This window comes from Nicotiana sylvestris, chromosome 8 (genome assembly GCF_000393655.2).
Source record: "Nicotiana sylvestris chromosome 8, ASM39365v2, whole genome shotgun sequence".
Classification (NCBI taxonomy): domain Eukaryota; kingdom Viridiplantae; phylum Streptophyta; class Magnoliopsida; order Solanales; family Solanaceae; genus Nicotiana; species Nicotiana sylvestris.
In genome coordinates this window covers 172,236,041-172,308,129 of record NC_091064.1, presented here as the reverse complement: position 1 = coordinate 172,308,129, position 72,089 = coordinate 172,236,041, and the positions used below count along the sequence as shown (strand labels likewise).

The 72,089-nt window shown below is 39.6% G+C and overlaps 1 protein-coding gene across 1 annotated transcript; it reads left to right on the top strand.

The window, feature by feature from the left end:
- The first annotated feature begins 44,379 nt into the window (after positions 1-44,379).
- LOC138876012 (uncharacterized) lies at positions 44,380-44,778 on the top strand. The gene has a single exon (XM_070154898.1). It carries the CDS (start codon positions 44,380-44,382, stop codon positions 44,776-44,778), a length of 399 nt encoding a protein of 132 aa, XP_070010999.1.
- Positions 44,779-72,089: the final 27,311 nt, after the last annotated feature.

The following is a 72,089-nucleotide window of genomic DNA, read 5'->3' as shown; positions in this document are numbered from 1 at the left end:
AGAAAGCCTAATGTGAAAAAGAATAAAAAGGGATTCAAGAAAAGCAAAAGAGAAAAAGGTGTGGAAAAAGTTGAAAAAGGAGAAACGTTTTGAATTGCATAAGAAAGAGAGACAATGTGTCTCTCTAACCCCTTAGAAAGAAGTGAGATACTCAAAGAGTCAAGAGAATTGTGCCAAATGAATAAAAGAAGTGCTTAAGGGAAGATGGAACCCATTTAGACCAAAACATTCCCTACCCTGAACCAAAAGCCTTCACATTAACTCCAGAAAAGTCCTATATGATCTTGAGTTGAATGATGCTTGCATTAGTGAATACTTACATGAGGGGCAAGAATATGATACTTAGATCCGGACTTGTGACCTTTCCTTGAGAGAGACGAGTGAATTCCCATTAACCTCGGTTTGTGTGCTAATACTCTAAAAAGGTGACGTTTGCTTAGGGAAAGTTAAGGATGTGTGAGTTTGAGTTCCACAATGACCAAAGTAATTGAGAGAGTTCTTTGATGTAATGAGTCAACTCTTGATGCTCTTGTGTCACACTTGATCCATGGTTTTTCAAAGTTTAAATGTTGTTAATGATTCATTCGTATTGAGGGAAATTGTTAGTCCCAATTGATGCTTGTTGAGGTTACTTTAGTATAGCTGGAAATACTTGGATTTTCCCTTAAGGGGTGAGTCTTATTTTGTTTGCTTGAGGACAAGCAAAGGATTAAGTTTGGGGGAGTTGATAACTAGGGAATTTAACGTGTTTCATGCTCTTTCTTACTTATGCTTTGATTATAAATTGTTACAAAATAGTCCCAAAAGGCTCATAAGTTGTGCTTGATTGCAGGTTTAATCGACAAAGTGACAAAATGTCAAAGATCGGCTCAAAAGGAGTGAAACCTGCTCAAGTATCAAAGACAAAGTAAACTGAGGGCAAACAAGCCTAGTGCGGACCGCAAAAAGTCGAATGCGGCCACACTAGGTGATTCAGAGAGATGGCAAAACCAGGCTTCAGGCAACGCGGCCGCAGTACATATTGCGCGGTCCGCGGTGAAGGTTTTGCAGCCGCACTACCTTTTTGTGCGGTCCGCGAAAGATTGATTCAGAGAGATGGCAAAACCAAGCGTCAGGCAACGCGGCCGCATTACACATTGCGCGATCCATGGTGAAGGTTCCGCGGCCGCACTACCTTTCTGTGCGGTCCGCGGAAGAGAGATTCAGAGAGATGGAAAATGTCAAAGTTCAAGCCATGCGGTTCGCGGTCATGATTGTGCGGACCGTGCCAGCTGCCTTCGCGACCGTGGTCCATTCTACGCGGTTCGCGGTGCCCAAGTTCAGAGAGCCTAGAATTGAAGTCCAAGAGCCTAGTGCGGCCGCCGTCCATTTTATGCGGCTGGCACTGACCCCGCAGGGGTATTTTTGTCCAGTTTTTCTAGCCTAGTATAAATAGAACATTTTACCATTTTTAGGGAATCTGATATATCTAGAACTGAGCTGCGCTCATGGGAACCTCTTCTGTAGCCATTTTTGGCATCTTAGCTTCAAATTAACGATAGATTCTTGTATTTTAATTTAGCATTTAATTAATATGCCTTGTTCTTCATCTATTTCTCTATTTTCTCCTTCAAGCATGAGTAGCTAAACCCATTAGCTAGGGTTGTGGCTCAACCCTAGTGTGGGTAATTGATGGGCGTTGCCATCTATTGTTAGATTGACTATGAATGTTTGTTATTTGAGTCAATTTTATGGTTTAATCTATGGATTGGTGGTTGCAAATACTGGTTTGTGCTAAGTTGACTTGGCTCTTCTTGAGAAAGAGAGCCTAAGTCTCCAAAATTGACCCAACAAGGAATTGGGATGGACTCAAGAGAATTGATAGTCCCAATTAAAAGGTTAAACCTCGAGAGAGTAATTACCCAACTTGAACCCTAGTTGCTTGAGCTAATTTGCCTACCCATTTGGTATCGAGAGAGTCAATTGGGAAAAATCACTCTCTCTACTGAGAGGTGTGAGAGTGGGTAAAATTGTGCAACAGTTATAGCATAAGCCTCAATTATGTCAATCGAACCTTAGTAACATCTAACCGTCAATTAGCCACCTAGGTAATGTCACGACCCTAGTGCCCTTCTTCCCATTAGATACAACTTAGCAATTATCTCATAGCATAATCTAGTTTCAATTAATAGTTTGATAATAGTAGTTTATAATCAAAAACCCAAAAATATATGAAGTGACATTTGGAACAATTACACAACTCTAGTCTAGATAGATACTCGACTCCATTCCTAGCTCCCTATGGAAATTGATCCCGACCCTCATATCGGGTAAAAGCTATTGCGACCCTCTCTTCCCACTTTTTAGTAGTGTGGAGGTGGCAACGATCAGTGCCTATCGTGAAACTAGGCTAGCCAACCCATTTCCAAACACTTCATATTTCATTTAATACTTGAGTAAAACTATGCTTTTAATAGAAATCCGATAAAAGTTATAAGGTAAAAGTCAAAACAAAGCGAAAAATCCAAGCCCGACCTCGGGTGTCACTAAGTCATGAGCAAAATACTACAATGGTTCGAAAGAAAACAAGACTAACATAGTCTGAGAATAACCAAGAAAATACACTAAAGGAAGATAAGGAAGGAGAAGGAAAGTCTCTAGGCATCTACCTCGCTATCTCCAAGGAAAGTCCACCACTAAAATGATCAGCAACCGCTACCGTGAGCCGAGATATCTGGATCTGTACACAAGGTGCAGGGGGTAACATGAGTACACCAACTCAGTAATTAACAAGTTCAAACTATGGACTGACAGGTAGTGACAAACCAAACCTCAATAGGTAATATCATTAAACTGTACAAAAAAGTAGACATGCTTGCAGTTCAGGCAAAAACTCAACAGTAAATAAATGCAGTTTGAACAATACGGAGTATAAAGCTCAGGAAATCTCTATGTAACAATGCAGAGATAGCATGATCAATGTTCTATGTAACTCCACTCACAAGTACTCAACCACTCGATAGTGTATATGGCCATCCGGCCCAGGGAAGATCCATCCCGAAATATATATATCACTGACCGCAATCATCCAGTAGCGAGGAAGGCTATTCTAGCCCTATGGAGAAGATCCATCTCCAGGTATAAATACTTCGGACAAGATCCATGTCCAGGGAAGATCCATCCCTCAATATCATCAACTGTGCTTACTAGGGGTGTGTTACAGACTCCGGAGGGGATCCTACATCCCAAGCACTATTATAATCATCAACATAGCGATTGCAGCGTGCATCCCGATCCCATATACTATCACTCACAACCAGGCTCTCGACCTCACTCAGTCATCACTCTCTAGTCTCACACACACGGGCTCACAATGTCATGATACTGGCCCGAACAATGATATGATGTGCCAAACAACAATAATCGAGACTGAGGCATGATATATAATGCATGAATAGGACTGAGTACAGAATATCAATGAAGATAATGATATGACAGCAAGAAACGACCTCTCAGGTTTGAACAATATCGACGTGAAGCCCTAACAGGATATCTAGCATGTTTTCACAACACATTTACTTAATTATATGATAGAAACACAGATATCAACAAGAAAGAGTCACTAAGCGGTGCCACGGAATGATCCAGGCTGCATTTCTCACGGTGCACGCCCACACGCCTGTCACTTGGCATTTGCGTCACCTCAATAGTAAGCATAGAGCACATAGTTCGGGGTTTCAAACCCTCAGAACAATGTTTGGAAGCGTTACTTACCTCAAATCAAGCCAAACTCTAGCCCGCAATGCCCATGCCTCTCGATTCGGCCTCCAAATGCCCCGAATCTAACCAAAATCAGTATATATCATTAATACACACTAAAGGAACAAAGCCCAAGCAAAAATAATCAAATTAACTCAAAAATCCTGAAATTGACCAAACCCGACCCTCGGGACCACGTCTTGGAATTCGATAAAAATCACATCTCTAGAATCCTTATTCTCCCACGAGTCCATACATACATCAAAATTGGACCTCAAATGGCCCCTCAAATCCCCAATGAAAACTCTCCAAAACTCAAGCCCTGACCTTCAATGTTTAACCCTTAAATCCCACTAATTGCATGTCTAATTAGTTCAAAATCACCATAGAATTGAGTATTGAGTTCAAAAACCTTACCTCCAAGTGTTTCCCTTTGAATCCCTCTTCAATCCCCCTCAAAAAGCTTCAAAGTCGTTCAAAAATGGTGAGAAATGGCCTAAAAATCGCGAAGATGACTCCTGAATTAACTCTACGCAAATGCGTCGATCTCCATGCGAACGCAATGCTCTGCCCCTTACTCCTACGTGATCGCGGATGACTGACCGCATTCGCGATGAACAAACGTGTGGCCCAACTTTGGTCCACTTAACCTTACGCGAACGCGACTTAACCCACACGTTCGCGATGCTTCACCTGATCAACCAACACGATCACAGCCCCTAATACGTGAACGCGACGAACAAACTTGATTGCCTCCATAAATTCTCCATGCGATCGCGAGCCCCCTCACGCTATCGCGAAGAAGGAACCTTTGCAACAATAATACGAACAAAATTTGCTCCCCTTTCAACTCCAAAAATGACTCGTTGAGCATTCGAAACACACCCGAGGCCCTCGGGACCTCAACCAAACATGCCAAAATATCCCATAACATCATTCAAACTTGTTCCAACCTTCGGAACGCTTAAAACAACATCAAATCATCATCGGATTCAAGCCTAAGGATTTCCAAATTTCCAAATTCCGCAAATGATGCAAAAACCTATCAAACCTCATCCGAATGACCTGAAATTTGCACACACGTCACAAATGACACAACTGACTTACTCCAATTTCCGAAATTCCATTTCGACCCTTATATCAAAGGACGGAAAGCGCTAAAATTCAAATTTTGCCAATTCAACCCTAAATCTACCACGGACCTCCATAATACATTCTGATCATGCTCATAAGTCGCAAATCACCTAATGAAGCTATTCGAACCCTTAGAATTCACATCCACCACCCTCTACCCATTAGTCAACATCCGGTTGACTTTTTCAACTTAAATTTACTCAAAAGAGATTAAGTGTCTCATTCCTCTCCAAAACCACTCTGAACCCGAACAAACCAATCCGATACCACATAATACAACTAAACAACATATAAAGAAGCAAAAATGGGGGAAATGGAGCGGTAACTCATGAAACGACTAGCCGGGTCATTACATCCTCCCCCTCTTAAACAAACGTTTGTCCTCGAACGAGTCAAGAAACATACCTTAAGCTTCAAATATGTGAGGATATATTCTCCGCATCTCCCGCTCGGTCTCCCAGGTAGCCTCCTCTATGGGCCGACCTCTCCACTGCACTTTCACTAAAGCTATATCCTTTGGTCTCATCTTTCGGACTTGCCGCTCCAAAATAGCCACTGGCTCCACATCATAAGTCAAATCACCATCTAATTGAACCGTGTTGAAATCCAAAACATGAGACGGATCACCAATATACTTTTGGAGCATAAAAACATGAAATACCGGATGCACACTCGACAGGCTAGGTGGCAAAGCCAACATATAAGCCACCTCCCCAATTCTTTGAAGCACCTCAAAAGGCCCAATGAACCAAGGACTTAATTTACCCTTCTTCCCAAATCTCATAACACCCTTAATGGGTGAAACCTTAAGTAGAACCTTCTCCCCAACCATGTAGGACACATCACGAACCTTCCTATCAGCATAACTCTTTTGTCTTGACTACGTTGTACGAAGCCGCTCCTGAATCACCTTCACCTTGTCCAAAGCATCCTGCACCAAGTCTGTTCCCACAATCCTAGCCTCACCCAAATCAAACCAACTGGAGATCTACATTGTCTCCCATATAAAGCCTCATATGGAGCCATCTGAATACTCGTCTGATAACTGTTGTTATAATCAAACTCCATGAGCGGTAGAAGCTGATCCCACGAACCCCCAAAATCAATAACACAAGCGCGCAACATGTCCTCCAATATCTGAATAGTACGTTCGGACTGCCCGTCCGTCTGAGGGTGAAAAATTGTGCTCAACTCAACCTGAGTACCCAACTCTCGTTGCACGGCCCTCCAAAACTGCAAAATGAACTGAGTACCTCTATCCGAAATGATGGAAACTGGAACCCCATGCAAGCGAACAATCTCCCGGATATAAACTTTGCTAACTGCTCCAAAGAATAGGTAGTACACACAGTAATAAAGTGTGCGGACTTGGTCAGCCAATCCACAATCACCCAAATAGCATCGAACTTCGTCAAAGTCTGTGGAAGTCCAGCTATAAAATCCATGGTGATCCGCTCCCACTTCCATTCTGGAATATCTAAGTGCTGAAGCAAGCCACCCGGTCTCTAATGCTCATATTTCACCTGCTGATAGTTGAGACACCGAGCTAAAAAATCCCACAATATCCTTCTTCATTCTTCTCTACCAATAATGCTATCTCAAATCCTAATATATCTTCGTGGCACCTGGATGGATAGAATACCGCAAGCTATGGGCCTCCTCCAGAATCAACTCCCGAAGACCATCTACATTGGGCACACATATTTGACCATACATCATTACCAATAGTCACATCTCTGGCATCGTCGTGCTGAACTTTGTCCTTAAGGACAAGCAAATGAGGATTATCATACTGGCACTCTCTGATGCAATCAAACAAGGAAGACCAAGAAACCACACAAGCTAGGACCCGACTGGGCTCCGAAATATAAACCTCACAAACCGATTGGCCAAGGCCTGAACATCAACTACAAGAGGTCTTTACCCAGAATATACGCCAAACTACCCATACTCACTGCCTTCCTACTCAAGGCATCGGCCACTACATTAACCTTTCCCAGATGGTACAAGATAGTGATATCATAATCCCTTAGCAGCTCCAACCATATCTGTTGCCTCAAATTGAGATCCTTTAATTTAATCAAGTGTTGGAGGCTATGATGATCAGTAAACACCTCACAAGACACACCATACAAATAATGCCTCCAAATCTTCAATGCGTGAATAATGGCAGCCAACTCTAGATCATGAACATGGTAGTTCTTCTCATGGGGCTTCAACTGACGAGAAACATAAGCAATCACTCTACCTTCTTGCATCAACACGCACCTAATACCAACTCTCGAAGCATCACAATACACTGTATATGAACCTGAAGTCGATGGCAAAACTAACACTTTAGTTGTGGTCAAGGCAGTCTTGAGCTTCTGAAAGCTCGCCTTACACTCATCTGACCACATGAAATGAGCACCCTTTTGAGTCAATTTCATGAAGGGTAATGCTATAGATGAAAATCCCTGAACGAACCAACGGTAATAGCCCGCCAAACCAAGAAAACTGCAAATCTCTGTGGTTGAGGACGGTTTGGGCCAACTATGAACCGCCTCTATCTTTTTCGGATCAATTTGAATACCCTCACTAGACACTACGTGCCCCAAGAAAGCCACTGAACTGAGCCAAAACTCACACTTGGAGAACTTTGCATAAAGCTTCTCCTCCCTCAATTGCTGCAACACAATCTCAAATGCTCCGGTGCTCCTCCTAACTTTGCGAGTACACCAGAATATCATCAATGAATACAATGACAAACGAGCTAAGATACGATCGAAACATGCTGTTCATCAAATACATGAATGATGTTGGGGCATTGGTCAGCCCAAAAGACATCACAAGGAATTCATAATGATCGTATCGGGTCCTGAAAGCCGTCTTAAGAATGTCCGAAGTCCTCGATCTTCAACTGGTGATACCCTGAATGGAGATCAATCTTGGAGAACACCCTCGCTCCCTGAAGCTGGTCAAATAAATCATCAATACGAGGGAAAGGATACTTGTTCTTGATTGTGACCTTGTTCAACTGCCTGTAATCAATGCACATCCTCATAGTGACATCCTTCTTCTTTACAAATAAAATAGGTGCACCCCACAGCGACACACTAGGCTGAATAAACCCCTTATCAAGGAGTTCCTGAAGCTGCTCCTTCAACTCCTTCAACTCCGTCGATGCTATACGATACTGTGGAATAGAAATGGTTGAGTGCCTGACACCAAATTAATACCAAAATCAATATCCCTGTCCGATGACATACCCGACAGGTCTGCAGGAAACACATCCAGAAAGTCCCTCACTACTGGAACAAAGTCAATGGTAGGAGTCTCTATACTAATATCCCTCACAAAGGCCAGATAAGAAAGACAACCCTTCCCAACCATCTGTTGGGCCTTCAAAAATGAAATCACTCTACTGGGTACATAATCCGTCGGACCTCGCCACTCAATCCTTGGCAACCCCGGCATAGCCAATGTCATTGTCTTAGCATGACAGTCCAAAATAGTACGACACGGAAATAACCAATCCATGCCCAATATCATATCAAAATCAACCATACTAAGCAACAAGAGATCCACTCGGGTATCCAAACCCCCAATAGTCACCACACACGACTGATATACACGGTCCACAATAATAGTATCGCCTACAAGAGTTGATACATGAACAGATAAAACAATATACTCGCGGAGCGTATCCAAATAGTGAGTAAAATATGATGACACATATGAAAAAATAGAACCAGGATCAAATAATACAGAGGCATCTTTGTGGCAGACTAAGACAATACCTGTAATCACAGCATCTGAAGCAATAGCATCTGGTTTGGCTGGGAGGGCATAGAAATGGGTGTAACCACCACCTGATCGACCTCCCTCTCTAGGGCGACCCCTAGCTAACTGACCTCCACCCTGAGCTGAATGAGCAGGTGGGGAAGTAACTGGCACTGAAGTCGAAGGATGACTCCTCTGCTGAGATAAACCTCCCGTAAGTTGGGGACAAAAACTCTTAATATGACCCAAATCTCCACACTTAAAGAAACCTATCCGGGCAAATGGCTATGGGGACTGAAGGGAGCCCCGAGCACCGAGATAACCACTAGAACAACCGGGCGCAGATCAACCCTGAATTGATGGTGCCTGAGTCGAACTCTAAGTTGGAAGGGCATTGAGAGATGAGTGGCCCTGATGTGAGTTGTGAGAACCATGGCCCGATAATCCACCACGATAACCCGAACGGGCTGATTGAGTATGTCTGAATGGACGACCTCTGCCGTGCTAAAACTAACCTCCAGAAGGAACACCACCAAAATTGCCAGATCATCGAGGCATCTTGGCCTCCCCTTATCTCGCTCCTAGCGGAGAACCGTCTCTATCTCTTTGGCAATGTCAACCACCTCCTCAAAATAAGTACCACATACTCTCTCTCTGGTAAAACAAATCCGTAGCTACTAAGTAAGGCCATCCACGAACCTCCCAATCCTCTCCCTATCCGTGGGGACTAGCCAGATAGCATGACGGGCCAACTCCTCTCTGTGGGAATGCGGTACATACTTCTCTAGGAAGAGAATGGAGAACTGATGCCAGGTAAGGGGCGCTGCACTGAAAGACCTACGCCTCTTAGAAGCCTCCCACCAAGTGAAGGCAGCTCCAGAAAATTGAAAAGTAGTAAATAAGACCCCACTGGTCTCCAGAATACCCGATGTACGTAACATCCTCTAACACTTGTCCAAGAAATCCTGGGCATCCTCGCCCTCTACACCACTGAAAGTCGGAGGTTGAAGTCTACCAAACCTCTCCAATCGATGTTGCTCGTCATCAAGCATAACTAGAACTACATAATCCTGAGCAGGTGCAACCGACTGGGCTGGTGGTGCCTCGGGTGTCTGTAGTCCCTGAACAACCTGCTCGGGTGTACGGGCGGCGGGAGTCTGAGTGCCTCCCCCGGCCTGAAAAGTAGTTGTTGTAGTAGCAACTACGACCACCTGAGCAAGACTGGTGCACATGGTCAGAATCTAAGCCAAGGTCTCTTGGAGACACAGAATAACAATAGGCACATCCGGTGCCTGAGTTGGTACTGCTGGAGCATCCCCCGCTGGAATTTGATCATGAATTGGGGAGGCTGGTGGATCTGCAGGTGCTGCCCTAGTTGCTGTAAGGACTACACCCTTTCCCCTACCATGGCCTCAACCGCGTCCTTGGCCTCTAGTGGCCCCAACTAGTGGTACTGGTAGTCATCCATCCTAGCCGGTAGCACGTGTCCTCACCATCTATGAGAGAATAGAATAACAAAAGTGTAGTTACCAGAATCAATAGATTCGCATGACAGGAATTCAAGAATGTGAAGTTTTTCTTAAAGGTTATGCAGCCTCACAAGGATAAGTACAGACGTCTATGTACCGATCCGCGAGACTCTACTAAACCTGATCATAACCCATGAGATCTATGTAACCTAGGCTCTGATACTAACATGTCACGACCCAAAAACTGACCCGATCATGATGGCATCTATCGTGAAACTAGGCCAGCCAACCCATTTCCAAACACTCCATATTTCATTTAAAACTTAAGTAAAACCATGCTTTTAACAGAAATTCGATAAAAGTTATAAGGTAAAAGTCAAAATAAAGCGGAAAATACAAGCCCGACCTCGGGTATCACTAAGTTATGAGTAAAATACTACAACACTTTGAAAGAAAACAAGACTAACATAGTCTGATAATAGCCAACAAAATACACTAAAGGAAGATAAGTAAGGAGAAGGCGGGACTGCGATCGCCAGGCAGCTACCTCGCTATCTCCAAGGAAAGTCCACCACTAAAATGATCAGCAACCGCTACCGTAACCCGAGATACCTGGATCTACACATAAGGTGCAGGGGGTAACGTGAGTACACCAACACAGTAAGTAACAAGTCCAAACTATGGAATGACAGGTAGTGACGAACCAAACCTCAACAGGTAATATCGTTAAACTGTACAGAAAAGTAGACATGCTTGCAGTTCAGGCAAAAACTAAACAGTAAATAAATGGATTCTGAACAATACGGAGTATAAAGCTCAGGAAATATCTATGTACCAATGCACAGATAGCAGGATCAATGTTCCATGTACCTCCACTCACAATTACTCAACCACTCGGTAGTGTATATGGTCATCCGGCCCAGGGAAAATCCATCCCGAGATATATATATCACTGATCATCCAGTACCGAGAAAGGCTATTCTAGCCCTATAAAGAAGATCCATCTCTAGGTATAAATACTTCGGACAAGATCCATGTCCAGGGAAGATCCATCCCTCAATATCATCGGCTACGCTCACTAGGGGTGTGTTACAGACTCCGTAGGGGCTCTTACAGTCCAAATGCTATCATAATCATCAATATAGTCGCTGCGGCGTGCAGCTCGATCTCATATATTGTCACTCACAACTAGGCTCTTGGAATCACTTAGTCATTACTCTCCAGTCTCACACACACGGGTTCACAATATCATGATACTAGCCCGAACAATGATATGATGTGCCAAACAACAATAATCGAGACTGGGGCATGATATATAATGCATGAACAGGACTGAGTACAGAATATCAATGAAGATAATGATAAGACAGCAAGAAACGACCTCTCGGGTTTGAACAATATCGGTGTGAAGCCCTAACAGGATATCTAGCATGTTTTCATAGCATATTTACTTAATCACATGATAGAAACACGGATATCAACAAAAAAGAGTCACTAAGCGATGCCATGGAATGATCCAGGACATGTTTCTCACGATGCACGCCCACATGCCCGTCACTTGGCATTTGCATCACCTCAATAGTAATCATAGAACACATAGTTCGGGTTTTCGAACCCTCAGAACCAAGTTTGGAAGTGTTACTTACCTCAAATCAAGCCAAACTTTAGCTCGCAACGCCCTTGCCTCTCGATTCGGCCTCCAAATTCCCCGAATCTAACCAAAATCAGTATATATCATTAATACACGCTAAAGGAACAAAGCCCAAGCAAAAATAATCAAATTAACTCAAAAATCCCGAAATTGGCCAAACCCAACCCTCGGGCCCACGTCTCGGAATTCAATAAAAATCAGATCTCTATAATCCTTATTCTCCCACGAGTTCATACATACCAAGAACATCAAAATCTGACGTCAAATAGCCCCTCAAATCCCCAATGAAAACTCTCCAAAACTCAAGCCCTAGCCTTCAATTTTTAACCCTTAAATCCCACCAATTTCATGTCTAATTAGTTAGAAATTACCATAGAATCGAATATTGAGTTCAAAAACCTTACCTCGAAGTGTTTCCCTTCGAATCCCTCTTCAATACCTCTCAAAAAGCTTCAAAGCCGTTCAAAAATGGTGAGAAATAGCCTAAAAATCGCGAACGCGATGCTCTGCCCCTTACTCCTATGCGATCGCGGACCACTGACCGCATTTGCGATGAACAAATGCGTGCCCCAGCTTTGGTCCACTTAACCTTACGCAAACGCGACTTGACCCACGCGTTCGCGATGCTTCACCTGATCAACCAACGCGATCACAGCCCTTAATACGCGAACGCGAAGAACAAACTTGACTTCCTCCATAAATGATCTACGCGATCACAAGCCCCCTCACGCGATAGCGAAGAAGGAACCTCTGCAACAAAAATACCAACAGAATCTGCTCCCCTTTCAAGTCCAAAAATGTCCCGTTGAGCATCCGAAATACACCCGAGGCCCTCGGAACCTCAACCAAAAATGCCAATGTATCAGATAACATCATTCAAACTTGTTCCTACCTTCGGAACGCTCAAAACAACATCAAAACATCAAATCATCATCGGATTCAAGTCAAAGGATTTCCAAACTTCCAAATTCTGTAAATGATGCAAAAACCTATCAAACCTCATCCGAATGACCTGAAATTTTGCACACACGTCACAAATGACACAACGGACCTACTCTAATTTTCCAAATTCCATTCCGACCCCGATATCAAAATTTTCACTGCCGGCCGAAAAGCGCCAAAATTCCAATTTCGCCAATTCAAGCCTAAATCTATCACAGACCTCCAAAATACATTCTGATCACGCTCCTAAGTCCCAAATCACCTAACCAAGCTATCCGAACCATCAGAATTCACATCCAACACCTTCTACCCGTAAGTCAACATCCATTTGACTTTTCCAACTTAAGCTTACTCAAAAGAGACTAAGTGTCTCATTCCTCTCCAAAACCACTCCGAACCCGAACCAACCAACCCGATACCATATAATACAACTGAACAACACATAAAGAAGTAGAAATAAGGGAAATCGAGCGGTAACTCATGAAACAACTAGCCGAATTGTTACAATGTAAGCCTTTACAAATGCGTGGATTCTTCCGCATTCACGAAGAAGGCCGTCACAACTGGGCAAAAGCTTGTTTTAAATATGGGGACTTTTGCATTTTTCTCCCAATTTTCACACACTTGGGCGATTTTAGAGCTTCAAAAAGAGAGATTTCAACCCAGCTAGTGAGGGTAAGTAATTTCTACCTAATGTGAGTTTAATACATAGATTATTAGTAGATTTTAACATGTAAATTTGTGGAATTCATGGGTTAGATGGAAAACCTAGGCTTTTGATAAAAATGAGATTTAACCACGAAATTTGTTATGGAATTTGGTAAAAATCATATATTTGAGTTCATGAGGTTATGGGTAACAACTTTCTTCAAAAATTTCTGGAATTCGGGCGCGTGGGCCCAAGGGTGAATTTTAGGAACCTTACATTTAAGGTTGGGTAACCACTTAAATAGTTAGAATATGAACTTTTGAACATATATTGATTAGTTTTTACACGATTTAAATAGTTTTAGATTGTTCGGCACTGATTTGAGGGTTTGAGCATAATCTTGGAGTAGAAAGTAAGCCTTGAGACGAGGTAAGTCTCTTTTATAACCTTTTAAGAGGGAATTAACTCCATAGGTGAATTAAATAAATGTGTGTACCTATTTGTTGGGGCTACGTACATACGAGGTGATGAGAGTCCATTGTAGCTACTAATTATGCTATTGTCCGGGTAGTCTAGGACCCGTATTATGCTATACCTACAATGTTTGTGCCCTTGTTAATTTAATTGCTTCAATTATGTTGAAATTTGATAAAAGAATTGTAAAAGGTTAAATTCACTTACTTGAAGTTTGAATGGAAGATTTGACTGTAAATGAGAATTTGCGTTTTCTTTAAAAATATTTGTTATTAGTGGAGCGGGCCGAATGCCTCGGTAGCAGATAGATGCATCTATGGTTCGTGCCGTTGGACCCTCAGCAGTGCACAGTTTAAATATTATGTTGGATCGGGTCGTACGACCTTGACATAATTTGCCCATGATAAATCTTTGAAACTATTCACAATTGATATTGCTTATATGCCTTGAGATACAAACTGTTAAATGATGATAATAAACTTGGGACTTAATGTTTGTGAAATGGGTATTTACTATTTCTTGTTATTGAGTTTTCAATATTGTTCATGTAATCAATGCTTAGTATAAAAATGTCACGACCCAACTCTATGTCAGGCCGTGATGGCGTCCAGCACCGCTGCTAGACAAGCCAACAGTGAACAACTTAGTGATTTTCCCATTTTTATTAAGTGATTTCGACAACTAACTTTCCTTAAATTTAAAGCATTTGATAACTAATGGATTTTTAAGACAACTAAAAGTGGAAATAACTAAAAGAAATCATAATTGTAGAAATACAACCCAAAAAGAAATCGTAAGTCTATTAATATATGACAAGATCTAGTGTCACAAGTATGTGGGCAACTAGTAGAATATACAAATGATGACTATCCTACTTCTTGAAATAGAATAGCCAACAACAACAAAAGAGAGACTCCAGCATGCTGTTGAACGGCTCAAAAGGGGCAGCTCACTATGAAATCTCGATCCAATATCAAGTATGCACGTCGGACGGGTAACTAGATGCACCAGCCGCAGATCATGTACAATTAAGTACAGAAGTGCAGTATGAGTACATTAACATCATGTACCCAGTAAGTATCCAGTCTAACCTCGAAGAAGTAGTGACGAGGGGTCGACTTGACACTTAATAGGGCTAACAATATTATATTAAAATATTGTGCTAAGCATCGATTTCAGGAATAGTACTGAAAGCTCAATCATGTGTAAATTATGTCGAGGTCTTATGGCCCGATCCAACATAATATTTAAATAGTGCACTGCCAGAGGGTCGAACGACACGTACCATAGATGCATCTATTTACTACCGAGGCGCTCGGCCCGATCCACAAATAGCAATTATTTTTAAGGAAGACACAAATTTCTCATTTACAGTCAAGTATTCCATTCGATTCTTCAAATAAGTGAATTTAACCTTTTACGAATTCCTTTCGTCAAATTCTAACATGACTCAAGTAATTAAATGAGCAAGTAAGGGCACAAACAATTCAAATAAAGCATGATATGGGTCCTAAACTGCCCGTACAATAGCATAATAGTATCTATGTACGGACTCTCGTCACCTCGTACGTACGTAGCCCCCACAAATAGGTGTACACATTTATTTAATTTACTTATGGGGTTAATTCCCTCTTACAAGGTTAGAAAGGAGACTTACCTCGTCTCAAATACTACTTCTCAATTCAAGAATACGCTCAAACCTCCAATTTGGATGCCAAACGACTCGAAACTCCAAAAGCTAGGTGAAAATCCCCCTTAAAAAGCTCCAAAAAATTGCCCAAGGAGTGAGTGATATGTGTAAAAAATGGTTTGAATCCCGTATTAAATGAACCTCACTGCCTCCAGCTTTATCGCACCTGCTGTCGAAGGGCCGCATCTGTTCCCTCTCTTTGGCGAACAAGAGTTCGCTTTTGCAGAAATGGCCAGGGCCGGCTGGCGTCGCACCTGCGGACGGGTACCCACTTTTGCGGTCCTGCTTTTGCGGAGGATGCACCGCATCTGTGGAACCTGGGCTGCCCTTCTTTGGCCGCTTCTGCAAGGCTTGGCTCACACCTCCGAGCTCGCACCTGCGGCTAGCCAAGCACAGGTGCAGTTATGACAGATCTAGGGAGCTTCAACTCTTGCTCCAAATTTCCAACTTGGTCCGATCCTCGTCCAATTGACACTCGGGGCCTTCGAGGCCCCGCTCGATCATACCAACAAGTTTGGAATCATAAAACAGACTCCCTCAAACTCTCGGAATGCCCGAAACAACATTAAAACTAAGAATCACCCCAAAACCAATTGAATCAAATTTAAGAACTTCAAGTTCTTCACTTACTTCCAATGCGCCGAAACGTACTTCTATTACTCAAAATGACCCCAATTTTTTCGTGCAAGTCTTAAATGATATTATGAAACTATTCCCGGTCTTGAAATCCTATTTGGACCTCGATATCACCAAAACCTTCTCCAAACCAAATTTAAAGAACTTTTAAAACCTTCAAGAACCAACTTTTGCTATTAGGCACAAAAATGCTCCTGGGTCATCCAAAACCCGATCCAAACACACGTCCAAATCCAAAATTATCATACGAACCTATTGGAACCGTCAAATCCTGATTCTAAGATCGTTTACTAAAAATATTAACTGAATTCAAACTTGGCCTTTTAAGCCAACCTTAAGGAACCACGTGTTCTGATTTCAACCCAAACTCTTCCAAATCCCGAACTAACCATCTCCACAAGTCATAATTCAGTAAAAGCAAGTACGAGAAGTATCATTTAAGGGAACGGGATTCTAAAAAGCAAGATGAGCGGTTAGGTCGTTACAAAATTTTTGATATGTCATTATTAGCCCTAGTAAGTGTCAAGGTCGACCCCTCATCACTACTTCTTCGAGGTTAGACTGGATACTTACTGGGTACATATTGTTTATGTACTCATTATTTACTTTTGACCTTAATTGTGCAGGATCTGAGGCAGGTACATCTGGTTACCAGTCCGGCGTGCACGCTTGACTTCTTGTTCGAGACTATATGGTGAGTTGCCCCTTCCGAGCCGTACTGCAGCAACCGAAGTGTCCCTTTTGTTATATTTTGTCTATCTATTCCATTTCAGATAGTAGACTAGTATTCTTTGTATATTCTACTAGAATGCCCATACACTTATGACTCCGGGTCTTGGCACACACTAGTAGACTTATGATTTTTGGGTTGTATTTCTACGATTATGATTGCATGTAGCTACTTTCGTTTTGATTATTAAAAATACAATATTCATCAAATCCTTTTTTTAGATTAAGGAAAGCTATTTACCTGGAAAAACTTATAAAAACAATGAGAAATTACTAGGTTATTCACTGTTGGCTTGCCTTGCAACGGTGTTGGTCGCCATCACAGCTTATAATGGAATTGGGTTGTGACACAATTCCCCTCAAAATCTAAATCATTTCCCTGCTGCCCAGCCTCCCTTCTTTCCCCTTTCTCTCAAACTCATAACCCAATCAATCAAGAGAACTTTGCACAAATTTGTGCAAGATCTTAAATCACCTAGAAATCATCTTTTCTGTCTCTCATACCCACGATCCTCATTGAACTCCTTCACATTTCCGTCTTTAAGATTCAAACTCCCAAATCTGAAAACCCTAGCTTAAACATGAAACATCAAATCTTTATATTTCTCTTGTGTTTTGTTAAATCGAAGCATGCATGGAGCTTCTTCAGAGTTTCATGGTGAATATTCTCTACCCAGATGTCAAACACAGTGACCTCTGGGTCTCCGAGCATCGTCCATTGATTTTGCTTCCAATGGTCAACATTCCTCGATCAGGAAAATATCTCGCTGATCTTTCCTTCTATTTGTCTCTGATTTCACTCACCTTGCCAGTGTTACTCACCCTTTGTCACTTCTCATTATCGAGTTTGAATTTATAGAACCCTTAGCCATTAAATAGCACTATAAATAGATCCTTGAATGCTCTCACCAACCAGACCTACAGATCTAACAAGAGCCTAAAAAACTCATACAAATATAAAAAAATCATTTTAGAAGCCTAAGTACTTTCTGATCAATCTCTATTTCTCTTGCTTTTCCAAGTTGTTTCAGTGTTGAAACTTGAAACTTTGGATCCTACACAACTAAATTGAACTCTTGTTTGGTCTGCTGCCCTAGAAAAGGTCAGTATACCTCCACCATTTTCTCTTTTGATTGTCTTGTTCGAAAATCATGGATATGTTGCTATCTTTTAATTAACTATTTTCATTCATGATGTTTGTCATAGTCTATAATTGTTTATTCCGATTTGTAACGACTTGTTATTAATCTATGGTCAGATGTTATGCTTTCATATATCTCTAATATGTATTGATTAAATTGTTATGTGACCTTAACGACTTCTATTCTGCATCAAATAGCCTATATGATTAAGTCTCCTTAATATGCCTTAATAGCTTCTCATATTTGCCTAGACTTCAGATTTTCTTTTAATATTCTGCTGTGATATTTATACCTACCACACTATTTGTTCTATTCTGTTGTTCTGTATTTGAGGTTGCTATTTGATATCTCTAACTAGAACATACATGAAGGCTCATGGATTAATCCTTCATCACTTAGTGGAAGTATGTGAAGTCTAAGTGTTCAAAATGCTTTCTTCCTTTGTATAAGTGTTTGTTAGTCCTTAAGCAGCCTTTGAGTCATTACTATGAGAATCTTATATCTTTGTTTAACTGCTAATCACATCTCCAAGTCTCTTGATATGGAACGGTCTCACTAAGGTAACTAGGCTAATTCTTATAAACGCTAGAAACTATTCTGCATGTATTCTGTTATGATTAGGTTATCTCTCATGAATTAGGTCATAGTCATGTCTGTTGTAGTTGAGTGTTAACTATTTTATAAGTTGGGTACAAATCCATAATGTTTAGATGTTAATCTTTAGTCTGTCCATCTGAGTTGAGCCTGCTTAGTATAATATCTCCCCTATCTTTAACCTCCTTAATGACATTGTTGACCTACTTTTATAATGAGTGAAACTCATCCTGTTTTGTAAGATCATAACCTTGGTTGAAATATATGTGTGTAGTTGAATAAAAAGTTCTGCATGAATCTCTTTTTATCCCTCATGATTTCATACTTATATTCATTGTCTTGAAACCACAGCCAATTCTCTCTTTCCCTTTAATTTGAATGGAACTTAGTCTGTGAACCCAAAGGGAAACTTCTTATTGCTACTACTTGGATAAAATAGTTTGCCTATTATATAATGAGATTAACACTCTTATAGAAAAGTGGTTCTATATTCAATTTCAAAGTTAAAGTGAGATTGATAGTCTGAGATCCTGTTAAGCACTCTTCGGAGTTCCATTTGGATCTGTAAACCTGTAATCATGTTAAAAGCTCTGATTATGTTCTGGTATCTCTAATAGCATTTGCATAAGTTCTAACTATGGCTGTTTGTCTGAAACTTTGTTGATACTTTCAAATGTCTCAAGTACTATAGTTAACATATGTATGCTAGACTTGACTTATGCCAATATGTGACTAGTCTACTAGGGCAAGGGCATTTGTATTCATAAACTATTTCAAATCTAAACTGTGTGCTCTTTATCTATCATTAAGGTGCTTGATTTCAATGTTTGGTTCTTCAACAGTAGTATGCTAATACCACTTCCTCTATAAGTGTTTGAAGCATATCTCTTTGGACCTTTTTAATGTGTTGACCACCCATTTAGTTTATAAAAATGGTTGTTTTAATATAGATTATCTATCTTGTAGCCTTAAAGTATTTTGTTTGGCCCTCCTGAGAGAGGAATACACTTCTGTGGTGTGGTATTGTCATGTTAATTGATTTACATTGAAAGAGCCTCATTGACACTTAAACCTATAGGAAAAGATGAGTCGTTAGTGGTTAGGAATATTTGGGAGTAGAGTTTAAATCTTGGTTGGGCTACTCTCCCCGGCACAAGCATTTCCCTGGGCCTTGAGACCCTTGAAAACTTTAAAGTGTTGGGAGATTCAAAAGGGGGGCTTCAACTGTGAGTGGAACTCTACCCTTAGTCTTTAATTTATTGACAATCGTTATTCTCTTTGGGTTTAATATTTAATAACAACGGAAGATTTTCAATGTAAATTATTAACCATACATAACTGCCACATTAATGTAACCTCTTATGATATTTAATTATTGTTAGTTTGTTATATTTTGTTTAAGTCATTTACTTATGTATCTCATTGCATGACTGAATGTACAGAATGTTGTGTCTAATGACTTTCTTTTTTTCTTTTGAACATTGAGTTCTAAGGAACCCAGCCCCAAGTCCAGCATTGCTAAATTCCGGAAGTTTGAAGTTTGTTGTTGCCCGTTATTGCTATTGCTGGGCCTGCTTCTCTACCTTAGATTTACTGCCTCGTTACTTTTGCTGCACTTGTTTCATCTCACACATGTATGCAACAATTATCTTATTGGATCGAATGATTTACTTTATACCTTAAATCATGTAAACGACTTAGGCAAGCCTTAAAGAACATAGAATTAAAAGAAGTATTAGTTAGTAACTAATCATCTATTCGCTAATCCTAATGTATTTGTACCATTAGTTCACTATGTTTAGCTAACTCTTCTTAAAGATTTTGAAGCCCAAAAAGCTTAGCAAGAGACGATAGTCTCTCTTTAAAAAGGATAACCAGAATCGAATCGCAAGTTTAACCTTCTAAAAGAAAATCAAATCTTTTCAAAAACCAAGGTACTACCGCTCAAACATAGATTTTTAAACGATCTCTTCGAGTCTAATATTAAGAACCTAAGGTATATCTCAGGTTTATCTTTATAACATCTTCATTAGAGTAACATGAAAATCCATGCTTTAGAAACAAAGTGTTTTATAACCTAGATCTTCTTCTCACATGTTTTTCCTAAATAGAAATATCGTACACCCATTTTTAAGCCTTTTCAAGCATATATACACTAGCATTATTTTTTCTAAGACTCCTTTATAAATTCATATCCTTTTTAACTACTTACCTTTTGTAAGAATTATGTCCTAATATATAGTTAGCTATACTCCTTTAATACTAGTTAATCATAATATAAACAATTAGTCCTAAATCTAGTCTAGCTCCTATGGAGCTACCTCAGATAGATTTTAAGGGGTGTCTAACACCTTCCCCTTAGAAAAACAAGAACTCTTACCGATAATCTCAATGGTTATTAGACTAATAAAGAATACGACTTTAGTAATTAAATAGGTGCCCTATATACCTTTAAATATTAGGTGACGACTCTCTTTCATTAACAACAGAGAAATCATAAGTTGAATCTTGTTTTGACTAGTGAAAAATAAGGTGTAATAGCAACCAGTAAGAATAACAACAAGATAAAAATTAGACCGAAGCTACGAAAGCAACTAAACTCCAGGTAGTAATAGCAATCTATGATTAAAAATATATCATACTAACACTAATGCCAGCGAACTAATTAGGACATAGGAAAATGCTCAACTACCCACTAACCTTCTACCATAATCTTCGACCCCCACACCCTCCTATCAAGGGTCATATTCTTAGTAAGCTCCAGTTTCAGCATGTCCCACCTACCTCTCCCAAATATATTTTAGGCATCCTTCTATCGCTCCTGATACCTACCAAGGCTAACCTCTCACACCTTCTAACTGGGGCTTATACGCTTCTACTCACCAAGGCTAACCTCTCACACCCTCACCAGCATCATCTTATTTTCCACAGGGGCCGCTCATACCTTATCCAGAGAAACTTCAATCCTAATCTTATCTTACTTGGTATGCCCACACCTCTACGTTAATGTAATGACCCGAACATTCATTTTACTTTCTAAATCCATGTTCCCAATATAAGACTTCCCGTATGTGCCTTTCCTATTTTATGACTTGTGGGGACCGCTGGTTTCATTTTGAAAGGGCTCAGATTAAAATCGAACCACTTAGTTCCATAATAGTGTCCAAAGGCGATCAAGTTTGACTTGAGTCAACACTTTGAGTAAACAACATCAAAATCGAGATTTGAAGATTCCAATAGGTTTTTATGATGATTTGGGACTTGGGCGTATATTCGGATTGAGTTTCAGGTAGAGCAGGAGCGTTTGAGCTCTTATTGTTAGAAGTTAGCATCTTGAAGGTTTTAGAGTTTTCTAAGTTTGATTTCAAGTAGAATTTGGTGTTATAGATGTCAATTTAGGATTCCAAGCCTTGGAATATGTTCATAAAGTAATTTTTAACTTGTGCATAAAATTTAGCATCTTTCCAAGTTATCTAAGTACGATTCATCGCGTTAGAGTTAATTGGAAGAAGTTTGAAGTTTAGAAGTTGATTAATTTAGTTTTGAGATGAGATTCTTGGTATCAATGCTATTTAACATGTTCTGGAACTTTGAGTAGGTTTTTAGTATGTTGATGTACTTGTTGGTACATTTGGACAGGGCCCCGAGTGGCTCCGGTGAGTTTCGAACCAACCGGACCAAAGTTGAAGTTGGTAGATTTTGCTGGTATGCTAGTGAGCTTCGCGATCACGAAGGGTCTTCCATGATATCGAAGGAGGCTGTTGGAGGGGTCTGAGGTTTGCTCTTCACGAAAATGAAAAGGTCCCCACGAACGCGATGGAGGACCTGCCTCCTCTTCACGATTGAGGAACTAACTTTGCGAATGCGAAGAAAGCTGGGGGAGGGTAAACTAGAAGGCATTTAGCTTTTCCGAACGCGACCGTGGGACCGCAAACGTGGAGGGATAGGTATGTGTTCATCACAAACATGAATTGGGAGTTGCAATGTCGATGAAGATTTCCAGACTGATTGCAGATTGGTCTTCACAATCGCGATGCATTCTCCACGATCGCGATGATGAAATCCCTGGGAAGAACATTATTTTAATACGGAACTTAGGCTTATTTTTCCCTATTTTTCATCTGGCTTGGGCGGTTTTGGATATCTTTGGAGGGGGAATTTTCATCAAGCATCATAAGGTAACTGATTCCTACATATTATGAGTTAAATATACGGATTATAGGTATATTTTAACGTAGAAATTTGGGAAATTTTGGGATTTTGTTGAAGAACCTATGGTTTAGTAAAATGGGATTTTACCACAAAATTGATTATAGAATTGAGAACAAGTTATATATTTGAGTTCTTAATACCATGGGTAATATTTATCTTCAAAAATATTCGGAATCCGGGCATGTAAGCCTGAGGTTGACTTTGTTGACCTTTTGAGATGGGTTGAAAAATTACTCTAATTAGTTGAATTATGAGCTTTTAAGAATATATTGATTGGTTTATATGTCCTTTGATTAGTTTCAGTTTGCTCAGCATTAATTTCAGGCGACCAGTGAGGTTTGAGGTCCGAGTAGAGGGCTTGGAAACGAGATAAGTGTCTTGCCTAATCTTGTAAGAGAGAATTATCCTCTTAGGTATTTGCAAATTTGGGTGTTACATACGCACGAGGTGATGAGAGTATTTGCGTAGCTAGATTCATGTTTATGTCCGGGTAGACCTAGATCCACACCATGCCTTAAATGTACTATTGGAATTTAACTTGTTTGTTTGATTATTCGAATTTATGATTGAGACCGAGACTAGAATAAATATATCGACCGAGTCTCTAACTTTAAATTTTGTCATATATTTGTCAAATAGTAGTTCCGTGTCTTCTCAACTCGCATGTATCTTTACGAGTGAGAACGTTTCTTACTCTTATGGGATTGGGTCATTCGCGTCAGCGGATTGTAAATTATTCTAATGGGATTTGGTCGTTCGCCTCGATAGTATTGAAAACTACTCTTATGGGATTGAGTCGTTTATCTTAGCAATATTGTGAGTTATTCTTATGCGATCAGGTTGTTCGCCTATGTCGTATTGGGTAACACTATTCTTATGGGATTGGGTCGTTCGCCTCGGCAGACTCATGCGTAATACTCGAGATTTGATTTGGCATTGGTATCAATTGACTTTTGTGACTTCAAGGCAGGTTATGGTTGTCACACCTCCTTTTTCGCCTGCGCCGCCTCGAAGGGACGCAGAAGGGAATTTTTTTCAATTGAAGGACAATCGATACAGGATTTATTTATTTATTTCAGAGTCGCCACTTGGGAGATTTATGGTGTCCAAAGTCACCGGTTGAATCCCAAATCGAGGAAAAGAATGACTCTATTTAACAGTCCGCGCACTAGAAATCCGGATAAGGAATTCTGTTAACCCGGGAGAAGGTGTTAGGCATTCCCGAGTTCCGTGGTTCTAGCACGGTGGCTCAACTGCTATATTCGCCTTGATTATCTGATTTTATACAAATACGAACTTATGTGCAAATTTAAACTCTTTACCGCTTTTATTATTATTATTATTATTATTATTTTACAAAGAATTGCAACATTGTGAAAATGTATCTCAAACCACGTCACAATAAATGTACCCGTGGTTATCGACATATTTCGACTCTGTTGAGATTTGGATTTGGGTCACATAAATGTGCACCCGAGTTTAAGAAAATAAATTGTTAAAGGCGCGCCTAAAGCGACTAGCGTATCATTATTTTGGGTGAGGCCGTGAAATTTGCTAAACGACCGATCCCGAAGTCTATACAATTATTAACCATTTATTGAGGGCCCCGCAACTTGTGCGTTTTATTGGGTGAGGCTCATCTCATTTATTTTAAAAGGATAATCCAAAGTGCCTACATTTTTTCTATTAAATTTGTTTCTAAAAAATGAAAGAGAAAAGGTCCTAATTTATTTACATGCTTACGAGTTGTTATAGTCGGGTTCCGAACGCAATTTGTTAAATCAGAATGTAAACACAATATGGACAGCCCGTTGGCCAACGTGGACCCAGGCCCAACGTGTATGGCACAAAACTGGACCTGGGCCATCTCATTCACATGTTACTACCTAGCTACATTATACTAGGGATGCTCACAGTTTGTCAAATTAAAAAAAAAACTTGGCAATCTAATTTTAATCCTAGACCATTTACATGTTGAAATTAACCAATAGTATCTAGCTAAACAATATTCCTACCAGTTCCGAAACGGTCTATTCGTTTAATGAGCTAACTGTTGAATATTTAAGAATAGTCTAAATTAGCTAACATGCTTTTTGAGACATGATAATCATCCAACATTAACGAACTAACGGGACAGAGTTGTTACACCATTTATTTATATTTTAGCAATACATAGACAGTTCGTCCACTAAGCTACTGTCAGATGTTCCATTATATATATTAAACAACTACATGATTCTAATTAGAGGAAGCTAAATAATGTATATATACAAATAAAATTCAGAATATAACTAAGATAAATTCATAGCTTCAACTCTTTATTTCATATTCATGCTTCATGTTTCAGTTTATAGTAACCAGCGTGTCAGTTGTGTACCTAATATTGGAAGCAAAAGAAAAGGAAGATCAGCAGGAATGCAATAGCATACACCAACAGCAACACCCAGCAACAGATTTAAAAAACCGAGCAGAAATCAAGCAACACTCAATGAAACAGTGGCAAATAACCAAATAGCAAACCAGGAAAAACCAACTTGAAACCCAGCAATACCAAACAATCACAGGCAGAATGAAGATTGAACCGGAAGCAAAAGATGCAATGGAACCATTTTGATTTTTTGTTCTTTTAGCACTCAAAATAGAACACGCTCAAACTACTGACTCTAAAAAAGAAACTGAATTCTTAACATTAAAATCTAGTTCTTTTCTCTCAAATTCTGACTCTCCAAGATTTAAAAGTCAGTCAATTTTTAACTTGAATTCTGAATCTCTTCTCCTTCTTTCTTTTAATATTCAGAAAATTCTTTCTTTTAAACTCTCTTCAAATTCGAATCCTCAAAAATCTTTTAATCTTTTCGAATTTTTTTCTCCCAATATTCAGCCAATTCCCCCTTCAATTATGTCCAAGTCTGCTCTATTTATCCCTCATAACAGACCCTTTAATCAATTAAAAAAATAATAAAACCATCCACTTTCTCTTACCAAACCCACTACCACATAAAAAATGCAATTATTATTTTATTTAATCAACTTTCTTGAGCCCCGTAATCCTACTGTGTCTTGTTCCCCATTATTAATTAAACAAATGCATTATTCCCCACTACCACATGTCATGTCCCCCACTATATTATTTTAATACATTACTTTAATATTATTAGCTTAGTGGACAGAGCACTCAAAATAAATAATTGTTCAGATTTTCAATTCCAAAAATACCCCTCTGAAATTACCATTCTACCCCTGAAAATACTGCAATTTACCATTTTACTCCATCAGGTATAACCAATTCATCTAATCAATTCTAACCAAAATAAAACAGTTATAACCAATTCCTAATCAAATTCAATTAACAAATTCAAACTAAATGATGAACAACAAAGAAACAACTGGAATTATTTTGACTGAACAATATTTTTTAACAACAAACCTACTTTCAGATTCAACAATAATAACAAACAAGTATATTCAAATCATTGAGCTCAAATTCAAATTAAACTTAAATAAAACAAATAAACAGATTCAAATCACTAAACTCAATAATCAATTGATATTCAAATTAAATCCAACAACATTACAACAAAGATGAATGATTCAAACTAAATCAAAAAATTAAAAACCAAAACATAAACTCACATTAAATCACTGGATTAAAAACGAACTTCAAACAAAAAATGAACATGAATTAAATCTAAATTAAACAACAAAAATGAATGATTCAAACTAAATCAAAATATTAAAAACCAAAACATAAACTCACATTAAATCACTGGATTAAAAATGAACTTCAAACAAAAAATGAACGCGAATTAAATCTAAATTAAACAACAAAGATGAATGATTCAAGTGATTAAACTAACACCCTTCTATATTAAAACTAAACAAAAACAAATGAATGAAAACAAACCGAAAAAATAATCAAGAAATGAAAAACAACGAACAAGAAAGGAATCAAACATATACTGATTTCAAATCTGAGAATATCAAACAAAATACGGACAGAAATGAAACTTAAACCAACTAACCGGAAATAAACAACGACGAACTCGAAACAAGACTGCCAACGACCTAATGGATCTCGACTTCGATGAAAACCCACCTTCTCTTTAACCTTGACAAACTCAGACTGGACCTCGACGAGGCAGTCATGGTGAAGAAAAAGAAGACGAAGAAGAAGCAACAGCAACAGCAGCAGCGCTGCTTGTCGCGGACGGGGAAGTTGATGGTTTTTCCGGCGACTTGGGGTGAGCTCGACGAAGGCAACAACAATGGTGGCTTGGGTGGTGTTCATGGATGAGCTGGGACAAAGAAGAAGGAGCAGCAACGCAGCAACCATGCTGCTCGTTAATGGCGGACGGGGGAGGGCAGCAACAATGGTGGTATGGACGTGACGACGATGGTGGTTTTAGGGTCGTCGAGCAGCAGCAGCGTTTGGTGACTCACGTTGCTGGACGAAGCAGAAGAAGAAGCAGCAACGTAGTGGGACGATGAAGAAGAAGAAGGCACAGCAGCCATGGGAGGTCGACGGAGCTCGATGAAGTGGGGTGTTGTTCGTCGATGAAGACGAAGCTTGGGCAGCAGCTGGTCGTGAGTAGGAGATGACGAGGAAAAAGAAGGAGCGGCAGCCATGGGAGCTTGGGACGAGGGGAAGGAGCAGCAACGCAGCGGGGGGGAGCCATGGGAGGCCATGGGAGCTTGGGTTTGGGAAGGAGGGGGCGGGTAGGTTTAGGTTTTTTTCTTTTTTAGTTTTTTTTTTCAAATGTCCAAATGGAAGAAAGGGTGGGGGGTGTTTGCTTGGGATTATGGGGTGGACCGGGTCGGGTCGACCCGGTAGGAGTTTATTTGGTTTGGGTCTGGTTGATTTAAATTAAAAGGTGGCCCAACCCGATTTTCTTCCTCTTTTATTACTTTTTTTTATTCTTTTATTTTTTCTTAAACTGAAACTAAATTCTAAAAATCCTAAATTATCATATAGAACTAAATTAATTTATAAAAGTGCAAATTAACTCTCAATAACAATTAACACACAATTAAATAGCAATTACGATAAAATCACACAATTTGGACATTAAATGCCAAAAATGCAACGTACATTATTTTATGATTTTTTTTGTATAACAAACTTAATTACTTCTAATTGTAGAATTAAATCCTAAATACAAATGCGACATATTTTTTTATATTTTTTTTAATTTAACAAATAAACATGCACAGACAAATACAAATAATTATCCAAAAATGCCACGAAATTCTCAAAATTGCACACAAAAGGAAAATTGTTTTATTTTGAATTTTTTGGGAGTAATTCTCATATAGGGCAAAAATCACGTGCTTACAGCTGCCCCTCTTTGTCCGAAAACACGAAGAGTTTTCATGCAAAGATAAAGTAAGCGATTTTTGCCCATCCGAGTACTCCGTGTGAAGTATTTTTTTTTTGAAAAAGATTTAACCGAACCTTTGCTTCAAAGGTTTCCTACATATCCCTGGCTAGAAGGGAATCAGGTTAATGTAGTTCGGGAATTTTTTGTAGCTGGGACTACCATGGGACTGCTTTTTGCTGTTACTGCTGTTGCATGTTGTTACTACTGCTTACCGATCTCCTTGTTACATTGTGCTCAAAAGAAACTAGAGGCTAGACTAACTAGGAGTTACAAAATCTTATCTATCTTCCGCGCGCTCTGGTTTCTTTGCTTTCTTGTCGGCTTGTGTTTCCTCTGGTGCCTCTCTTTCGAAAACTGCTGGGGATGACACTGACCTTTTGCTTTTCTGAACACAAGTTTTATTATTCCGCTCTATCTGCTGGGGACACTGCTTCCTACATTAAAGCTTGTTATGCTGGGGATTTTTGTTGTAACCTTCCTCATTACTGACTTCTGTTTGATCTTGAAACATATTCCTCTGTTCTGCAGGCGGGCACGCTCCTGACTCCAACTTGACTTCTTCAACTTAAAATATAACAACCTCCATTCTACAGGCGGGCTCCTGACTCCAACTTAACATTCAACAACCTCCGTTCTATAGGCGGGCTCCTGACTTCTCCAACCTTAAAAATAATCCAGCCTCTATTCTCCAGGAGGGCTCCTAACTTCAACAATTTCTTAAAAATAATTCATCCTCCATTCTTCAGGCGGGCTCTAGACTTCAATAACTTCTTCAAATGTAACACCTCCGTTCTCCAGGCGGGCTCCTGACTTCAGCAACTTCTTAAATGTAACACCTCCGTTCTCCAGGCGGGCTCCTGACTTCAACAACTTCTTAAATGTAACACCTCCGTTCTCCAGGCGGGCTCCTGACTTCAACAACTTCTTAAAATAAATCAGCCTCCATTCTCCAGGCGGGCTCCTGACTTCATCAGCAACTTTGAAAATAAAATGCATTTGGCAATAATTTATGAAAATATATATTTTGGTAATGTTTATACAAGCAGGACCACTCGGGTCGAAATAAATTAAATGTCCTTTTGAGGAAGGATTAAATTCAATATCCTATTCGAGGGCGGATAGACCCATCATATCCTATTCGAGGGCGGATAGACCCATCATATCCTATTCGAGGGCGGATAGACCCATCATATCCTATTCGAGGGAAGATAGACCCATCATATCCTATTCGAGAGCGGACGAACCCAAAATATCCAATTCGAGGGCGGACGAACCCAAAATATCCAATTCGAGGGCGGACGAACTCAAAATATCCTATTCGAGGGCGGACGAACCCAAAATATCATATTCGAGGGCGGACGAACCCAAAATATCCTATTCGAGGGCGGATGAGCCCAAAATATCCTATTCGAGGGTGGATGAGCCCAAAATATCCTATTCGAGGGCGGATGAGCCCAAAATATCCTATTCGAGGGCGGATGAGCCCAACTTCAAAACTTGAAATTGTCTTACCTCTGATTGTTTTTCTTAAAATCGTGTTGTCTTGCTATCCCTTAAAACTTGAATTGATTTCCTCGTTCCTCCGAGAAAATTTCGACAATGGCAGAAAATTTTCTGCCCCAGTTTTGGTGCTCTTCCTTGTGGCATGTTTTTTTGCCATTAATAAGATTTCCTTTTCCTGCTTCAAATCAAAGAAAATTTGTTAGTTTTAAACCATGGTGAGTGGTCGTGCCACTCCTGCTGGGGATGGGTTTTCCTTTTCTCCCTTCCCCGCTCTGTGTTTCATTGCGCTATCAAAACTTGCTGGTGATTATTTTGCTGGGGATGAATTTTCCTTTTCTTCCTTCCCCACTCTGTGTTGTCCGACCCTCTTGGAACTTGGTCGAAAATCTGTCGGGGATGCTCCTACATCTCGATGATCTGCTGGGGGCCTTCTTGGAATTAGGTCCACAATTCTTTCAAGTGTTGTTTTCCTGTTTTTCTCCAACTTCCCCTGGAAATTTGGTCCTCTTGGGATCTAGACCCATTCATCATTTGGTCTTGCGACCAACTTCTTTTCGCTTTATCGCCTTATCTTTGGCCTGTCCTATTCGCATTTTGCTTTGCATCATTTTGGCAATTGGTAGTAGGCTCTGAAAATCCTTTTCAAAAACAAACTGCTGGGGAGGTAAATTCTTTAAACCAAGAAATGAAAAAGTGATTATCTCAAAAAATAGAAAAAGAAGAAGTCTTTCTGAACAAATGCTGGGGAAAGGGAAAGAAAAGAACTTATCTAAATGATACAACCGATCCCAACGATCATGTCGCGCATTCTGAATTAATCAACCCAGTCTATTTGTATCAATCAACCCTTCGGACGGCCTCATGTTGCTGGGGATAAACAGGCACTCAACTCTTTGCCAAATGCGGATCCTTTCCGCCAATCTTGTCTTGTCGCCTCATAGTGCCCTTCGAGAGGTTTTCACTAATAAGACTCTCTCGTTTATCTCAACTCCCGTCGTCTTATGGTGCCCGTGAAGGTTTTCACCGATAAGACTCTCTCATTTTATTTTATTTTCAGCTGGGTATTGGAGTGCTGCCGATATGACTCTCTCTGCTGGGGATTCTTTTCGGTTATCAATTCATTTCCAGTTTATGATCCTCTTCTCTGCTGGGGATCAGAGTGTTATTCCTGACTTCCGTTTGCATGACTTGGCATTTCTAGGATACTGATCGGGAGGTCTTTTTTTTGGACATCAATATGGGTTTTTGGGTATGGCTAAAAGAAAAGGGGTATCAAGAGGGTTCAAAATCATTTTTGATGGGTAAAACATTACAACTCTTGGAATCGAACTTTCTTCCCAAAATTACAAACACAACTTCTGCCCCAGTTTTCTTGCTTGGGGATTTTTTTTTTTATTTATTTATTTTTACACCATGACCGAGCCGTGTGGCGCCTACGTATCCTTCTTTGATGAATCAGGTCAAACGTAGTTCCCAATTCCTTTGTTTATTTTTCTTGTGACTTTTCTTTTGTCTTTATTATCATTATTTTTCTCTCTTCTCTTTTTCTTTCATTTTCATTACTGATTCCAAAAGAGGGGTATGAAAGAATAAATAAGGCTCAAAAGGGGAAGCAAAGGTTAAATTGTTTGGATAGAAGAAAGAATTGCCTCCGTCGTTTCATTCTCCGATAAATGCTAAGTACAAACAAACAACAATTACAATTACAAGAAATCATACATAATATCTCTTAACTGCGTCAAAATTGATAGCCATGTCGATGCATTTCCCTTCGATATCTGTTAAACATAAAGCACCATTGGGCTTGCTCTGTTCAGATTGCGATAATCAACACACACCCTGATTTTTCCATCTTTTTTTGGCACTGGCACCACATTAGCCAACCAATCAGGATATCGAGCGACCCGAATAACCTTAGCATTCAACTGTTTGGTTACTTCTTCCTTAATCTTCACACTCATGTTGGTTTTGAACTTCCTCAATTTTGCTTGACGGGAGGAAATGTCGGGTCAGTGGGCAATTTGTGAACCACTAGATTGGTGCTTAAACCCGGCATGTCGTCGTATGACCATGCAAAACATTTTTGAATTCAATAAGTGCTTTGATTAGTTCTTTCCTGATGTTTGGTTCAATGTGGACGCTTATCTTAGCTTCCCTGATATCATCCGCATCCCCTAGATTGACGGCTTCCGTGTCATTTGAGTTGGGCTTGTTTTTTTCTCTTCAAATTGGCTCAACTCTCTGTTAATTTCTTTGAAGGCTTCATCCTCATCGTATTCCGACTTATCATCACAATCTTGTACTATAAGTTCGAAATCAGATTGATTTTTTTTAGACTAGGTTGAAGATTCGTCGTGCATGCCATGTTATTAGAACCAGTATAAAGAGAATTGTTCAGAAGAAAAAAAGAAGAAGAAAAATTAAAACAAAATAAGGAATGAAGAAAAAAAACTCACTTTATTAAAATACGGGATAACAAGGCTTCACACTTTGGCGAGCACAAAAAGAAATATGGATTACAACCCTGGAATAATCCAGACAACAAGAAAGAAAATCAGAGCCCACTACCAAGACTCCCTTCGTATAGGAAAATGAGTAGCCATTCAATTGTTGATTTTTGCTTTCAGCCCCACAAACTGTACATCTGCCCCACTGGACCCTTTTCCTAACACCATAACCGGTTTGTCATCTACCTTTTCCAACTATACCACCGTTTTTCCACTGGTCGACTTTTCTTTTGAACCGGCACGGATCATCATCACTGTTTGTGAGGGTTTCTTTAGCTCCCCTCCTTCGTGCACTAGCTCGATCTTGTGGGTTTCATGGTGTGCCAGCAATGGGTTCTGATTGATATTGGGTGCCTCTGGTGTCTGAACCTCAATCTTGTTGGTGTCAATAAGATTTTGCACTGCATGTTTCAACTTCCAACACTTCTCGGTATCATGACGGGGATCCCCCGAACAATACTCACAGCTTACCGAGTGGTCCATATTTTTGGGAAGGGGATTTGGCAATCTGGGCTCAACAGGACTCAACAAGCCTAACTGCCTTAATTTGTGGAACAAGGCAGTATAGGTTTCTCCCAACTCAGTGAATGTTCTCTGTATTCTTTCATTTCTGAAAGCCTGATTTCCCCGAAAACCTGCCCCTGGAGGGTTCCTGTAGGCCCTTGGCGGCGGATAGGTGTTTTGTGGAGGTGAGTATGTATTTTGTGGAGGTGGATATGTGTTTTGGGGAGGTGGATATGTGTTTTGGGGAGCCGGCGCGCGCCATTACGGGCGAGCCGGAGGCTGAGTGTATGTCTGGGCTTGGTGTACGGAGAAGTGTGGTTCTTGTGGCGGGTAGTAGGGTTGTGGAGGGTAATTTGGAGTTTGAGGGTAGTTTGGGTGATGTGGTCTGGGTTGGTAGCGAGGGGAAGGACCTCTCGATCTGGACCAGTTGCATGCCTCTATTGTCGCGACCTCTTCTCTCTTTTTCTTTCCAAGCGCACCTCCCGTGCCGCTCTGAATGGCCTGAGTCGTTGCCTTGATTGCCGAGTAACTCAGGATCTTATTGGACTTAAGTCCCTCTTCTATCATAACTCCCATTTTCACTACTTCATTGAAGGATTTGCCAACTGACGTCACCAGGGGACCAATGTACGTTGGCTCTAGAGTTTGCAGAAAATAGTCCACCATTTCGTTTTCCCTCATTGGAGGATCAACTCTGGCTGCCTGTTCTCTCCACCGGAACCCAAATTCCTGGAAGCTCTCCCCGGGCTTCTTCTCAAACTTTAGCAATGTGCGACGGTCAGGGACTATCTCAAGGTTGTACTGGAAGTGACCTACGAAAGCCTGTGCTAGATCGTCCTAGGTGTACCACCTGCTCGAATCTTGTCTTGTATACCATTCGAGTGCTGACCCACTTAGGCTTTGGCCAAAGTAAGCTATCAGCAGCTCGTCTTTGCCACCAGCTCCTCTCATCTTGCTACAAAACCCTGTAGATGTTCCACAGGATCTCCATGCCCTTCGTATAAATCGAACTTGGGCATCTTGAAACCTGCTGGCAATTGGACGTCGGGGAAAGGGTATAGATCCTTGTAGGCCACGCTGACCTGGTGGCCTAACCCGTGCATGTTCCTGAAGGATTGCTCCAGGCTTTTGACCTTTCGAATCACCTCCTCATGTTCTGTGTTCTTAACCGGTTTCTCAGCTTCCTCTGGGATCCCAAATTGGGGTGTATATGTGTATGGCTCAGGAGCTTTAAAAGTGGGTTCAGGAGGAAAATATTGGGTGTCGTGAACTTGGAACAGTGGTTCACTAGACGATATTTGTAATGTGGTTGGGGGAGGTGCCACAAAGACAGGAACATTTGGTGGTGGAGGGTTCTGATTGGGTGGCGGAGCTTGGGGATCATAGACATCTCTCCCCTGATAGTAGTGGTAGCTTGGGAAGCTTGTTGAAGGGCCGGGGGAAGGGTATTCCGGCATGTGTCCCGGTGGGGGAGTAGGAGTGACAGGTGGTTCGGGCCCCTTTTGCACCTTAGCCATGGCTAGCTGCATTTCATTCATTTCCAATCTCATTTTTTCCATATTGGCCATCGTCTCCTTCAGCGTCTGATGTGCCGTTTTTTCCAGCTCAACACTATTTTCTAAGCCAGTCATGCTTTCCGGTATAGGCCCTTTTGATCTTGTTTGATAATGGTATGGTGCCAGTACGCTTTAACAACTAACTGTTTGGAATTGGACAAACAACAAACTTGTTAGCGTTAGAGTTTTAACAGATATTGCAATTGCACGTTGGGGGATGCAATGTTCTTAGGCAGTTAACCATTTCTAACATGTTTTTGCTCCTACCGCATGCATCCTCCCGGCTTGTTTTATTTGTGCCTTTTTCAAGTGTTTCAGAAACCCTCCATTCCCTCTTTTTTTCTTTTTTCTTTTTCTCTCTCTCTCTCTTTTCTCTTTTCTTTTATTCACTTTCTTTTTTTTTCTTTTTTAGCGGTGGTCGAACCTTATGTAGATTGCCTACGTATCATGTCCCCGCATGAATCAGACCTTGCGTAGTTCGGACCAATAAAAGATAAATAATAATAAAACATTTTTTTGGAATTTTCAATTTTCATAATAAAACAAACTTGATTACAAAAGTTTAAAAACTGACCATACTAACAGACTTTGACAAAAGACAACAAACGGTCTCGAAAATCAAATAACCCGCATACTCTAATCAAAGAATTACAAACTCAAAAACAAACAGCCAGATTCCTTCCCCTATATGCCAATTTTAACCAAATGGTTGTTTTTCAGACGTGGCCCCTTCTCAATTTCACATGAATTTTAAGGCCGGGAAGGATTATTATACGACCTTTCACAAACTTGTTCGTTCTTTTACGAAAATAGCCCTTCGACAACTAAAAGATACTCTAAGGCTATCTCGGCAAGAATGGTTTTAAGACATCACCGAAGCCGGGCCGGTCTTATTTTAACTAAAAACCAAACGGTATTCACTTGACCACTGACTATTTTCTTGTTTTTCAAATAATAAAAGACCTGGTTTTGCAAACACGACCTTTCAGCACTTCGGAGACGAAGATTTTAAGGCTGTGCGGGATAACTGGTCACAAGCCAAAAGAATGACCAAAGAGGTCATTTATGCAAAGTCAGCCTTCCGGCGTCCCTTTTGAGAATATTCGGTTATTTTTGACAAAACGGCGTGAACCAACTTTTTTTGAATCTTTTCTTGTTTTTTTTTTCAAAAAAGACCCGGTATTGCAAACACGACCTTTCAGCGCCTTAGGGACGAAGATTTTAAGGCTGTGAGGGTCAAAAATCAAAACATAACCAAAGGTGGCTGTTTATGCAAAATCAGCCTTCCGGCGTCCCGTTTGGGAACATTTGGCTAATTTTGACAAAACGGCGCGACCCAACTTATTTATGACTCTCTTCTTGTTTTTTTTCAAATTAGAATAAAAGACCCGGTATTGCAAACACGGCCTTTCAGCGCCTCGGGGATGAAGAATTTAAGGCTGTGTGGATAACCGGTCAAAATTCTAAAAGAATGACCAAATGTGGCCGTTTATGCAAAGTCAGCCTTCTGGTGTCCCTTTTGGCGACACTTGGCTATATTTGACATGAGCGGCATTACCCGACTTATTTATGACAAAAATTCGACATTTTTTTTGGCTATTTTTGCAAAGGAGAGGTTGGACATCACCCGACTTATTTATGACAAAAATTAAAATTTTGACATTTTTTTTGGCTATTTTAGCAAAAGGGGAGGTTGGACCCGATTAGGGCTGCCTACGTATCTCACATCCGGTAAGAATCAAACCAGCGTAGTTCGCCACATATAAACTAAACTTTGTAAACAATACTCCTTTTTTTTCCAATAAAAAAAAATTCCAAATTTCGACAGGGTTTTAACACTACTTGGACATTGGTTTTATTTTTCTAAAAATAAGTAGTTATCTCCCTACACTGCTATTTTTCTTTTTCTTTTTTTTCAAAAATTCCCAATTTCAGAAGCCGGTCAGCATGCGGATCTAAAGCAAATAAATGTGCAAAATAAACAGGATGCAGCAGGATGGTCTTTTTCATTTCAGGTTGCTTGTCCTAGACGGACTCAACCCCTGTGTTGAGTCCCCTAAGTTAAATGCAACATGATGCAAATAAGCGTTCCTACTAGGGATCCGGTCATGAGGTTTTGTTATACTAGGTTTATCCTGGGTGTTTGTTCTAGACCTGGCTTACCCGAGCGGACAACTCGAGTTGAGGAAGGAGCTCCTTTCCGGGAACCAAAAGGCCAGCCGGCTTAGAAACTTTCCGAGCCTCTTTTATTTCAGGGTATGACACTAACAGAATAGGGAGTCTCAACCAGTAAGCACATCCCTGGAGGTAAGAAGAGAAGGGTTTCGGCACAGTTTATATACAATTCAGATAATATCAAAGCGGTAAAAGCAGCATTTAGCACATTGGTCCCAAACATGTAACAAAATCAGATAACTCCAAATATAACAATTTATCTAAGCTCGAATTTCTAACCCTGAACCAGTGGTTCTGGGTTATGATCCCCAGCAGAGTCGCCAGAGCTGTCACACCTCCTTTTTCGCTCGCGCCGCCCCGAAGGGACGTGGAAGGGAGTTTTTTCCAATTGAAGGACAATCAATATGGGATTTATTTATTTATTTCAGAGTCGCCACTTGGGAGATTTATGGTATCCCAAGTCACCGGTTGAATCCCGAATCGAGGAAAAGAATGACTCTGTTTAACAGTCCGCGCACCAGAAATCCGGATAAGGAATTCTGTTAACCCGGGAGAAGGTGTTAGGCATTCCCGAGTTCTGTGGTTCTAGCACGGTCGCTCAACTGCTATATTCGGCTTGATTATCTGATTTTATACAAATACGAACTTATGTGCAAATTTAAACTCTTTACCGCTTTTATTATTATTATTATTATTTTACAAAGAATTGCAACATTGTGAAAATGTATCTCAAACCACGTCACAATCAATGTACCCGTGGTTGTCGACACACTTCGACTCCGTTGAGATTTGGATTTGGGTCACATAAATGTGCACCCGAGTTTAAGAAAACAAATTGTTAAAGGCGCGCCTAAAGCGACTAGCGTATCATTATTTTGGGTGAGGCCGTGAAATTTGCTAAACGACCGATCCCGAAGTCTATACAATTATTAACCATTTATTGAGGGCCCCGCAACTTGTGCATTTTATTGGGTGAGGCTCATCTCATTTATTTTAAAAGGATAATCCTAAAGTGCCTACATTTTTTCTATTAAATTTGTCTCTAAAAAATGAAAGAGAAAAGGTCCTAATTTATTTACATGCTTACGAGTTGTTATAGTCGGGTTCCGAACGCAATTTGTTAAATCAGAATGTAAACACAATATGGACAGCCCATTGGCCAACGTGGACCCAGGCCCAACGTATATGGCACAAAACTGGACCTGGGTCATCTCATTCACATGTTACTACCTAGCTACATTATACTAGGCATGCTCACAGTTTGTCAAATTAAAAAAAAAACTTGGCAATCTAATTTTAATCATAGACCATTTACATGTTGAAATTAACCAATAGTATCTAGCTAAACAATATTCCTACAAGTTCCGAAACGGTCTATTCGTTTAATGAGCTAACTGTTGAATGTTTAAGAATAGTCTAAATCAGCTAACATGCTTTTTGAGACATGATAATCATCCAACAATAACGAACTAACTGGACAAAGTTGCTACACCATTTATTTATTTTTTTAGCAATACATAGACAGCTCGTCCACTAAGCTACTGTCAGATGTTCCATTATATATATTAAACAACTACATGATTCTGCTTAGAGGAAGCTAAATAATGTATATATAAAAATAAAATTTAGAATATAACTAAGATAAATTCAGAGCTTCAACTCTTCATTTCATATTCATGCTTCATGTTTCAGTTTACAGTAACCAACGTGTCAGTTGTGTGCCTGATATTGGAAGCAAAAGAAAAGGAAGATCAACAGGAATGCAGTAGCATACAGCAACAGCAACACCCAGCAACATATTTAAAAAACCGAGCAGAAATCCAGCAACACTCAATGAAACAGTGGCAAATAACCAAATAGCAAACCAGGAAAAATCAACTTGAAACCCAGCAATACCAAACAATCACATGCAGAATGAAGATTGAACCAGAAGCAAAAGATGCAATGGAACCGTTTTGAATTTTTGTTCTTTTAGCACTCAAAATAGAACACGCTCAAACTACTGACTCTCAAAAAGAAACTGAATTCTTAACATTAAAATCTAGTTCTTTTCTCTCAAATTCTGACTCTCCAAGATTTAAAAGTCAGTCAATTTTTAACTTGGATTCTGAATCTCTTCTCCTTCTTTCTTTTAATATTCAAAAAATTCTTTCTTTTAAACTCTCTTCAAATTCGAATCCTCAAAAATCTTTTAATCTTTTCGAACTTTTTTTCTCCCAATATTCAGCCAATTCCCCCTTCAATTATGTCCAAGTCTGCTCTATTTATCCCTCATAACAGACCCTTTAATCAATTAAACAAATAATAAAACCATCCACTTTCTCTTACCAAACCCACTACCACATTAAAAATGCAATTATTTTATTTAATCAACTTTCTTGAGCCCCATAATCCTACTATGTCTTGTTCTCCATTATTGAAACAAATGCATTATTCCCCACTACCACATGTCTTGTCCCCCACTATATTATTTTAATTCATTATTTTAATATTATTAGCTTAGTGGACAGAGCACTCAAAATAAATAATTGTTCAGATTTTCAATTCCAAAAATACCCCTCTGAAATTACTAAAATTACCATTCTACCCCTAAAAATACTGCAATTTACCATTCTACCCCATCAGGTATAACCAATTCATCTAATCAATTCTAACCAAAATACAGCGGTTATAACCAATTCCTAATCAAATTCAATCAACAAAATCAAACTAAATGATGAACAACAAAGAAACAACTGGAATTATTTTGACTGAACAATATTTTTTAACAACAAAACTACTTTCAGATTCAACAATAATAACAAACAAGTATATTCAAATCATTGAGCACAAATTCAAATTAAACTTAAACAAAACAAATAAACAGATTCAAATCACTAAACTCAATAATCAATTGATCTTCAATTAAATCCAACAACATTACAACAAAGATGAATGATTCAAACTAAATCAAAAAATTAAAAACCAAAATATAAACTCACATTAAATCACTGGATTAAAAACGAACTTCAAACAAAAAATGAACACGAATTAAATCTAAATTAAACAACAAAGATGAATGATTCAAACTAAATCAAAATATTAAAAACCAAAACATAAACTCACATTAAATCACTGGATTAAAAATGAACTACAAACAAAAAATGAACACGAATTAAATCTAAATTAAACAACAAAGATGAATGATTCAAGTGATTAAACTAACACCCTTCTATATTAAAACTAAACAAAAACAAATGAATGAAAACAAACCGAAGAAATAATCAAGAAATGAAAAACAACGAACATGAAAGGAATCAAACATATACTGATTTCAAATCTGAGAATATCAAACAAAATACGGACAGAAATGAAACTTAAACCAACTAACCGGAAATGAACAATGACGAACTCGAAACAAGACTGCCAACGACCTAATGGATCTCGACTTCAATGAAAACTCACCTTCTCTTTAACCTTGACGAACTCACACTGGACCTCGACGAGGCAGTCATGGTAAAGAAAAAGAAGACGAAGAAGAAGCAACAACAATAGCAGCAGCGCTGCTTGTCGCGGACGGGGAAGTTGATGGTTTTTCCGGCGACTTGGGGTGAGCTTGACGAAGGCAGCATCAATGGTGGCTTGGGTGGTGTTCATGGATGAGCTGGGACGAATAAGAAGGAGCAGCAACGCAGCAGCCATGTTGCTCGTTAATGGCGGACGGGGGAGGGCAGCAGCAATGGTGGTTTGGACGTGACGACGATGGTGGTTTTAGGGTCGTCGAGCAGCAGCAGCGTTTGGTGACTCACATTGTTGGACGAAGCAGAAGAAGAAGCAGCAACGCAGCAGGACGACGAAGAAGAAGAAGGCGCAGCAACCATGGGAGGTCGACAGAGCTCGACGAAGAGGGGTGTTGTTCGTCGATGAAGACGAAGCTTGGGCAGCAGCTGGTCGTGAGGAGGAGATGACGAGGAAGAAGAAGGCGCGGTAGCCATGGGAGCTTGGGACGAGGGGAAGGAGCAGCAACGCAGCGGGGGGGAGCCATGGGAGCTTGGGTTTGGGAAGGAGAAGAAGAAGAAGAAGAGAGGGGGGGGGGCGGATAGCTTTAGGTTTTTTTCTTTTTTAGGTTTTTTTTTTCAAATGTCCAAATGGAAGAAAGGGTGGGGGTGTTTGCTTGGGATTATGGGGTGGACCGGGTTGGGTCGACCCGGTAGGAGTTTATTTGGTTTGGGCCTGGTTGATTTAAATTAAAAGGTGGCCCAATCCGATTTTCTTCCACTTTTATTGCTTCTTTTTTTTCTTCTTTTATTTTTTTAAACTGAAACTAAATTCTAAAAATCCTAAATTATCATATAGAACTAAATTAATTTATAAAAGCATAAATTAACTCTCAATAACAATTAACACACAATTAAATAGCAATTACGATAAAATCACACAATTTGGACATTAAATGCTAAAAATGCAACGTACATTATTTTATGATTTTTTTTTGTAAAACAAACTTAATTACTTCTAATTGTAGAATTAAATCCTAAATGCAAATGTGACATGTTTTTGTATATTTTTTTTTTAATTTAACAAATAAACATGCACAGACAAATACAAATAATTATCCAAAAATGCCACGAAATTCTCAAAATTGCACACAAAAGGAAAATTATTTTATTTTGAATTTTTTGGGAGTAATTCTCATATAGGGCAAAAATCACGTGCTTACAATGGTATATAGTTATTTCGTAATAATTCTTGTTTTAGAATTTTATTATTGATATTTATCTGTCTCGTCGCTGTTTTTTTATATTTCATACCTTCCTACTTTATATACTTTATAATTTGACCACTAGTAGTGTCAAAGTCGACCCCTCGTTACTTCTATTTCGAGATTAAGTTAGATACTTACTTTGTATGTGTTGATTTACGTCCTCATACTATACTTCTGTACTAATTGTGCGGGTACAGAGACAGGTACTTCAGGTGGTCATTCGGGCTTGCAGATGCACTACCCGAAGACTTAGTAGTGAGCTGCTCTCCTGTCACGACCCCAAATCTCAACCTTGGGGCCGTGAAGACACCTAACATTCCACTTTTTAGGCCAAGCAACGTTAGCTCATTGCTTAACTTGTTTTAACAATTCAAATCCTAACACTAATAATAAGAAACTTTTATAGTCTGAATTAGATATGATAAATACCATGCAACATAGTCTAAACATATCTCGAAAATCAGGAGTCACAAATACATGAGACACTAGAGTACTATAAATAAAGTCAGAATAAAATACAGTTGTTTGAAATAAGGTAAACAGTAAAGACATAATAAAAGGGATAACATGGATAAAAATACAAAAAAATATTCACTTGTTAGGCCAGCAGCTCTACCTCAAGTCTCCTACTGATAGTCGGTCCGGCCAAGATCCCCTCTATACGCTGCTGGGACCAGCACCAGTATCTGCACAATACCATTGCAGCATGTAACCCGATTCCACAATATTGATTCATTTCAATACCATTTTGGCGTGCAACCCTATCCCAATAATTTCAAATTATTAACACAAAATACTCAATGCTAATATTTACGAAATATCAAGACAAAAGAAATAAAGGGGACGAAACATTTAAGAACCACCAATACAACGGATTATTCAAACACCTCGATATCCCAAACCTTATAAACTCATCAATACAAGAATAGCTAAATGGATCACAAAAGCAAAATAACATATTAGAGTACATCGAGTAATAGAAGGACAATAAAAGTAGGTAAAACATGTGACAATGAGGATATACAATTAACGCAAGTAGGAACAAGTAGCAGGTAAGCAGATTATGGCGTTAAGTAATAATTTAACATGTAAAACATAGATGTCAAGTAGAAACATGTAACAACTAAATCATATAACAAGATAACATGGAATAATAAAGACATAGAAACAAATAACCCAATCCTGCATGCTAGATCCCCCGATAGCACATATACACATGTCATCTCGCATATACGTTGTTTCCCAAGATAATTCACATAAACAATAATTCAACGAGTCCTAATTCCCTCAATTCAAGGTTAGACACAACACTTAACTCTTTTCGCAATCTAATCAACACTCAACCATGACCTTTCTTTTAGAATTAGCCTCCAAACTAGTCAAATATAGTTCAAATAATTCAAAATAAGCTGTAGAAAATACCCACGAGTGAATTTGATGTTAAATCTCATGTATAATCATGTAGTATAATTTCAAATAGATCAAAATCACTTACCCAATGTTTGTTGATGAAAGTCCTCTCTCCAAATCGCCTCCTATCGAGTCTAGGATTCTAAAATCAAAGAAATGAGATCTGATCCCGGCTTCCAGCCCTTTTGTTAAGGTATAGATGTTGCAATTGTGACACTAGGCTCGCAATTACGAACCCTCACAATTGCAAAGAAGGACTAGAAATTTCCGCACAAGTCTAAAAATATCATATGAACTCTTTCGCACGATCAAAACTCCAGAATAACATCTAGAACTACTAATCATGCATCAAAACGCATGAAATTCAAAAGAAAACTCAAGAACCTCTAAAATCACAACCAAGCGTCTGAATCATATTAAGCCAACTCCGAATTGCACCAAATTTTGCAGACAAGTTTCAAATAACAAAATGAACATATTCCAAGCCCCAAAATAAAATTTTCAAACCCCATAGCCATAAAGACAACCTACGGTAAAACCTAGAATATTTCCAAATATTTAAATTGCTAACTTTCGACAAAACAAGTCAAATTAAACTAAGGACCTCCGATTTTAATTTCGGGTATATACCCAAGTCCAAAATCACAATATAGACCTACCGGAATTGTTAAAACACGATCCGGGGTCGTTTACCTAAAATATTGATCATAGTCAACTCAAGTTATTTTTAAAGTCAAAATCACATTTTCTTCAACTTCTTACGTGAAAGATTTTCGAAAAATAATACGGACTTCGCACATAAATTAAGAAACATCAAATAAAGCTAATAGATATCTCAAAAAATAAAAATAAGGGCTATTACTCAAAATAACCTATCGGATCGTCATATTCTCCACCTCTAAATGAAGCGTTTGTCCTCGAACCGATACAGAAAAGTACTTGCACTGGTAAAAAGGAATGGGTATCCACTCTGCATATCGGACTTAGACTCCCACATATCTGTCTCAATTGGCTAACCTCTCCATTGCACATTTATAGAAGGAAAACTCTTAGATCTCAACTTCGAACCTGTCGGGCTAGAATAGCCACGGGCTCCTCCTCATAGGACAAAATTTTATCAAATTTAATTGTGCTGAAGTCTAAAACATGAGAGATATCCTCATAATACTTCCGAAGCATGGAAAAATGGAATACTAGATGTACTCCTAATAGGCAAGGAGGCAATGCAAGCCTATAGGTAACCTTTCCAGCTCTCTCTAAGATCTCAAATGGCCTAATAAACCTTGAGCTCAACTTTTACTTCTTTCCAAACCGCATCACACCATTCATAGGTAACACTCGAAGAAGAACCTTCTCACCCACCATATAAGCTACATCCTGAACCTTCCGATCTGTATAACTCTTTTACCTAGACTGAGCTGTATGAAGTCATTCCTGAATTACCTTAACCTTCTCTATAGCATCAAAGACTAAATCAGTGCCCAACAACTTAGCCTCTCTGAGCTCTAACCAACCAATCAGTGATCAACATCGCCTACCATATATGACCTCATAACGGCACCATCTAAATACTCGACTGGCAATTGTTGTTGTAGGAAAACTCTACAAGGGATAAGAACCGGTTTTACTTTGTCCTATATTACTCCTTATATTGCTATGGAATTCAGGATAAAACTGGAATAGCTTCATGAGTCATTCTCTATATACTCCGATTTGTGAGTCTATTACGGTCGCTTGGGTTTATAGAGATTGTGTTGACATGGTACGTGGTCGGGATACTATGGCCGATCTCATTAAATTGGGGATGGTCGACTTTGATGTAATTATGGGGATAGATTGGCTTTACTCATGTTTTGCCAAGCTTGATTGTCGAACTAGAACTATGAGGCTTGAATTTCCAAGCGAACCAGTTGTGGAATGGAAGGGGGATAATGTGGTGCCAAAAGGTAGGTTTATTTCTTACCTTAAGGCTATGAAGATGATTAACAACGGGTGTATCTATCATTTCGTCTGGGTCACGGACACCGGTGCTGAAGCACCTATACTTGAGTTAGTGCCAGTTGTGAATGAATTCCCGGATGTCTTTCCATATGAGTTCCCTGGGATCCCACCAAAAAGGGAGATTGATTTTGGGATCGATTTGATGCTAGGCACGCAGCCTATATCTATTCCCCCTTAAAAATGGCACCAGCAGAATTGAAGGAGCTAAAAGAACAATTGAAGGATTTGTTAGAGAAGGGCTTCATCCGACCGAGTGTGTCGCCTTGGGGCACACCGGTTCTCTTTGTAAGAATGAAAGATGGATTACTACGGATGTGTATTGGCTACTGGCAACTCAATAAAGTCACAATCAAAAATAAGTACCCATTACCAATGATAGATGATTTGTTTGATCAATTACAAGGTGCTAAGCTCTTCTCCAAAATTGATTTACGGTTCGGGTATCACCAATTGAAGATAAGGGAGCAGGATATTCCAAAAAAAGCTTTTAGAACCCGGTATGGGCACTTTGAATTTCTGGTAGTGTATTTTGGGCTAACAAATGCCCTGACAGCTTTCATGGATCTTATGAATCGAGTCTTCAAGCCTTTTTTTGACACTTTTGTGATAGTTTTCATAGACGATTATTCTTGTATATTCATGAAGCCGAAAGGACCAAGCCGATCATCTTAGGGAAGTTCTGCAGACTCTTCATCAGCACCAATTGCATGCGAAATTCTCGAAATGTGAATTTTGGCTTGAATCTATTACATTTTTGGGTCACGTCGTCTCCAGAGAAGGAATAAAAGTTGATCCTCAAAAGATTGCAGCTGTGAAGAATTGGCCTAGACCTACGACTCCAATAGAGATTCGTAGTTTTTGGGCTTAGCTGGGTAATACAGCAAGTTTATGGAGGGGTTCTTTACTCTTGCCTCTTCGTTAACTAAATTGACGCTGAAAGCTGTTAAGTTCCAATGGTCTGATTCTTGTGAAAGGAGCTTCCAGGAGTTGAAATCAAGACTAACTACTGCGCCAGTGTTGACTCTACCAGAGAATGGGTTCGTGATATATTGTGACGCTTCAAGAATCGGGCTTGAGTGTGTGTTGAAGCAACATGGAAAGGTTATAGCTTATGCTTCTAGACAACTCAAGAATCATGAAAAGAACTATCCAGCACATGACTTAGAACTTGCAGCGGTGGTTTTTGCATTGAAGATTTGGCATCATTACTTGTATGGGGTCCATGTGGATGTATCTATGGACCACAAGAGCCTTCAATATATTTTCAAATAGAAAGAATTGAATTTGAGGTAGAGAAGATGGATTGAGTTGCTCAAAGACTACAACAACGATATTCTATTTCACCCGGCAAGAGCCAATGTTGTTGCGGATGCTCTTAACCGGAAATCTATGAGAAGTTTGGCTCACTTGGAGGTATATCAAAGGTCGTTGGCCAGGGAGGTTCACCAGTTGGCTAGTTTGGAATTTTGTCTTGCGGACTCTAATGACAGAGGGGTGATTGTGCAGAATAGGGCTGAATCATCACTTGTGGCGGAGGTCAAGGAGAAGCAATACAATTATCCATTGTTGGTACAGTTGAAGGAAGGGATTCATAAACATAAGACTACATCTTTTTCTCTTAGCATGGATGATGGTACATTACAGTACTAAGGGCGGCTATGTTTTCCAGATATTGATAGTCTTCGGGAAAGAATCATGACAGAAGCTCACACTTACAGGTATTCCGTGCCCCCAGGTTCTAAAGAAATGTATCATGATCTCAAGGAGGTCTATTGGTGGAATGACATGAAAAGGAATGTGGCAGATTTTGCGGCAAGGTGTCCGAATTGTCAGCAAGTGAAGTCCAAATATCAACGTCCTGGTGGGTTAGTACAAAGCATAGAAATTCCAACGTGGAAATGGGAGATGATTAATATGGATTTTGTGGTAGGGTTACCATGCACTCTGTGCAAGTTCGACTCAATTTGGGTTATTGTGGACTGACTCACGACATCAGCACATTTTTTGTCAGTCAAATCTACTGACACAGTGGAACAATATGCTCAGTTGTATATCAAGGAAATAGTCAAGATTCATGGAACTCCAGTTTCCATCATTTTCGATCGAGGGGCTTAGTTCACAGCTAATATTTGGAAGAAATTTCAACAAGGTTGAGGTACACAGGTAAATCTTAGCGCATCCTTCCATCCGCAGACCGACGGGCAAGTAGAGTGGACTATACAGACACTTGAGGACATGTTGTATGCTTGTGATCTTGATTTCAAAGGTAGCTGGGATGATCATTTGTGACTCATAGATTTTTCTTATAACAACAACTTCCATGCTCTTATTCAGATGGCCCATTTAAGGCATTGTATGGTAGGAGATGTAGATCTCCCATTGGGTGGTTCGAGATTGGGGAAGCTGAGTTGATAGGGCCAGACCTCGTGCATCAGGCCATAAAGAAAGTCAAGATCATAAAGGAACGGTTGAAAACTACTCAGAGTCATCAAAAATCCTATTTGGATGTTCGTCGGAGTTAGAGTTCAAATAATATGATTGGGCTTGTAAGAGAGAATTATCCTCTTAGGTATTTACAAATTTGGGTGCTACTTTTTATGGGTGCTACATACGCACGAGGTGATGAGAGTATTTGCGTAGCTAGATTCATGTTTATGTCCGGGTAGACCTAGATCCACACCATGCCTTAAATGTACTATTGGAATTTAACTTGTTTGTTTGATTATTCGAATTTATGGTTGAGACCGAGACTAGAATAAATATATCGACCGAGTCTCTTACTTTAATTTTGTCATATATTTGTCGAATAGTAGTTCCGTGTCTTCTCAACTCGCATGTATCTTCACGAGTGAGAACATTTCTCTACTCTTATGGGATCGGGTCATTCACGTCAGTGGATTGTAAATAATCCTAATGGGATTTGGTTGTTCGCCTCGATAGTATTGTAAATTACTCTTATGGGATTGAGTCGTTTACTTTAGCAATATTGTGAGTTATTCTTATGGGATTAGGTTGTTCACCTACGTCGTATTGGGTAATACTATTCTTATGAGATTGGGTCGTTCGCCTCGGCAGACTCATGCGTAATACTCGAGATTTGATTTGGCATTGGTATCAATTGACTTTTGTGACTTCAAGGCAGGTTATGGTATATAGTTATTTCGTAATAATTCTTGTTTGAGAATTTTATTATTAATATTTATCTGTCTCGTCGCTATTTTTTTATATTTCATACCTTCCTACTTTATATACTTTATTTTTTGACCACTAGTAGTGTCAAAGTCGACCCCTCGTTACTACTATTTCGAGATTAAGTTAGATACTTACTTTGTATGTGTAGATTTACGTCCTCATACTACACTTTTGAACTAATTGTGCGGGTACAAAGATAGGTACTTCAGGTGGACCTTCGGGCTTGCAGATGCACTACCCGAAGATTTAGTAGTGAGCTGCTCTCCTGTCACGACCCTAAATCTCAACCTCGGGGCCGTGAAGACACCTAACATTCCACTTGTTAGGCCAAGCAACGTTAGCTAATTGCTTAACTTTTTTTAACAATTCAAATCATAACACTAATAATAAGAAACTTTGATAGTCTGAATTAGATATGATAAATACCATGCAACATAGTCTAAACATATCTCAAAAATTAGAAGTCACGAATACATGAGACTCTAGAGTACTACAAATAAAGTCAGAATAAAATACAGTTGTTTGAAATAAGGTAAACAGTAAAGACATAATAAAAGGTATAACATGGATAAAAACATATCTCAAAAAATATTCCACTTGTTAGGCCAGCAGCTCTACCTCAAGTCTCATACTGATAGTCGGTCCGTCCAAGATCTCCTCTATACGCCGCTGGGACCAGCACCAGTATCTGCACAATACCATTGCAGCATGTAACCCGATCCCACAATATTGATTCATTTCAATACCATTTCGGTGTGCAACCCTATCCCAATAATTTCAAATTATTAGAATAAAATACTCAATGCTAATATTTACGAAATATCAAGACAAAAGAAATAAAGGGGACGAAACATTTAAGAACCACCAATACAATGGATTATTCAAACACCTCGATATCCCAAACCTTATCAACTCATCAATACAAGAATAGCTAAATGGATCACAAAAGCAAAATAACATATTAGAGTACATCGAGTAATAGAAGGACAATAAAAGTAGGTAAAACATGTGACAATGAGGATATACAATTAAGGCAAGTAGGAACAAGTAGCAGGTAAGCAGATTATGGCGTTAAGTAACAATTTAACATGTAAAACATAGATGTCAAATAGAAACATGTAACAACTAAATCATATAACAAGATAACATGGAATAACAAAGACATAGAAACAAATAACCCAATCCTGCATGCTAGATCCCCCGATAGCACATATACACATGTCATCTCGCATATACGTTGTTTCCCAAGATAATTCACATAAACAATAATTCAACGAGTCCTAATTCCCTCAATTCAAGGTTAGACACAACACTTAACTCTTTTCGCAATCTAATCAACACTCAACCATGACCTTTCTTTTAGAATTAGCCTCCAAACCAGTCAAATATTGTTCAAATAATTCAAAATAAGCTGTAGAAAATATCCACGAGTGAATTTGATGTTAAATCTCATGTAAAATCATGTAGTATAATTTCAAATAGATCAAAATCACTTACCCAATGATTGTTGATGAAAGTCCTCTCTCCAAATCGCCTCCTATCGAGTCTAGGATTCTAAAATCAAATAAATGAGATCAGATCCCGGCTTCCAGCCCTTTTGTTAAGGTATAGATGTTGCAATTATGACACTAGGCTCGCAATTACGAACCCTCACAATTGCAAAGAACAACTAGAAATTTCCGCACAATTCTAAAAATATCATATGAACTCTTTCGCACGATCAAAACTCCAGAATAACATCTAGAACTACTAATCATGCATCAAAATGCATGAAATTCAAAAGAAAACTCAAGAACCTCTAAAATCACAACCAAATGTCCGAATCATATCAAGCCAACTCCGAGTTGCACCAAATTTTGCAAACAAGTTTCAAATAACAAAATGAACATATTTCAAGCCCCAAAATAAAAATTTCGAACCCGATAGCTATAAAGCCAACATACGGTAAAACCTAGAATATTTCCAAATATTTAAATTGCTAACTTTCGACAAAACAAGTCAAATTAAACTAGGGACCTCCGATTTTAATTTCGGGCATATGCCCAAGTCCAAAATCACAATACAGACCTATCGGAATTGTTAAAACACGATCCGGGGTCTTTTACCTAAAATATTGATCATAATTAACTCAAGTTATTTTTAAAGTCAAAATCACATTTCTTCAACTTCTTACGTAAAAGATTTTCAAAAAATAATATGGACTTCGCACACAAATTAAGAAACATAAAATAAAGCTAATAGATATCTCAAAAAATAAAAATAAGGGCTAGTACTCAAAATAACCTATCGGATCGTCATATTCTCCACCTCTAAATGAAGCGTTTGTCCTCGAATCGATATAGAAAAGTTCTTGCACCAGTAAAAAGGAATGGGTATCCACTCAGCATATCGGACTTAGACTCCCACATATCTATCTCAATTGGCTAACCTCTCCATTGCACATTTACAGAAGGAAAACTCTTAGATCTCAACTTCGAACCTGTCGGGCTAGAATAGCCACGGGCTCCTCCTCATAGGACAAAAATTTATCAAATTGAATCGTGCTGAAGTCTAAAACATGAGAGTTATCCTCATGATACTTCCGAAGCATGGAAAAATGGAATACCATATGTACTCCTAATAGGCAAGGAGGCAATGCAAGCCTATAGGTAACCTTTCCAGCTCTCTCTAAGATCTCAAATGGCCTAATAAACCTCGAGCTCAACTTTCCTTCTTCCCAAACTGCATCACACCATTCGTAGGTGACACTCGAAGAGGAACCTTCTCACCCACCATATAAGCTACATCCTGAACCTTCCGATCTGTATAACTCTTTTACCTAGACTGAGCTATATGAAGTCATTCCTGAATTACCTTAACCTTCTCTATAGCATCAAAGACTAAATCAGTGCCCAACAACTTAGCCTTTCTGAGCTCTAACCAACCAATCAGTGATCAACATCGCCTACCATATAAGACCTCATAACGGCGCCATCTAAATATTCGACTGGCAATTGTTGTTGTAGGAAAACTCTACAAGGGATAAGAACCGGTTTCACTTTGTCCTATGTTACTCCTTATGTTGCTATGGAATTCAGGATAAAACTGGAATAGCTTCATGAGTCATTCTCTACATACTCCGATTGGTGAGTCTATTACGGTCGCTTGGGTTTATAAAGATTGTGTTGACATGGTACGTGGTCGGGATACCATGGCCGATCTCATTAAATTGGGGATGGTCGACTTTGATGTAATTATGGGGATAGATTGGCTTTACTCATGTTTCGCCAAGCTCGATTGCCGAACTAGAACTATGAGGCTTGAATTTCCAAACGAACCAGTTGTGGAATGGAAGGGGGATAATATGGTGCCAAAAGGTAGGTTTATTTCTTACCTTAAGGCTACGAAGATGATTAACAACGGGTGTATCTATCATTTCGTCTAGGTCACGGACACCGGTGCTGAGGCACCTATACTTGAGTTAGTGCCAGTTGTGAATGAATTACCGGATGTCTTTTCAGATAAGTTCCCTGGCATCCCACCAAAGAGGGAGATTGATTTTGGGATCGATGTGATGCTAGGCACGCAGCCTATATCTATTCCCCCTTAAAAATGGCACCAGCAGAATTGAAGGAGCTAAAAGAACAATTGAAGGATTTGTTAGAGAAGGGCTTCATCCGACCGAGTGTGTCGCCTTGGGGCACACCGGTTTTCTTTATAAGAATGAAAGATCGATTGCTACGGATGTGTATTAGCTACTGGCAACTCAACAAAGTCACAATCAAAAATAAGTACCCATTACCAAGGATAAATGATTTGTTTGATCAATTACAAGGTGCTAAGCTCTTCTCCAAAATTTATTTACGGTCCGCGTATCACCAATTGAAGATAAGGGAGCAGGATATTTCAAAAATAGCTTTCAGGACCCGGTATGGGCACTTTGAATTTCTGGTAATGTATTTTGGGCTAACAAATGCCCCGACAGCTTTCATGGATCTTATGAATCGAGTCTTCAAGCCTTTTTTTGACTCTTTTGTGATAGTTTTCATTGACGATTATTCTTGTATATTCATGAAGCCAAGAGGACCATGTCGATCATCCTAGGGTAGTTCTGCAAACTCTTCATCAGCACCAATTGCATGCGAAATTCTCAAAATGTGAATTTTGGCTTGAATCTGTTACATTTTTGGGTCACGTCGTCTCCAGAGAAGGAATAAAAGTTGATCTTCAAAAGATTGCGGAGGTGAAGAATTGTCCTAGACCTACGACACCAACAGAAATTCATAGTTTATTGGGCTTAGCTGGGTAATATAGTAAGTTTGTGGAGGGGTTCTCTACTCTTGCCTCTCCGTTAACTAAATTGACGCAGAAAGCGGTTAAGTTCCAATGGTCTGATGCTTGTGAAAGGAACTTCTAGGAGTTGAAATCAAGACTAACTACTATGCCAGTGTTGACTCTACCAGAGAATGGGTTCGTGATATATTGTGACGCTTCAAGAATCGGGCTTGGGTGTGTGTTGAAGCAACATGGCAAGGTTATAGCTTATGCTTCTAGACAACTCAAGAATCATAAAAAGAACTATCCAACACATGACTTAGAACTTGCAGCGGTGGTTTTTGCATTGAAGATTTGGCATCATTACTTGTATGGGGTCCATGTGGATGTATTTATGGACGACAAGAGCCTTCTATATATTTTCAAATAGAAATAATTGAATTTGAGGTAGAGAAGATGGCTTGAGTTGCTCAAAGACTACGACATCTATATTCTATATCACCCGGGAAGAGCCAATGTTGTTGCGGATGCTCTTAGCCAGAAATCTATGGGAAGTTTGGCTCATTTGGAGGCATATTAAAGGTCGTTAGCCAGGGAGGTTCACCAGTTGGCTAGTTTGGGATTTTGTCTTGCGGACTCTAATGATAGAGGGGTGATTGTACAGAATAGGGCTGAATTATCACTTGTGGCGGAGGTCAAGGAGAAGCAATACAATTATCTAGTTTTGGTACAGTTGAAGGAAGGGATTCATAAACATAAGACTACAACTTTTTCTCTTAGCATGGATGATGGTACATTACAGTACTAAGGGCGGATATGTTTTCCAGATATTGATTGTCTTCGAGAAAGAATCATGACAGAAGCTCACACTTACAGGTATTCCGTGCACCCAGGTTCTAAAGAAATGTATCATGATATCAAGGAGGTCTATTGGTGGAATGACATGAAAAGGAATGTGGCAGATTTTGTGGCAAGGTGTCCGAATTGTCAGCAAGTGAAGTCCAAACATCAACGTCCTGGTAGGTTAGTACAAAGTATAGAAATTCCAATGTGGAAATGGGAAATGATTAATATGGATTTTATGGTAGGGTTACCATGCACTATGCGCAAGTTCGACTCAATTTGGGTTATTGTGGACTGACTCACGAAATCAGCACATTTCTTGCCAGTCAAATCTACTGACACAGTGGAACAATATGCTCAGTTGTATATCAAGGAAATAGTCAAGATTCATGGCACTCCAGTTTCCCTCATTCTCGATCGAGGGGCTCAGTTCACAACTAATTTTTGGAAGAAATTTCAACAAGGTTTAGGTACGCAGGTAAATATTAGCACATCCTTCCATCCGCAGACCGACGGGCAAGCAGATTGGACTATACAAACACTTGAGGACATGTTGCATGCTTGTGATCTTGATTTCAAAGGTATCTGGGATGATCACTTGTCACTCATAGATTTTTCTTATAACAACAACTTCCATGCTAGTATTCAGATAGCCCATTTAAGGCATTGTATGGTAGGAGATGTTGATTTCCCATTGGGTGGTTCAAGATTGGGGAAGCTGAGTTGATAGGGCCAAACCTCGTGCATCAGGCCATGGAGAAAGTCAAGATCATAAAGGAACGGTTGAAAACTACTCAGAGTCATCAAAAATCCTATTTGGATGTTCGTCAGAGTTAGAGTTCAAATAAGATTATTGGGTAAGCTGAATTGATAGGTCCAGACCTCGTGCATCAGGCCATGGAGAAAGTTAAGATCATATAGGAACGGTTGAAAACTACTTAGAGTCATCAAAAATCCTATTTGGATGTTCGTCGAAGAGACTTAGAGTTCAAATAAGATGATTAGGTATTCTTGAAGGTTTCCCCCATGAAGGGTATCAGCGCCATCTGAATACTCGACCGGTAACTATTGTTGTAGGCGAACTCTAAAAGGGGTAAGAACTAGTCCTAATAACCTCCGAAATCCATAATACAAGCACGTAACATGTCCTCCAAGATTTGAATGGTGCACTCAGGCTGTTTGTCTGTTTGACGATGAAACGTTGTGCTCAGCTCAACCCACATACCCATCTCACGCTCCAAGGATCTCTAAAAATGTGATGTGAATTGCGTGCCTCATACAGAAATAATGGAAATAGGCACACTATGCAGCTGTATATCTCCTGAATGTAAACCTTAGCCAAATTCTCTAAAGAATAAGAAGTTGCCACCGGAATGAAGTGTGCGCACATAGTCAACCGATCCACAATTACCTAGACTGCATCATATTTCTTCAAGGTCCGTGGCAAGTCTACCACAAAATCCATAGTGATGAACTCCTACTTCCACTCTGGTATCTCCAATCTCTGAGTCAATCCATGCAGTTTCTTATGTTCATACTTCACCTATTGACAATTCAAACACCAAGATACATAAGCAACGATATCTTTCTTCATTCTTCATCACCAATAGTGTTGTTTCAAGTCACGGTACATCTTTGTGACAACTTAATGAATGTAATAGCATGAAATGTGAGCCTTCTCAAGGATCAACTCTCTCAACCCATCAACATTATGAACATAAATCAGGCCTTGAAGTCACATTACACCATAATCAATGAAGACAATCATAAAAGAATCCAAATAGGGCTTGAACACCTGGTTCATCAAATCCATAAATGTTGTTGGGCATAGGTCAAACCAAGTGACATCAGCAAGAAATCACAGTGACCATACCGAGTTCGAAAGCTATCTTGGGGACATCCGATGCCCTAATCTTCAACTGATAATAGTCAGATCTTAAGTCAATTTTGAAAAACACCTTGGCACCCTGAAGTTGATCAACTAAGTCATCAATCCTTGGCAAAGGATGCGTGTTCTTGATAGTGACCTTGGTCAACTACTGATAATCTATACACATCCTCATCGTTCCATACTCCTTCTTCACGAACAACACTGGTGCACCCAAGGCGAGACACTCGGTCTAATAAATCCCTTACCAAGCAAATCCTGTAACTACTCATTCACTTCCTTCAACTTAATTTGGTCCATACGATATGGTGCAGTAGAAATAGGCTGAGTGCCCAAAATCAAGTCAATGTAGAAGTTGATATCTCTAGTAGATTGCATCCCCGACATATCTGTAGGAAACACTTCTAGAAACTCGCGCACAACTAGTACTGAATCCATGGAAGGAACCTTCGCACTATGATCAAGGATATGGACCAAATATGCCAAAAACCCCTTCTCGACCACACGCCGAGCCTTCACATAAGAAATAACTCTGCTAGTACAATGGTGAGGAATCCCCTTCCACTTTAATAGAGGCAACCCTGGTATAGTTAACGTCACAATCTTGACGTAACAATCCAAAATAACGTGATAAGGTGATAATCAATCCATACCCAAGATAACATCAAAGTCCACCAAATCAAGAAGTAGAAGGTCTACCCAAGTCTTTAAGCCCCCGATAGAAACCACACATGAGGGATAAGCACGATCTCCCATAATAAAATCTCTCGCATGCATGGATACAAAAATAGAATCACGAGGCATAACTATATATGAAGCAAAATAAGATGCCATGTACGAATAAATAGAGCCAGAATCAAATAAAACTGAGGCATCTTTATGGAAAATCATAACAATACCTATGATGATGACATCAGATGACTTTGCCTAGGGTCTAGCTAGAACTGCATAGAAACAGGGCTGGGCCTCACCACTCTGACCTCCTCCTTTCGAAAGATCTCTCACTGGTTGGCCTCCACCCCTAACAGCCTTACCACCACCTCTAGCTACTTGACCCCAGCCTCTAGCTATCTGTGTAGGTGATAGGGCAACCGGTGCCGAAATCATGGCACGAGAACCCTGCCGATGCACACTACTCTAAACTATGGGATAGTACCTCCTAATATGACCCGTACCTCCATACTCGAAGCACACTCTCAGCTATTGTGGCTGCTAAAATTAAGACTGGCTCTAACAGGATGGATAACCATTGTGATAGCTCTGAATCAATGGTGCAATATGGGCTAGGTGCTCAAGACGAGACCCATAAGAACCACGACTACCCAAAGCATTGTGTGCTACTAGAAGCGCTGACTGAATTGTCCTATAAGGATGGCCTATACCAAATGAACCTCAGCCTACAGATGAGGAACTACTGAAACCATCAAAATGATGTGGCCTCTTCTCAAATACCGTCTCTCTATCCTGAGCACGAATTATCTTGATCCGTCTAGCAATATCTATGGCCCTCTAGAAAGAAATATCCTATCCTGTCTCCTTGCTCATCTATATCCTAATACCAAAGTAAGCCCATCAATGAATCTCCTTACCCCTCTTTATTAGTAGGAATCAAGATAGCTTCACGGCGGGCTAGGTCCACAAAATCTGGTCTCGTACTATGTAACAGTCATGCTACCCTACTGGAGGCACTCAAACTGCCTGCGGTACTCCTTTTTAAGGTTAAAAGGTATACACTTATCCAGAAGTAGCTGTGAAAACTAATCCCAAGTGAGTGGTGGTGAACCTGCTGGTCTACTCTGCTCATAATCCTGCTACCACCTCTTGGCAAATCCAGTCATCTGGAACAGTTCAAAGTTGACTCCATTGGATTCCACAATACCCATGTTGCACAACACCTCGTGGAAACGTTCCAAATAATCATGTGGTCCTTAGAAGGTGTACCACCAAAATGAATAGGAAAGAGCTTTGTGAACTTATCCAATATCATCAATCCCTTAGAACACAACCCATGCCTCACCTCAGGTTGTGTACCAATAATGGGTTGGACTACCCCAACTGGTGGAACCACCTGAGTCTACTACAAGGGAGCAATGTACTCTAGGGTGTGAATGGCTGGAGTCTGCGCTCCTGCCCAGCTTAAGAGACAACTAGTGTCATGGGATATGCTCCGGTCTGGGCCACACTCTCCATAAGGCCCACCAAATTGACTAGGGCATCTTAAGTATGGGAATATCAATGAATCCCTTTGGGACTTGAGCGGGTCTTACTAGTGTGGTCTGAATAGGGATCTCATCCTTATGCTCGATATGAGGCTTTACAACGGGTGCTACTGCACATGCTCTAGGCTGAGCTCTGCCTCGGCCCTAGCCCCTACCCTAGGTAGTGGTTGCAATATGGGGCTCTGGCTCCTACCCGATTATAGATATTGTGTGTTCTCACCATCTGCGAGAGAACAAGAACAAAATGGTTCAAACTTCAGTAATAGAAAAAAGTCACACGATAGAGAAAGAAAGAAGTGAAACTTTCCTAAAGCCCTATAACCTCTAGAAGATAATGACAGATATCTCCATACCAATCCTCCACACTCCACTAAGCTTGCTCATGACTCGTGAGACCTAGGCAACCTAGTGCTCTAATACCAACTTGTCACGATCGGGAATCCCAACATCGGGGCTGTGATGACGCCTAACATTCTACTTGCTAGGCCAGCCAACGTTAGCTAATTGTTTAACTAGTTTTAACTATTTTAATCAAAACATTAATAATAAGAAACATGAATAGAAATAAAAACAATTAACTCAAATAAACGGACTTGAAGGTAAACAACAGGTTCTGCCGCACATGCTCTAGGTTGAGCTCTGCCTTAGCCCCAGCCCCTACACTAGGTAGTGGTTGCAATATGGCGCTCTGTCTCTTGCCTGATTGTAGATATTGTGTGTTCTCACCATCTGCGAGAGAACAAGAACAGAATGGTTCAAACTTCAGTAAGAGAATAAAGTCACATGATAGAGAAAGGAAGAAGTGAAACTTTCCTAAAGCCCTATAACCTCTAGAAGATAAGTACAAACATCTCCGTACTGATCTTCCACACTCCACTAAGCTTGCTCATGAATCGTGAGACCTAGGCAACCTAGTGCTCTGATACCAACTTGTCACGATCAGGAATCTTAACCTCGGGGCCATGATGACACTTAATATTCTACTTGCTAGGCCAGCCAACATTAGCTAATTGCTTAACTAGCTTTAACTATTTTTATCAAAACATTAATAATAAGAAATTGTGATAGCCTGAATTAGATATGATAAATACCATGTAGCGTAGTCTAAATATATCCTATAAATCTGGAGTATCAAATACATGAGCATCTAGAGTCCTACAAATAAAGTCTGAACAAAATACAGTAGTTTAAAATAAGGTAAACAGTAAAGACAAAACGGAAGGGGACTTCAGCGACTACTAATGCCAGTAGCTCTACCTTAAGTCTCATGTTGATTCAGTCTGGCAAGATCTCCTCTACATGCCGTTGGGACCAATACTGGTATTTGCATAAGAAGTGTAGAAGTGTAGCATTAGTACAACTGACACCATGTACATTGTAAGTGCCGACCCTAACCTCCACGAAATAGTGACGATGTTATGCCAAGACACTCACAATAAACCTGTACGAAACAATAATAATAGAAATAGGAATAAATAAAAACAATTAACTCAAATAAACGGACTCGAAGGTCAACTATCATAGGGCTCCAAAATAATATAATCTCGAATCTCAGATCACAATACCAAGAATAATCTCTGTAGCTACAAACAACTATAATACACCAAATCTGTGTGGCGTGCAACCCGATCACACCATATCATCATCTGTTCATAGCATTTTCCATCCTTATCGATCTCTTCATATCTTATCATTTCAATACCATTATTGCGTGTAACTCGACCCCACGATATCAATTAATTTCAATACCGTTGTGGTACGCAACCCGATCCCAACAATTTTAAAACAACTCAACACCAATATTTACAAAATATCAACACAAAAGATATGAAGCGTATGGAATATTTAAGAACCATCAATACAACGAATTATTCCAACACCTTGATATCCCAAACCTTATCAACTCATCAATACAAGAATAGTTAAATGGCTCACGAAAGAGAAATTACATATTAGAGTACATCGAATAATAGAAGGATAATAAAAGCAGGTAAAACATGTGACAGTGAGAATATAAAATTAAGGCAAGTAGGAACAAGTAGCAGGTAAGCAGATTATTGAGTTAGGTAATAAGTTAACAAGTAAAACATAGATGTCAAGTAGAAACATGCAACAACTAAAGCATATAACAAGAGATAACATGAAATAACGAAGACATAAAAATAAATAACATAATCCCGCATGCTAGATCCCCCGATGGCCCATATACACTCGTTACCTTGCATATACGTTGTTTTCCCATATAATTTAGACACAACACTTACCTCTTCCCTCAATCTAATTAACACTCAACCACGAACTTTTCTTTAAAATTATCCTCCAAACCAGTCAGATCTAAGCACATAAAGTTTAAATAATTCAAATAAGCTTTAGAAACTACCCACGAGTGAAAAAGATTTAATCTTTAATGGATTAAGAAAAAGTTAATAAAAGTCAACTCTGGATCCACCCAGTCAAAATTCGAGTCCAAGGGTAGATCTCGACAACCCATAACATCACAAGTCCATATATGTGTTTTGTTTCAAAATCCGAGTCCAATTCGACTCTCAAATCACAAATTTTTATTTTTCAAAACATAGACAAAAATCCCCGAAATTTCTCTTAGATTCTCATGAATTTGATGTTAAATCTCATGTATAATCATGTAGTATAATTAAAAATATATCAAAATTACTTACCCAATGGTTGTAGATGAAAATTCTCTCTCCAAATCAGCTCATACCGAGTCTAGGATTCTAAAATGAGAGAAATGAGATCAAATCCCGACTGCCTAGCGCTTTTGTTCAGGTGCATATGTCACAATTGTGATACTGGGTTCGCAAATGTGAAGAAGGACTCACAATTTCATCCCTGACATCCTAAAGGGGAAGTCGAAAATGTTGTAATGGCTTTGCATTTGCGAAGCCTGTTCCCATCGCAAATGCGGCCAAACGGTCGCAGATGCGAAACTACCCAACTCAAATACTACTTCGTAATTATGATCCAGTTATTGTAAATGCGACGCCTGAGACCCCCTACTAAGATCGCAATTGCGATGCTGGATGAGGGCATCCCATAAGTAGAGGGAGGAACACAACTCCTGTTAGAGAATGAGGGCATCCTAGAGTTGTACCAGTAATACCACTAGCAGATTTGGTGTAGGATCCTATTATTGCGGAACAAGATGAGGTAGCTGAAACCAAGCCGGCCCCTGCAAATTTTATGATCGCATCGGGATTTCAAGAGGTCATGGGTCATATACTATGATTCATGGATTCTATGACTCAGGCTGGACTATTCTCAACAGATCCGGCCACATATCAGGAGGGACGGGAAGCACAGACCCCTACGCTCATGCTCCCAGGCATGCTGCTGCAATTTATCAGACCCTAGGTGTACTGAAGGGGGCAGGGTTCAGATGTAGCAGTTACATAGAGACCACATTAACTACGATCGTTGAGTAGCATAAGTGGTTGGATAGATGGACTAGGATTCATCCTCCTATCTTTAGCAACGAGCAGTAAGATGACCCACAGAATTTCATTGACCGTTGCAGGGAGATGTTGCGTAATATGGGGATAGTGGAGTCAAATAGGATGGACTTCACCACATTTCAGTCAGAGGGTAATGCCATTAGGTGGTGGTAGTCTTATCTTCAGAGCAGGCCAACGGGTTTACCTCCCTTGACTTGGGATCATTTCACACACCTTTTCTTGGAGAAGTATATTCCACCTTCATAGAGAGAGGATATACAGGGTCAGTTTGAGCGGTTCTGACAAGGTTAGATGTCTCTGACCGACCACAAATCAAGATTTATGACTTCTCTTGTCACGAAGATATCATACTCCTTATAGATGTAGAGAGAGTGCGGAGGTTTATTATAGGTTTTCACCCTGGGATTAAAATTTATATGGCTCGAGAGGAAAAGATAGGGACTTCATTCTTTAAGGTTGTGGATATAGCTTGGAGGATCGAGCGTATCTGCAACCAGAGAAGATAGTTCATGTCAAGGGATAAGTGACATCAACATTTTGGTAGATATAGTGGCGCTCCATCTGGAGGCAGGGTCAGTTTATGAGGGACTATCCTAGCAGGCCCATGTATTTAGTACCACAGTCAATTCAAGATGCTCCAGCGCAACCCTAATTCAACTATTTTGGAGAGCATTCATCATCCACCAGCTATTTAAGGTTCCCCTAGTGGGTATTTAAGTTATTAGGGTCAGATCCAAAGTCAGCAGGTTTCCACTCAGAGATGTTTTTTGAATGCGGGGAGTTGGGCCACGTGAGAATGTTTTATCCAGACTTTGGGGAAGGTCAATGAAACAGTACCATCGGCCCATGATTACCACACTATCTACCGCACCACCCGTCCGACTGGCCGGTGATGGTGGGCAGGGTCTCCCTAAAGGTGGAGGCTAGTCAGGTGGCGCTCTAGCTAGATTCTATGCCTTCCTAGCTAGACCAGAGGCAGTCGCCTCTGATGCAATGATAACAGGAATTATTTCTGCCAGTCGTAAAGATGCTTCGGTACTATTTGATTCAGGGTCTACCTATTCCTATGTCTCTTCCCTATTTTCTCCTTATCTGGATGTATCTGGTGAGTCCTTGGGTGTTTCTGTATATGTGTTCATGCCGGTGGGTGATCCTGCTGTGGATCAAGTTCACTAGTCTTGTGTAGTGACTTTCTATGGGTATGAGACCACAACGGATTTTCTATTGCTCGATATGATTGACTTCGAGGCTATCCTAGGCATGGACTGGATGTCCCTGTACCATGTCATTCTCGATTTCCATGCCAAGACTATTACACTAGCGATGTAGAGTTTCCTAGGTTGGAGTGTAGAGGTTCATCTATTGGTACATCCAGTGGCGTTATCTCTTTTTTGCAGGCTCGACATATGGTCAAGAAGGTTTGTCTGGCTTATCTGGCCTTTATTTGTGATATTGTTATGGATACTCCCACGATAAATTTGGTGCCTGTGGTGCAGGAGTTTGCTGATGTATTTCTTGTTGATCTACCGTGCATGCCACCTAATCATGACATCTATTTCGGCATTGATCTGTGACCAGGCACCCAGCCTATTTCAATTCTGTCTTATCGCATGACTCTAGTAGAGTTGAGAGAGTTGAAGGAGCAGCTCCAAGAGTTGCTCGAGAAGGGATTCATCGGTCCAAGTGTGTTGCCTTGGGGTGCACCAATATTATATATGAAGAAGAATGATGTGATTATACAGAAGTGCATTGATTACTGCCAACTAAAAAAGTCACCATCAAGAATATGTACATATTGCCACACATTGATAATTTGTTGATCAGCTGTCGCGCCCCCTTTTTTCCTTGCTAAGTCCGAGTTTCGACATTTTGGAGACAACTCCTTTCCTTTTGGGAATTGGGTATGAGATTTGGAGAGTCACCACCTAACGAATTAAGGTGCGTTAGGCACCTAGAACAAATAACTCGTGTACTAGTTTACATTACCAGAGATTGGGTAAGAGCTCGAAATTACCTTGAGGGGAAGGTGTTAGGCACCTCTCGAGGTCCACAATGGTCGGTCCCAGCCAAACTCAATTTAAGTGAATTAGTCATAAAGCAATTTAAACAAATGGAAATTATTTTAAAACAAGGAGTAAAGGGGGTCCTAGGTTTTTTAACCTATAGGATCTCTATGCAATACTTGGTAATCGTCCCCAAATTGGGGTGCTACACATAGCATTAACGCATAGGTCATCATTTTCTTTACTACCCAATTACCCTCCCCTTTTCAATTATTAACTAAGCGTTCTAATAACATTCAGTACGTATCTCATGCGTGCACTGCCCGTCCCTTACCTCTAGCCCCGAAGGTGTTTAGGGCCTCTATTTAAGGCAGTTCTAGACTCACCTATGTTGTTTAAAGAGAAAACTAAGTGACAAACAAAAGCCAAGTAGGACTATCACATAAAGATCACTTAAGGGGGCTCATATTTACCTCCACAAATAGACAAAAAAATGCACGTTATTCAAACAAGAAGTTTTAAAACGATTAGGGTCCTATAGGCAGGATATCTAAGTGAGCACAGAATATGCAGCAGTTTTATTAAGGCGGGGAAGTGAATACTTATCAATTTGCCTACTGATTTTTATCACTTATTGAAGTTGGGCCCGTTTATAAGCAGTCAAACAAACACAGTTTTAATTGTCCTACAGGCTTGCCTAGGTGATAAATGGGCAGAATCCTATAGACATGGTATCTAAACGTTAATCAACACGTAATTATAAACAGGTGATTAATTTAAACAGGCGGATTTTTATCTTTTAGACCCTATAGGCATGCTTTCTAGGTGCTGAAATTGATTACAAGCGTTATTTCACGGCATAAAAACTAATTTTATACATGTTCCTTGTGGTCATGATATCTAAGTTGTCAAAACTTATTTTAAATAAGATTTCCTATGGACATGATATCTAAGTATTCATGCTGATTTCAAACATGATTTCCTATGGACGTGATATCTACATGAGCAGAATGTTATACGAGTTGATAATTCAAAAAAAATCCTATAGGCATGGTTTCTCATGCATATTGAAACTTGAGAATATGCATGAACATGAATTTTGATACAGAATTGACAAACGTCCTATAACAGGATTTTTAGGATGTAAAGTGGAAATTCAGGACAAATATGAAGATAAGGCCTATAGGCATGGTTTCTAATGCATCTAAATAATCACAACATTTATATAGGCATGATTTCTACTCGATACCAACAAAAACATAAAATCCCTCCCAGCTTTACTAATAACCCCAATATCTATTTTTACAAAGATTATTATTACAAACCAATATGAATAAATTACACAATGAAAGAACCATTATACTATGGGTATCCTTCATAGGCCCAATATCAACCTGGGAACTAGGCCTTCAAACATAGCACCTCTGAGCATAGTGGTAGCCCACCCATAATACATAAAACTGGTTCCTGGTGTGTCAAAGTTTCCCAGGGCCTCAGGGACCCCAGACAATGCTCGCATCAGAATCAGATGTTCAAAAGAATTCACAAAGGATTGGAGAACCAGCCCCAATGTGTCAGAGTTCAGAGGAGTCTTATGGACCCTAAGCATTGCTCACATTGAGGGTGGCAGGACCCTAGATAACTAAGAGTAAGAGTTGAAAATAGTATATAAAAGTAGGATGTAGTTTTAGAAAAAAACAGTTTGGATTTTTAGAAGTGAATAGAAACAGGTCACAAGATCAAAAACTACAAACAAAACCACATTTAACAGATTGAGTCCAGACATGAATTCCAGTAGTTACAATCACCAGGAACACTGGAATCATAGATAAAACAGAGTCATAATGAAGTCAAACAAGGCTTCACATGGTTGGAATTGACTTAGTCCATTAACTATTACTAGGTGAGCATATAGACATGTATTAAACAGAGAAACGTGTTGAAATCAAAATGACTAATCAAACTACCATACAGAACAGGGTGGGGCGGTAGGAATTATACATGCTAGTTTCAGAATGAGTAAACCAGTATCATTGGCAAAACAGGGACCTGCTATCATATAGATCAGGACAGGACTTAAGTCATGCTGGTTAAGAGAAACATAGGGCAGAACAGAAGCATGTTGGAACACTAACCACCCAGCCACATAGGACAAAGAGGTAACAAGACTAAAGCATACTGGTTAAAATAAACAAGAAGCATATAATAAACATGCACATGTTGAGGTTCAGAGTGAACTAATCATGCAAGTCATAGAGAATAAGAACTAAAACATAGTAGTTAAGAAGGAGATGGCTAGGAGACAAGTATCAAAGCAGAAGTATACTGAGACACATAGCACATAGAAGAGATTATGATAACAGAAATAGGGGCATACCAGTTAAGAGATAGCAAACAGAAAGGTGAAGGCAAGTTGAATCCAATAGTCTAGCCTTGGATTTCAGCCGACTAGACAGTGCAACAAACACAAGTAACAAAAAGAATTACAATAGAGAGTGTAAGTGAATAAGAGTTTGTGTGTGTGTTTCTGTATCTTTCTGAGTGTGTTCATGCATTTGAAAGAAATCAGAATGCGGGAATTATATAGCACTTAGCAGGGTAAAACAAATAAGGCAAAGAATATTAGAGTTCATAAATAAGGCAGACAAATAAAATCAACCAGTTAATTGGGGCTAAACCCCAACTAATTAGTACAACAGAATCCGGAAAACATTCCTTAACTTAGGGAGAATCAATTAGAAGCCAAAATTAGAGGTTAAACAAGGCAAGAAAATCAATCAAAGACCATCTAGGAGCCGGCTAAAGCAATCAAATCCCATAAATCCGGTTAATAAACTAATTAAGGTAAGTAGTACCAATTAGGAGTCACAAATAAGGAAAATAGGTAAAAATCACAGAGAAGTACCAATCTAAGTAGAAAAATAATATTTGAATCCTAATAAAATCAGCCAATCTCTTTTAATTGACAAAGATAAAAATAACGGGCAAATACCAGAACAACTAATGAAAAACTCAGAAACCCTAGGGTTTAGAACATAGACAGTCAAGCAAACAAAGAGTAACGGAATCAACACTCAAACTTCTTTAGAAAAGTTCTGCAGAAACGCAAAAAATGAACCCTTAGTTTTAGAGAAACATTAAAATCGGTTAACAGTAAGAAAAATAGAAGATTTTCGAAAAGAAATATTAGATAACCTCAAAATCATCTCACATCTAAAAAGATCTGCACAGACTCGAGTAGAAGGAGATTAGGGTTTTGAAGAATGGAACAAGATGAGAAAAATCCAAATAAGAACCGGAGTTTCAAGCCATAAACATAAAGATAACAATACTCACAAATATAGCAATGAACACAAGGCAGGTTCATCAAGAAAATGAAGAGTTTGAAGCCAAGTCCAAGTTGAATCTCTTTGATATTCCTTCAGATAACAGCAAAATCGAACAACCAGTGAAGATAAGAGGCCGGTTGGGGCCTAAAATCACAGGGAAACCCCATAGATTGAAGGGTTTTCGGTGACGGCGGCTAGGGTTAGGGGAGAGTTTGAGAGAGAATGGAGGAGGGAAGAGATTTGGGGGCGCCGGAAAGAATGAAAATGAGTAGGATTAGGGTGTTAAGGTAATTAAAAATGGTAACAACATCCTAGATTGTTGATCTCTAAGATCAACGGACAGGATTTGATCTGGTTTTTGGGCGAGTCAGATAGGAAATTGGATTGTGGGTATTTTAATTGGTCTAAGGGTAAAATTTGGGCCAGGTCCGAAAATGAGATTAAATTAAAAGAGGCCATTTATTAAATACCCAATTATTTGATAAAAATAATTTATAAAATATCTAATAAATGATAAAAAATGCTATTGGTGTATAAAAAATGATTTAAAATAATTACATAATATTATAAAAATACAAAAGGTTATTTTCTTGTGAAATAAAATAATTATGCACACATAGGCTATTATTGCAAAGTTATTGCAATTATAACCTTAACATGTACATATGGCTATTCATGAAATAATCAAAGCTTAGTATAAATAAAAATGATAAAATTAAATAATAAATCATAAAACTGTTTGTGATGTAATTAGTAATTATTTGGATAATAAAATGCTAGAATAGATTAATTAAAATCCCTTTAAAAATTGTAGAAAAATTATGAGAAAATACTGGTTGATGCTCATGCACTATTTTGAATATATGCATTTTAAAATATATGAGGGAAAAAATGGGTATCAACAGCGGCTACAGGGTGCTAGAGTGTTCTCGAAGATCGACTTGAGATCTAGGTATCATCATCTGAGGATTCGTGCTTCAGATATTTCGAAGACGACTTTCCGGACTAGATATGGGCACTATGAGTTTCTAGTGATGTCATTCGTCTTGACTAATGCCCCGATGATATTTATGATTTGATAAATTGGGTGTTCAAGACATATCTTGATTCATTTTTCATTGTCTTCATTGATGACATATTGATCTATTCGCGTTGCAAGGAGGGACACGAGCAGCACTTGAGGATAGTGCTTTACACCTTGCGGGAACAAAAGCTATATGCTAAGTTCTGCAGGTGGAAGTTTTGGTTAGATTATGTGGCTTTATTGGGGCATATTGTGTCAAGTGAGGATATTAAGGTGGATCCTAGGAAGATTGAGGCAGTTCTGAGTTTGTTATTGTCCTAATACAATGACGAGATCAGAAGTTTCTTGGGAATAGTAGTTTATTATCGTCTGTTTGTGGAGGGCTTCTTATCTATTGCAACTCCTTTGACTAGATTGACCAAGAAGGGTGCTCGGTTCATATGGTCCAATAACTATGAGGCAAGCTTTCAGAAGGTAAAGACGACATTGACTACAACACCAGTGTTGGTTTTATCCGGTTTGAGGATGTATATTGTGTATTGCGATGCTTCACGCAATAGTTTGGGTTATGTATTGATGCAAGAGGGGTGAGTTATTTCATATGCTCCATGTCAGTTGAAGCCGCATGAGAAAAATTACTTTGTGCATGATTTAGAGTTGGCTCCGATAGTTCGTGCTCTTAAGATCTAGAGGCATTATCTTTATGGGGTGTCATGCGAGGTTTACACAGATCAACACAGTTTGCATCATCTTTTTAAGCAGAAGGATCTTAATTTGAGGAAGTAGAGGTGGCTTGAGTTACTGAAAAACTATGATATCACCATACTTTATCATTCGAGCAAGGCGAATGTGGTTGCTGATGCCTTGAGGGGAAAGGCTGAGAGTATGGGTAGTTTGGCATTCATTTTGGCAGAGGAGAGACCATTGGCTTTGGACATTCAGTCCTTAGCTAACCTACTTGTTAGGTTGGATATCTCGGAGACTAATCGGGCTCTTACATGTGTTATGGCTTAGTCCTCCTTATTCGAGCGGATCCGCACTTGCTGGTTCTTAGAGATACAGTACTTCGAGGTGATTCCATAGAGGTTACAATCGGAGATTATGGTATTCTGTGGCTCTAGGGTCATTTATGTGTTCCTACTATTGATGGCCTGAGGGAGATGATTCTAAAAGAGGGACACATTTTGCATTATTCTATTCATCCAGGTGCCATGAAGATGTATCATGACTTGAGTCAGCATTACTGGTAGCGGCGAATGAAGAAGGACATAGTTGAGTATGTAGCGAGGTGTTTGAATTGCTATCAAGTTAAGTACGAGCACCAAGAGCTAGTCAGCTTACCTCAACAGATGGCTATAGTGGAGTTGAAATATGAGCACATCACTAGGGATTTCATGGTTGGTTTGCCACGGACGTTGAGGAAGTTTGATGTCGTTTAGGTCATTGTCGACAAATTGACCAAGTCTACACACTTTATTTCGGTGATGACTACATACACTTTAGAGAGACTAGCCTAGATTTATAGTCAGGACATTGCTCGGCTGCATGGCGTGCCTATTTTTAATATTTCAGATAAAGGCACTCAGTTCACTTCACATTTCAGGAGAGCAATACAGAGTAAGTTGGGTACCTGGGTAGAGCTCAGCCCGGCCTTTCATCCGTAGACCGACGGGCAGTCGGATTGAACAATTCAAATTCTGGAGGATATGCTCAAGGCATGTGTGATTGACTTAAGGGCACTGGGATCGATTCTGAAGGGCACTGGGATCGATTCTTACTATTCTCCTAGTTTTCTTATAACAACATTTATCATTCCAACATTGAGATGGCTAAATTTGAGGCCTAGTATAGTCGACGATATCGTTCCCCCATCGGTTGGTTTGAACCCGGCAAGGCAAGGTTATATGGTACTGATCTAGTGAAGGATGCCTTGGATAAGGTAAATTTGATTCAGGAATGATTTCGCACAGCACGGTCCGAGCATAAGAGTTATGCGGATTTGAAGTTACGTGATTTGTCTTTTATGGTGGGAAAGAAGGCACTCTTGAAGGCCTCGCTAATGAAGGGTATTATAAGGTTAAAAAAAAGGGCAAGTTGAGTCTGAGGTTCATCGATCTGTTCGAGGTGTTGGAGCGAGCTGGTGAGGTTTCTTACAAGCTTGCTTTGCCTCCTAGTCTATCGGGAGTTCCTTCAGTATTCCACGTGTCTATGCTCCGGAGGTATCATGCCGACATGTCCCATGTGTTGGATTACATCACAGTTCAGCTAGATAAGAGCTTGGGTTATGAGGAGGGGCTAGTTGCTATTGTTGACAGACAGGTATTCAAGTTGAGCTCTAAGATGATTTCAACGGTGAAGGTCCAATGGAGGGGTCAACTAGTCGAAGAGACTGCTTGGGAGACCGAGAAGGACATGCAAAGCAAATATCCACACTTATTCGGCACTTCAGGTATGATTCTAAACCCGTTAGAGGATGAATGTTTGTTTAAAAGGTGGAAAATATAATGAAACAGACGGTCATTTACTTTCTAGATTCTCGTTCTCTTATTTAAGACTTCGGTATGTGTTTTTCCTGTATTATGACTTGCGGGGACGGCTGGTTTGATTTTGGAAGGATTTGGGTTGAATTCTGAACATTTAGTTCTATAATAGTGGCCTAAAGTGGTCAAATTTAACTACAGTCAACACTTGGAGTAAACGACCTCGGAATCAGGATTTGAAAATTTAACTACAGTCAACACTTTGAGTAAATGACCTCGGAATCAGGAGTTGAAGATTTCAATAAGTTCGTATGATTATTTTGGACTTGGACATATGTTCGGATCAAGTTTCGGGTGGACTGGGAGAATTTCGACGCTTATTGTTAAAAGTTGGCATCTTGAAGGTTTTTGAGTTTTTAAATTTGACTTGAAGTAGAATTTGGTGTTATCAATGTCCATTCGGGATTCTGAGCCTTTAAATAGGTTCTTAAAGTGAATTGTGACTTTTGCGTAAAATTTAGCGTCATTCCGAGTTATCTAAATATGATTTGTTGCGTCGGAGTTAATTGGAAGAAGATTGAAGTTTAGAAGTTGATTAATTGGGTTTTGAGGTGCAATTCTTGATTTTGATGTTATTTTACGTATTCCGGGACTCCGAGTAGGTCTATAGTATGTTTATGGACTTGTTGGTATATTTGGACAGGGTCCCGGGTAGCTCGAGTGAGTTTCGGAGTACTCGGACCAAAGTTGAAGTTGGCAGATTTTGCTGGTGAGGAGGGTTGCTTCGCTATCGTGAAAGGTCTTCTGCGGACATGAGGAGGGCCATGCAAACACGATGGAGGAGTTGTATCCTCTTTGCTAATGTGGAGCTACCTTCACAAATGCGAAGCTACCTTCGCGAACGCAAAGAAGGCTGAGGCGGGGGAAGTTGGAAGGCATTTAGCCTTCACGAATGCGGTCGTGGGACCGCGAACACGAAGGACTAGGGGCGTGTGCATCGCGAAAGCGACTTGGGAGTCGCGATCGCGATGAAGATTTCTAGACTAATGGCAGATTGGTCTTCACGATCGCGATGAGGAAGTCCTTGGGCAAAACATAATTTTAATATGGGGCTTAGGCTCATTTTTCCCATTTTTCATTTGGCTTGGACGATTTTAGAGCTCTTTGGAGGAGGGGATTTTCATCAAGCATCATAGAGTAAGTGATTCCTACCTATTATGATTTAAATACATGGATTATGGGTAGATTTTAACATAGAAATTTGAGAAATTTAAGGATTTTGTTGAAGAACCTAGGGCTTGGGAAAAATAGGATTTGACCACGAAATTTGGTTTTTGGAATTGAGAACAAGTTATATATTTGAGTTCATAATGCCATGGGCAACATTTATCTTCAAAAAAACCAGAATCTGAGCACGTAGGCCTGGGGTTGACTTTTTTTGACCTTTCGAGTTGGGTTGAAAAATTACTCTAGTAGTTAAATTATGAGCTTTTGAGCATATATCAATTGGTTTATATGTCCTTTGATAAGTTTCGGGATTCTCGGCGTTGTTGAGGCGACTAGTGAGCTTTGGGAGCCGAGTAAAGGGCTTGAAAGTGAGGTATGTCTCTTGCCTAATCTTGTAAGAGAGAATTATCCTCGTGGGTATTTAAATTGTTGGGTGCTACTTGTTATGGGTGCTATGTACGTACGAGATGACGAGAGTTCGTGCGTAGTTATATTCATATTTATGTTCGGGTAGAGCTAGATCCACACCATGCCTTAAATGTACTAGTTGAATTTAACTTGCTTATTTGATTATTCTAGTTTATGACTGAGATTGAGACTAGAATAAATATATTGACCGAGTCTCTTACTTTGGACTTTGTGAAATATTTGATGAACGGTAGTTCTGTGTCTTCTTGACTCGATGTATCTTCATGAGTAATAGAGTTTCTCTATTCTTATGGGATGGGGTAGTTCGCCTCGGCTGGATTGTAAATTATCCTTATGGGATCGGATCGTTTGCCTTGGCAACATTGTAAATTATTCATATAGGATGGGGGTCATTCTCCTCGGCAACATTGTGAGTTATTCTTATGGGATCGGGCCGCTCGCCTCAGCGGTATTGTGTAATACTATTCTTTTGGGACCGGACCGTTCGCCTCGGCAGACTCGTGCGTAATACTTGAGATGTGATTTGGTATTGGTATCAATTGATTTTTGTGCCTTCGAGGCAGGTTATGATATTTAGTAATTTTATAATAATTCTGGTTTGGGAATCTCATTATTGATATTTATTTGTCTCGTTGCTAGTTGTTGTGTTTCATACATGCCTACTTTATGTACCTTATTATTTGACCACTAGTAAGTGTCAAAGTTGATCCCTCGTTACTACTTCTTCGAGGTTATACTAGATACTTATTAGGTACGCGTTGATTTACATATTCATACTACACTTTTGCACTAATTGTGCAGGTACTGAGACATGCACTTTAGGTGGTCATTTGGGCGCGCAGACGCACTACCCGAGGATTTAGTGATGAGTTTCTCTCCATGTTTTGATCTGCAGCACCCGGAGTCTCCTTCTAGTCATTTTTATTATTTCTATCAATTTTATTTCAAATAGTAGCTAAAGCGATTTTGTATATTCTACTAGATTGATCATGCACTTGTAACATTGGGTTTTGAGGGTTCTAATGAATGCTCAAGGTTGTGCCTGATATTGTTATTATGACTTCACTTATGTTTTATTCATACCCTATGACTTGTAAGGAGGATTGTATGTTTTTTATGGTTTTCTAA

What these genes read in the sequence shown, in the direction of transcription:
- LOC138876012 (XM_070154898.1), top strand. Translation starts at nt 44,380, where the DNA reads ATGGCCGATCTCATTAAATTGGGGATGGTCGACTTTGATGTAATTATG.